A 72,089-nucleotide genomic window follows, 5' to 3' on the forward strand; every position below is an offset into this window, starting at 1 on the left:
TTTATTTATTTATTTATTTTTCAATTTATATACCGCCCTTCTCCCTGAGGACTCAGGGCGGTGCACAGCCAGAATTAAAAACATGAAATACAAATATTAAAAAACAATTAAAATCTATATAAATTTGGCCCAAAATTTAAAAAACCACAAACCAATTAAACATTTAAAAATTTTTTAAAAAATTTCTTCCTAAGCCAGCCCAGCTTGCTGGAAAAAGTGGGTTTTAAGGGCACGGCGGAAGGCACTGAGGTCTTGGATTCTCCTTATCTCTGGAGGCAGCTGATTCCAGAGGGTAGGTGCCCCCACAGAGGAGGCTCTCCCCCTGGGGGTCACCAGCCTACATTGTTTGTATCATTAGCCAGCCCTTTCCTTAAGAAAAACACCCCCTGCTACAGTATCTGTTTCATTTAAGACTTTTTCTGTTCTTGACATTTTAGAACACAATGATGTTCAAATGAAAACATTTGAAAAACAATTTTTCAATAAAATTTTAAAACTGATCTAGGCTGCAGAAAACTGATGAGGTATCCAGATGACCTTGAAAGTAAGTTAAATGCCAATTCAGGAAATATGCCTGTCAACACATTGTATTAGTAATGCATCATTAATGGAAATGGATGCTTGCTTTATTCTGTTAATTGATTTTTGTTTATTTTCTACAATTAAACTCCAAAATTCTCCGTGAATGAACTATAAAAACAGCCATCTACCTGACTTTAACCAGTATGTCAGGTTTTTACATTTTGGCACATCATTTTAAGTTTTCTCCCAAAGGCTAAACAGCTACATTTAAATTTGTTTATCTTCAGTCTAATTTGAATTTACGTAAGTAATAATGTGTTGTATGGTTTTGAAACATTGCAACTTTACAGTTCTATACTGTATTTTCTAATTAACTCCTCTTCCTCTTCTTTTCCTAAGAATTGCCATTTGTAATGGCCTCAAAGACACTGGTGAGCTATAGAATCATATATTTCAACAGCTTTTAACCTTTTTAATAGTAAGGTTGCTTTATTTATTGCTTTCTTATTAATAATATTGCTCTGAATATTTCATAGATGTGGATTAATAAGCAAAAAGGTGTGGTAATTAAATCTGAATATTTGTGTGATTCTTTTTATAAAGGACATTACATACATGTATGTGTATGTAACATACACATTACATACATGTGTAACATACATATTTATCAGTTTATGGATCCATGAAATCTTCTTGTTGCATGTAGCAAGGCAGAGAAGATAAATTGTTCAAATCCTGTGAGAAGTGTGTGTGACCTGGATAAAGATATGCCAGGGATGAACAACTGTGGCCCCTTTATGACCTGTGGACTTCAACTCCTAGAATTTCTCAGCAAACCATACTCAGCCAATCATGGCTCAGGAATTCTGAGAATTGAAGTCCACAGGTACAGTGGTGGAATTCTTTTTTTTTTTTACTACTGGTTCTGTGGGCATGGCTTGGTGGGTGTGGCAGGGGAAGGACATTGCAAAATCTCCATTCCCACCCCACTCTGGGGCCAGCCAGAGGTGGTATTTGCTGGTTCTCTGAACTACTCAAAATTTCCACTACCGGTTCTCAGAACCTGCTGAATAGCACCCCTGGACAGGTCATAAAGGGGCCATAGTTGTCTACCCCTAAGCTATGTGTAAGGTTTGGGAAAGTCATATTTATAAGCTACTAGGTAGCTACTACCTCAGCACCTGCTAACAGGAATGTGACATGACAAAGAACTCACTTCTTTTAAGATTAAGCCAGAGGAGGATGGTGATCATATCATAGCAGGAAAGAGATAAACAAAATTCATTTCTACTGCCATCTGGTGGTCTTCTACATTTATGCAGCCCGAAGTGGATAATTAGGGAAGCAGAAAACAGGATGGCCCCACTACCCAGTTTGAGCAGCTACAGTAGTTATTTCCTTATTTTCTGCTTTTTTACACTTGGTTTCTATGACCATTGTGCTCAATAGGATAAAAAGGATTAAGATAAAAGATCTCACTGGGAGACCACAGCAGATTAATTCCATACAGAGAGCAGCAAACACCTCTAATGAAAACAGATCACCTTAATTGTTTTTGCAGAAAACAAAATCCAAGAATGGAATAAAAACAAAGGCAATAGTATCTAGACCCCTCCAATACAGAGACATACACCAGGTATGTGGCAGGATGATTGCATTATACAACTCTGATAAAGAAGCCACCAATCTTACTGGTCATTCTTTAATTTTGAATGGCCTCTATTTAACAAACAAAGTCGACAGTGTTGATCCGAAGTCCCAAAGGTGCTTTTTCAAGAGGAAACTGGACTTTTTCTTCAAAGAAAAACCAGAAAGTCCAGTTGCCTCTTGAAAAAGCACCTTTGGGGCAACCATGACCCAGATGACTGAGAATCTCCATAGACTTCTTGATCTGAAGAATCATCAGTACTTTTTTTACAGAGTGTCCCACGTTGATTCTGTGACAGCAGTTTAACCAGGTTTGTCCATTCAGGCTGACGGTTCATAAAAAGGAAAGAAGTAAAAGAATGAAGATTCCCACCCCCACATACCCCCACCCACCAAGGACAGGCTGGCAGATGTTATAATCCAAATAATGTCCACTTTTCCCATCCAGTTAATTCCAGGACATTCGTCTGGTTTAGCCAAACCTATCCAAAAGACCACATCCCCAAGTTCGTCTACAGCGATCACCCTGGAGAGAGGGTTTCCAGAGAAGCAGTTTTGTTTCCATCTTTACAGGAGAAACAACCAATGGTCCAGCCTCACAAAACAGATCAGATGGATGCTGCAAAACCTGGAAGACCAGAGTAACAAAATAACAAGAGTTGGAAGGGATCTCGTAGGTCATCTAGTCCAACCCTACTAAGCAGGAGACCCTACATTATTTCTGACAGATGGCAGTCCAGTCTTTTCTTGAAAGCCTCCAGTGATGAAGCTCCCAAAACTTCTGAAGGCAAGCTGTTCCATTGGTTGATTGCTCTCACTGTTAGAAAATTTCTCCTTATTTCTAGGTTGAATCTCTCCTTGATCAGCTTCCATCCATTATTCCTTGTCTGGCCTTCAGGTGCCTTGGAAAACAGGTCGACTCCCCTCCTCTCTTTGGCAGCCCCTCAAATATTGAAACATGTCATTCCTGGTCCTTCTCTTCCCTAGACTAGCCATGCCCAGTTCCTGCATGTTTTTAGCCTCCAGTTCCCTCATCCCCAGATAGCAGCGAAGAGCCAGCGGTTCCCCTCTCGTCCTTCCCCCTCCGCTCTCCTTTCCTCCGCGGGCGCCTCTCGTCCTTCTGCCTTCTCCCGCTGCCTCCCCACCTCCTCCCTTCCCCTCCCCGCGCCGCAATCCTCGTCCTTCCATTGGCTACCACGCCGAGGAGCACCGGCTGGAGCCTTTTGCCTATTGGCCGAGGTGCCTCTGCAGGACGCCGAAGAGCGGAGGGGGCTTGCTGGCTCTGTCGTTCCGGGTGGCGCAAGCGCATTGGCTTCCGTTATTGTTCACAATTGTAGCGGAGCCGACGGGTAACATTGTAGCTGTGAACGCCCCCTCCGGCTTTCTGCCTCCCTCGGAGCGACGCCTTGCAGCCCCGTTGAGTTCGGCGGCGGCGGCTGGAGCAGCAGCATGCCGGTGAGCCACTCACCCCAGCCTTCCCCTCTGCTCCTTTCCGCCCCGGCTTCTTACGCCCCGGCGCGCCGCGGCCCGTTGCTAGGGACGGCGCTGCCCAGGAGAGCCAAGCGAGGTTTGGCATCAGGTGGTGGGAGGGTGGCGGGGTGGCTGCTGGGTGCGGGAGTCTGCAGTGGGCTGGGCAAGGGGGCTTTAGAGAGCTTTCAGGGATGTCGCAAGGCCGGCCCTCCTGGGGTGGATCTGGAGACCTCTTCCCCCCCCCTAAAACGCCACCAACCAACCAATCAGGAGTCCGAAATAAAGCATTAGGAGGTCGGGAAGCAATCGCCCATGAGCAGCCAGGTCTCAGGTTAAGGTAACCTTCCCCTCCCCATCCAGATGGGACGGGCGACCCCGCCCCTCCTTGACCTCACGCATTAAAACCTAGGGCTTGGTTGGTTGCCAGTTACAGGTAGTCCTCGGCTTACGACCGCAAAATTTGTACAGCCGCAATTGAGCCCAAAATTTCCGTTTCTCAGCGAGACAGCTGTTACTGTGAGTTTTGTCCCATTTGACGACCTTTTTTTTTTTTTTTTTTGCCAGAATTGTTAAGTGAATCACTGCATTTTGTTAGTAACATGGTGGTTAAGTGAATTTGGCTTTCCTGTTGACTTTGCTTGTCAGAAGGACCCAAACGAGGATCACATGAGCCCCCGGGAAACCGCCAATCGCCTTATCGGTATCTAGTCAGAAGATAATAAAAGTCCAAGGGAAACACATTCTACTGATTATTTAAATATGTGTATTAGATGAAAACTATATTTTAAAAGGAATAAATACATTTCTTCTAAAACATCTAAAGTAGCGGTCCCCAACCTTTGTGGCTTGGAAGCCTCGCTTGTAGGGGGGGAGAGAAGGGAACCGGGCCGCATGAGTGGTGGACCAGTGCACACATGCAGCTTGACTTGCGTAAGTGATGGGCCAGCGTGCACATGCATGCACATGCAGCTCGACTGCAAGTTGCGCTGCATGCATATGTATGTGCATGCCAGCCCACCGCTCGCATCAAACTGTGTGTGTGTGCCAGCCTGCCGCTTGCATCAATTAAGCTGCACACATGCATCTGTGCACCGGCCTGTGGCTCAGTTGCGAATAGACCATGGTCTGGTAGTGGGCCATAGCCCGGCAGTTGGGGACCGCTGTTTTAAAGTAAAGTATCTTTATTGGGCCGGCCTATCCACAAGAAAATCTTGCCAGATCAAATGCAAAAATATTTCATAAAACATTTTGGTGCTCCTTACTATTTTTTTAGTGACCACTTTAATATAATCCAAAAATAGAGGATCTCATATTTTCCAAAAATAGTTATTGCCAAATTGCTTCAGGAAGTGTTTTATTTTTTTTTTCCTATGGAGTTACAACTGTAATTTGGTATCTTGGTTTTGTTTCTTGCTCTTTGCTGAATAATAATGGGGCATTTCTTTCTCCATGTAGATCAACAGATCTGAAAAGCCAGACAAATCTGATAATTCCGATAATGTCAAAGTTGTGGTTCGTTGCCGGCCGCTCAATGAGCGGGAGAAGACCATGTGTTATAAAATGGCTGTCAATGTTGATGAAATGAGAGGCACTATTACTGTGCATAAAACAGATTCTTCCAATGAACCTCCCAAGACGTTTACTTTTGATACTGTATTTGGGCCAGAGAGCAAGCAACTCGACGTCTATAACTTGACTGCAAGGCCAATTATTGACTCTGTGCTGGAAGGTTACAATGGTGAGTGCTTCTTCATTCTAACGGGATGGAGAAGGGGAGGCAGGAGAGCCAGATGTAAACACATTCTTTTGCAGCACAATTGCCTTTCCTAAATATTAGAACTACTCTGCATTTGTGTGGGGTGTGTGCATGTGTGTATGCATGTGTGAATAGATAGGTATAGACACACGCGCAACTTTTGCTGTTCTATTTCAGTATGGAGCCCCCTATTTACAAAATGGATTTGCTTCTTGTAACGTATCTATTTTGAGCCACAGAGAAACAATCATCAATAGAGTCCTTCAAAGTGCACTAAGATAGAGAAGGATTGTACTTAGCTTTTGTGGAAACCTTTTTGCTCAGAAAAATAATCATATGACTGTCTGCCTTTCTTCACCTATATATATACTAGCTGGACGCCTGTGCTTCGCTATGAAACTATGTGCTCGGGCTTGATAAATTGACACTTGCAGCCTGAAACTAAATGTAGAATGTGTAATAGTGTGTTAATATAATGCACCTGGCAGTTGGAACAGAGGGGGAGGGGGAGTAGAATGTCCCAGCCCACAGCATCTATTGGTATTCATCTGACTAGCATCCTGTCAGTGTGTGAGAGAGTTGAGGGGTGTTTGGAAACTCAATATTTGCTGTGTGAGCAAGGAGACAGGAAGGAGACTGGGCGTGGTTTAGCTCAACTGTTCTGTAGTAAAGCTGCTTGCTGCTGTGAAAGTAAAACTGAAAGTGAAACTCCTCTCCTCTGCTTGTGTTTTGCATTTGGAACAGATTTCTTTTGAGGTGGAGAGGGGGAGTAGAACTCCTTAGCATTAGAGCGTGTTAATAATAATATAGGAAATACTAATGCTCTGATGGTCATTTCAAAAAATCCTTTCTTAGTGAGCACCTAGAAGCCAAGAGGAACATACGTGGCAAATTTCAAGTTTGTAGGCTTTACGGTTCTGGAGATTTCGTGATTAATGTATGAGTGGTTTTCGCTTTTATATATATAGATAATGCAAGATATCAGTCCAGTTAAACTTATTAAGTCAGGATCAGCCAATTCAACACTTGCAAAAGGCATCAGAGTCGGGTCTGTCAAAACTAAACTCTACACAGGTAGTTCTCAATTTACAACAGTTCAATTAGTGACCATTCAAATTTACAGTGACACTGAAAAAAGTGGCTTATGACCATTTTTCACACGACCTTGTAGCAGCCCCATGATCATGTGATCAAAATTCAAATGTTTGGCAACTGCCTCATATTTATGATGGCTGCAATGTCCCAAGGTCATGTGATCACCAATTGCAACCTTTTGATGAGCAAAATCAATGGGGAAGCCAGATTCACTTAACAACCATGGTACTAACTTATCAACTGCAGTGATTCACTTAACAACTGTGACAAGAAGTGTTGTAAAATGAGAGAAAACGCACTTAACAAATGTCTCACTTAACAGAAATTTTGGGCTCAATTGTGGTCATAAGTCAAGGACTAACTGTACAAGTCTAAATATACTTGTTTGCCCCTAACAGTTACAAGGACGTTACAGGTAGTCCACCTTGTTCAGTAACCATTCAAAGTTGCAACAGCATTGAATGAGGGGATATACAACAGATCCTCATAGTTGTGGCCATTGCAGCATCCTGTGGTCGTGTAATCACCATTTGAGATCTTCTTTCCTGGCTTTTCACAAGCAAAGTCAAGGTCAGAAATGATAGCCAGGATGCTGCAACCGCTTGAGATTCACCAAAGAATGACAACTGGGATTGCTGGAACTGCCATCATAAATTAATGGAGTCACATGACATCACACTGCATAACCACATCACTTAGCAGTGGAGTTCCTGGCCCCAATTACTGTTGGTAAGTGAGGACTATGCTTTGTATATGCAACTCCAAAGTTTTTTTCTGGTGAGACATATGTGATAAGTCAGTTCTTTGGTTGTTGAGAGTTGGGGTGTTCAAAGATGCCCGGTTTTATTTGGCTGGACTCAAAGGACACTGAACCTGATTTTCACATTGTGGATTAATATGCACTTATCCTTCATTTTGTGAAAATATTTTCTAATGTTTAATAAATATACCGTACATAGAAAATTGTATTTTAGGCTTAGGAAAAAAATATATGGGTAGTTCTCAAATTACAACCACAATTGAGCCCATAATTTCCATTGCTAAGTGAGACATTTGTTAATTAAGTTTTGTCCCATTTTACGACTTTTCTTGCCATAGTTGTTAAGTGAATCACTGAAGTTGTTAAATTGGTAAGACGGTTGTTAAGTGAATCTGGCTTCCCCATTGACGTTACTTGTCAGAAGGTCTCCAAGATGCTCATAATGATCCCAGGACACCGCAACTGTCATAACCCTGAGTAAGTTGCCAAGCGCCTAAATTTTCATGTAACCATTGGGATGCTGCAACAGTCGTAAGTGTGAAAAATGGTCATAGGTCCCTTTTTTCAGTGCCGTTGTAACTTCGAATGGTCACTAAACGAATTATTGTAGGTTGAGGACTACTGTAATTTGGGGAAGGTATATTTTTAAAGAAGAAGAAATCACAGTTTGATTCAGATATGTGATGAAACAGTGTCATGAATGAACATATGAGAAAATGACAGAAGAACTGTGTTTTTGCTTCATGCTTGGAAGTTTCATAGAGATCCTTACTTCTCGACATGTGCATGAACACCTAGGAGAGCCTGTGCCCTCCTGGTACTAGGAGTGATAAGAAAGGATTTATATTACAGGTACCATTTTTGCTTATGGACAGACGGGAACAGGAAAGACTTTTACTATGGAGGGTGTCCGGGCTGTACCAGAACTCAGGGGAATCATTCCCAATTCCTTTGCTCATGTATTTGGACACATTGCAAAAGCTGAAGGAGATACAAGGTAAAATAATTTGTTTTCTTTCTTCACATTCCTATCCTGCCAGTATCAGTTCCACTTCAGAAGGGCTTTCCTGGACCAGACTGAAATTCCACCTAGTCCAGGATTTGGTTTCCAACTGGGGAAAATTAGGTGCTGGTGGGAAAACACAATCAGGATATGAAGGCAGCAGATGTTGTCACACTGAGAGCTGGAAGGCATTGCCAGTGCTACTTGGCTTTTTCTATCTAGAGTTTCAAGAACTTAGAAACAAATGCAGACTCCTTGCTTTTGTGAACCAAAAGCTCTATTCATGCATACATCCAGGCACACTTATCTAACTCAAAGTCTAGATGGCCAAGGTGGGTTTGAATTCCAGAAGAAATGAGGGAGGTACTTACTTACTCATTCTATACTTTCCAACAAATTTGACCAATAATGTTGTTTCACTTTTGTTATATCACTTGGTACTTTTTCTCCAGAGTGCCATTGTCTTATCCAGTTCACATGGGAACTGTCAGTTGTTTTAGGAATGATTCTTTTTCTTCAAAGTCATCTTTTTTGTCCTTGAACTGAATTTCTTTCTGCCTTTTTGGCCTTATATCTGTGGAGGGAAATACATCCTGCATTTTTCATATGTGCTCATTCACACAAATATATAGCCTAAAATTATGCATTATCACTCTACCATAAGAGTGATTGGTACGGCTTATTAGTGTCAGCATATTGGCATTAATATACTGATTGACATACATTTCATTAATTAGTCTGATTATACATGGTTAATGTATTTAAACACCATTCCTTTTAGTTTTCTTTTAATATCCAAAGATAGACAGCTTTTGAAATTTGCCTTACAATTATCTAATGCTCCTGTTGATTTGCCAGTAGCAATTAATTATCTAAACTGAATAGGTGTTTCATGAAAAAAAAATACTTCTATAGGACATACTGCTTCTAACAGCACTCAGCAGTACATATGTAAATTCTTGCTTGCAGAGTTTTCTTTGTCTTTTAATAAGCATCATAGAAACTTGCTTGCCACCCAAACTGAGATGGGTGGTATATAAATTTAATAAATAAATTTATAAACTTAATTAGGTATTTATTTAATTTAAAAAACTTGCAATCTACTAACTCAAGCCTTAGCTGAAATAAATATTAGGTACCAAAATTATTCTGAACACTCTAACTTAATGTAACCTGATTCTTAAACATACCTCTAAACTTTTGACTACCCAAAGCTTTCTTCATTTTAGTATAATTTAGAATAAATTCTCCAAGCTTCTCCATTTTACTCCAGCAATGTGAGATACTGAATACTTCAGAGAGGAGAAAGAAAGGGGATTCCTTAACATAGAAATCGCCTCACAAAAGAGTGGATGGATTCCATTGTCTTTACTTCATAACTTTATGGAAAAATCATACAGAGCATGACATTTCTGTTGCATTTCTGTCTCAAATACATTTCTTAATTTGAAATGCCCCAAATGGAATCTCCCCCCCCCCTAATAAGATAGAGGCTATAATTCCAGTGTATCTTCCCCTTTCTCTTTCTCCCCCCCCCCATTCATACATTAAAATTAATTCTGGCAATGTTTTTGCTGTAATTGTATTTTTAAACTTCAGGTTTTTGGTTCGAGTTTCTTACTTGGAAATCTACAATGAGGAAGTTCGTGACCTCTTGGGAAAGGACCAGACACAGAGGCTAGAGGTAAAAACTGAAATTCTTACCATTGTGAAAACTAGGTACATGATCACCTCTCTGCCGTTTACACCAGGGGTGAAATGCTCCTGGTTCGGATTGGATCGGTGTGGTTCGGCAATCCGGTAGCGATGGCAGAGCAAAGCTCCATCCACCCGCCTGGGTGTCGTTACTTCTTGGTTTTAACTGAGCCGAGGTGGCGCAGTGGTTAGAGTGCAGTACTGCAGCTACTTCAGCTGACTGCTAGTTTAGCAGATCAGCAGATCAAATCTCACCAGCTCAAGGTTGACTCAGCCTTCCATCCTTCCGAGGTGGGTAAAATGAGGACCCAGATTGTTGAGGGCAATATGCTATTTAGTGTACTGTCTTTGTTGTAAGCCGCCCAGAGTCCTCGGAGAGTGGGCGGCATAGAAATACGAATAATAAATAAATAAATAAATAAATAACCAGGAAGTAATATGTTCTTTACCTTCTGCGCATGTGCATAAGGTTTTGCGCATACACATAAGGTCTGTGTGCGCATGTGATGTGTGCGCACGCGCGAGCGAGCAAAGCGAGCACTTACAAACCGGTAAGGAAGGTAAGTAGATTTCACTCCTGTTTTACACAAATGACATTACAGTGCTCACCTCTGATTTATTATGGCTTTTCACACAGTCAGATGTTTTGATTGGATTTGCCATTTTTATCCAGCTACCAAATCCTTCCCAAGTCCCTGGGATAGGCAAATGTTGTTTGATGGTATTAAAGGTATCATCACAGGGTGAAAGCTGTTCCAAGATAAGTTGCCTTTTGCATTTGACTGATGGTTATTTTGTCAATGTTGATGGTGCTTCGGGTGTTTTGGCATTTCACCCAAGGCACCTAGTCCTATTGGTATTATCTTTGTTTCTTTTGCCACAGTTGTTCTACTTCTATTTGTAAGTGTTTATGTTTTGTGAATTTTTTCAGTTCTTTCTCTTCTCTTCTGCTGTCTCCAGATACTACAAAGTCCTCTATCCAGATTTTTTTTGGTCTTTCTTATCAATAGTAGTTAAGTCTAGAGTGTTATGGGTGCTAGTTTTTACACATGCTCACACAAACAGACTGAATATACTAATATTCCTGTCTTTTTTTCTCCACAACAACAATACTGTGAGATAGACTGGAGTAGACTGGGTTGAGGGAGAGTAACTGGCTCAAAGTCACTCAGCCAGCTTTTATGCCTAAAGGATGCCTAGAACTCACAGTCGCCTGGTTTCTAGGCCAGCACCTTAATCACTACACCAGACTAGCTCTCTTTAATATTCTAAGAACATAAATACTTGTATGGTCTATTCCACTGAATATAAAGAACACCAGGAATAATTGTTTTAAAATACATATTGTGCATAGAAATTATTAACTAAAATGTCTTATAGGTTAAAGAACGACCCGATGTAGGAGTCTATATCAAAGATCTTTCAGCCTACGTTGTAAACAATGCAGATGACATGGATAGAATTATGACTCTTGGCCATAAAAACCGTAAGTTGCATAGCCCTAGTTGAGTGCTTCATATTCTTTGTGGAATGTCCTCAGTTTCATTAATTGTAATTATTCATTATAAAAGTGTAAGAAAATCTATCTATATAATATTTATGGTGATTCCTTTGTCTTTTCCAGTGCAGCTGGCTCAGTACATGTGTTTCTACAAATGCAGCCGTTGATATAAAAACGTGATCAAATTTGATTTGGTTCCTGAAGCTTGCTTAAGCTTTTCATTTTTATAATTAATGTAAATATAAAAAACCATGCAAGCAAGCTGAAGACAGCTTGAGTAGATAGAGTTTTGATACCTGTTCATTCATTCTGTTATTTTTTCCTTCCCCCACAATGTTGGAACAGGGCTGCTAGAGCAGTGTCAAAAAGTCAAGATGTTATTAATTCAAGCTTTTATATTCCCTTTTCTGTGTCAATAGGTTCTGTTGGCGCCACTAATATGAATGAGCATAGTTCCCGTTCTCATGCTATCTTCACAATCACAATTGAGTGCAGTGAGAAGGGTGTAGATGGGAATATACATGTGCGTATGGGCAAGCTACATCTAGTAGATCTTGCGGTAAGTTTTTTCTTTTCATAAGTTTGTAGCATGTTTTGTCACAGCAGAGGTGGTATTCAGCAGGTTCTGACCAGTTCTGGAGAACCGGTAGCAGAAATTTTGAGTAGTTCTGAGAAACAGCAAATACCACCTGTGACTGGCTCCCATCTATTCTCTTCCTCCAGAGTCCCAGCTGATCGGGAGGGAATGAGGATTTGGCAGTAACCTTCCCCTGGAGTGGGGAGGGAATGGGGAATGGGGATTTGGCAGTATCCTTCCCCTGCCACGCCCACCAAGCACGCCCACAGAACTGGTAGTAAAAAATTTTTAATCCCACCACTGAATTATAGCTATTGTCAGGACTTCCTCTGTTCCTAAAGAAACTGCTAGAAATTGCTAGTTGGAGTGGAGGATTTCTTCATGTCCTTAAATGAACCTTCATTTCCAAACCTATGCTGCCTTACCTCTTTAAGGGCCCCTTCTCTATTGGTGTGGGCTTTTTGTGCCTCCCCTCTTGCATGTGGTTTCAGATCAAGCAGGCAGCCCTTTTCAGTTGCTTTCTTTAATGCTCTTCTTTGAAGAAAGTATTTCTGGAAGAGCAGAAATGTCCCTTAACTCTCTGCCTCTTTCTCTCTTCCTAAAGGGTTCAGAAAGGCAAGCAAAAACTGGAGCTACTGGACAACGACTGAAAGAAGCAACAAAAATAAACCTTTCTCTCTCCACCCTTGGGAATGTCATCTCAGCACTGGTGGATGGAAAGAGCACTCATGTGCCTTACCGTAATTCTAAACTGACCCGGCTACTCCAGGATTCTCTTGGCGGCAACTCCAAAACTATGATGGTAATAATAAGGAGACATTAGTGATTTGTGTAGGGCAAGTAAATGGCAATCCGGAGGCTACCAGGTTCTGGATGGGGGAAGCAGGTTCAAGCTCAATCCAAACAAGATGGAGTTACTGTTGATTCAGAGATTTCAGCACTACAACTCTTTGACTCTTGATGGTATTGTTCTACCCTCAGAAAGAAAGTCAAGGGTCTTGCACTCGCAGCTCTTGCTCAAAGAGCAGATGAAGACTGTGGCCAGAAGGGATTTTGCAGTGTGTGGCTGGTGGTGTGCCTTATCTTGAAGAAGATGCACTGAAAACAGTTACTTGTGCCCTTATCAGCTCTAGATTAAATTACTGTAATTTGCTTGATGGATGGCAGCTCCTGGACCAGTAATCTCAGCTGGTCCAGAACAGAGTGGAATGCACACTCAGTGGTTAGTGGCATTAGTGCCGTGGTACTCTTATGATGCAGGAGCTACATTGGCTACCAGTAAGGAATTCAAGTGCTAATCACTATCTTTAAAGCCCTATGTGGCTCAGGGCCTGAATATCTTAGAACCCTTGATAGTTTCTGTCTGTCCCATGGCAACAACTAGGGACTGCTTACTAATGAAAGCCACCTCCCAAGAGGTGCAGAAGGAAGGGGCCTGACAGCAAATGTTCTCTGTAATATCTTTCTTCTTTTGGAACAGCTTCTTCCTTGAACCAAGGATGCCCCCCCACCATCCTCACAGCTTTCTGGAAGCAAGTGTACATATGGTTCTGGAAGGCCTTGGGGATTAAGCAGCAGTGCCATATCAAATGTTAATTAGCTATTATTTTAGTATCAAAATTGGAAAAATTGTTTATATTGATAATTTATAATTCTGATTTTATTGTACATTGTATGCAGTACAATATACAGTTGTGTTATACTGTAATTCTGCAAGCAAAATACATTAATAGCTTCAGCTCCTAGTTCTCCTTAATTATTCTTCTCACCACATATTTTCTATTTGCAAAGAATGCTAAATCCCACATGCAACCTCGAATCCTCATTTTTCAGCTTTTGAAGTTGTCTCTAATACCTGAAAATCAGTGGTAGCGTTTCCAAATGTTTCGTGGCAAGAAATATATAAAAACTCACACTCAGATTATCTTAATTGTAATGCCCCTCCCACATCTTTTCAAGAAAAGATGTAGTATCTTGATTTAATCAATGTGATTTTGCAACATCCTTCTGATGCTGGGGCCATTAGCCTACCACAAATGCAAATCCAAAGGGTTGGCCAGTCCAGCATACATGTTCATTCCCTGTTTCCTTTTCTTCATACAACAATCCTATAAAATAGACTGTTTGGTAGTAACTTTCAAAAGTTCATCTGCTGAAGCTTTAAGAAACTGGTGAAAGATAAATCAAATGCTTTAATCACTGCACTAAGCAGATCTTCAATGATAGTTGAATTAACTTGGGTGCAGAGATCATGAAACTCTAGATTTCTATCTCTCTGTCTCTCTGTTTCTCTTTCTCTCCTTTAAAAAGAGCCCCTTATAGGAGATAAATCTCTACAAATAGGCTTTGTTAGTCTGTAGGTTTCCACAGTGTAGTAACATTTTTAAAATTTTAGCTTCTCTATTCACCATTGAAAAATGGGGGATAGCTACATAGAATGGATCAGTTGCCTCAGAGGAATCAAGGGTTGCTTGGTGTAGCTGGGTGGGTAGAGATGTCCTTTGGGAAGTTTTTTTTATGTCTGAGATGCTCCATTCCAGTTCCTTTTTAAATGTCAAGTTATCACAAGCAGGCAGTGTTTGCTTCTTGGAGCATGCTTCCATGGAGCATGGAAAGTCCTCAGTGAGCTTTTTTGCGCACCCTTTCTTTCAGGTTTTTTTCCTCTTAAAGCTTTTTCATAGTTCTGCAAATGTTGGATTTTCCTCAAGCTTGTTGAATTCTCCCTCTTGATATAACATCTACTCCCAGAGGTGATGCTTCCCAATTGGAATTGTGTCAGTTGCCCAATTCATTGCAGTTCAGTAAGGATAAATTATGAACATTTGGTTTCCCTCCAAGCTTCCCATGCCAGGAATGTAAAGAATTGGTGCAGTGGAAGTGATCAGTGGTTCTGGTTTTGATGGTCCTGATCACCTGCCTATTGTGGAGAATGCCAGTGTCCAAGCATAGCTGGAGAGGTGTGCGATTTTTGGCTTTGAGCATTTCTTGATTGAGTTGTAAATGTTTCCCATGTGCTTAGTTTTGAAAAGCATACAAAATGTTCTTGCGCTTAAAATCCAACTACCGGTATGTTAGAAATCTAGCTTCAGCTTACATTTGACCATAATGTTGCACTTTCTGTAAATTGAGAATTGGACTGCTGTGTACTTAATTGCAGGCTTTTATGCCTGTTTATATTTTTTTCTTTCTTCTTAGTGTGCAAACATTGGCCCAGCAGACTACAATTATGATGAGACCATCAGCACCCTGCGATATGCTAACCGTGCTAAAAATATCAAGAATAAGGCTAGAATTAATGAAGATCCAAAGGATGCCTTACTTCGCCAGTTTCAAAAAGAAATAGAAGAACTTAAGAAAAAGTTGGAAGAAGGTAATTTGTTCATTGTCTCCTATTAATACATCTGGCTTGTAATGTCCATTTTAAATACAGTCCAAGTTCTCCAATAAAATGGCGAACGAGGAATGTAGATTTTAATATATATATCGGATTATCCTGTGCTTACTTCAAGAAATTAGGATGATACACATATTTGTTTTCCTTCTATTTTATGTCTTTGAGCATCTTGTACTATAGCTTATGCTAGGAGATACTGAGTGTCCTAAACCTACCTGTCAAGTTTAGCAGTTTAATGTCTTCTTTAGTCCAAGTCCAACATGCAACCTCCATTCATGGTTTTAACTTCTTTCAATGAAATATTACATCTACCGATTAGATAGCAGCTAAGAATGTGTTACAGGCATCACCTATTCTTATTCCCTAAATGTAGGTTTGTTTGCATCAAATACAAAGCAGAAGGCACAGTCAGTTACATTTGATAAGAAACAGAGCCTTTGGTAGCAATATCACTTGCCAAGGATTTCTTGATAATTTGCTAATTATTTTTGATCAGTTTCTTTGTAGTCCTATTTTCTAACAAAACTTGTAAAATTAGATTAGGGTAAAATTAGACCGGGATTTAAATTAACACACCAGGATTCTGTAGATAAAAATTAATTTAAAATCTTTTGTTTCCTGAATTAAAAATGCCGAACTGCTGTAGGGGAAGAAATCTCTGGCTCTGAGACCAGTGGCTCTGAAGAGGATGATGAAGAGGATGATGGGGAAATTGGTGAAGATGGAGAAAAACGAAAGAAACGTAGAGGTAAGATGCTTTCAGATCACTTGATATCATCTTCATGTTTGTGCCTAAGCGCCCACTGCAGTAAACTTGTCCTTCTATAAAAACTGTATTTAGTTAAATCATAACAATTAAAAAGGTTTTTTTAAGGATAAAATAATTGTGGGGTGTAATGACGCTCAAATATCTTCTAGCTAGTATTGATGTTTCCTAGAAAGCACAAAAGTTAAGTTCTGGTCTGTCTTCTGAACTTTGGCTTCTACTTCATTTAAACCAATAAGTTTTAGAATTGGGGGTGTTTGCATATAGAAATTTGGTTGAGTGTATTGGACATTCATTCCTAAAGACAATATTTTTGTTTCCTGTTCGGTGATTGTGGGGGAAAATAACGATGGCATTGTTAAGTTTTACCTCTGAAAAATGAAGGATATCCTTCTGTTAACTTCAGGGACCCTCTAGAAAGAAAAAAGAATCTACAGGACTTTAAGCTTCCTGTTGATCTTCATTCAATTTAACTTAATTTTTAAAAGCTTAGTCATAATAATGTAGCTGTGAATAATACTGTAGTTTAATTGCACATAAGACTTAACTTAGTCTGTTGTATGTATCAAGTCCAGGGTAGTAACTTGAGATAGAATTTCGGAAACTACTTTTACACTGAGCAATGTGCTATGGAGACAAAGGAGGCAGATTTCAGTTTCAGTGTTGTGGATAGAGAAAATATTGTTATTTGGTTGCAAAATGTCTTTTAGGAGTTCTTATCCATGTATAATTGGATAGCACATGACCCGAAACCTGCCAATGCATTACTGATTTAAAGAAATCTTCCCCAACTTGGAGCCCTCCAGATATGTTGAGCTTTAATTTTCATAAATTAAATGCATTTGCCAGGGGATTATAGGAGTGATACGCTCAACATATCTGAAGAGCACCAGGCTGGGAAAGGTAATTTAAATCAGGGATGGGCAATTCACAAGCCCATCGGTCCCCAGGCACAAGTTTTGTGTACTTCAGAGCTCCTTCTGCCATATTTTAATGATGGTTTTCTCAACCAATATCTAAGGTCTGTAGACTGCTGTGAAGTTGATTCTGATTTATTTTTATCTGAGGGATTTCTGCCTGGCCCCATCTACTTTGCTTCATAACTCAATCGAATTCCTTGAAATCCTGGGTCAGAACAACAAGTTCAAATGCAGTTTTTATCTACCTTTGCTCTAAACAAGCCTTTTGTGCTTATCTGAAAGGAGTCCTAATTTGGTTGAAGCAAAAACACTTGAAGGGCTGATGCTCCTTTCCCCCTTTATGGATCTCTTCCCCCTCTGAGGTTTTTAATTGATGCATTGTTAGTTATAGTTAAACCTTTAATAATGATGTTTAATAATACTATTGAAACATTGCCTGAAGAAGTGAGAATTGCACTTCTTTACAGACTAAGGGATTATAAATTGTGTTTGTTGATATCTCTGCTCACCCTCAAAAATGACCTCAGGAGCATTTGTCAGCCAATCAGGGTACTTTAAAATTCTGAGCTGTACAGTTGCACAGCAGGGTTCTTAAAGGAACCTGAGGTGATGCATCAAAGAGTCAGTCTCTCTTGAGGACTTTTGGGTTGATCTTTTAGATCTGATGTTCAGCATGTATTTCTTGTTTCTTCTTCTTCTTTCCTGGGATTTCCATGGGGCCCACTTCTGTATTTTCCAGGCAGTAGCAGCAGCAGTAGTTCAGACTCTCCATGCTCTGTCATAGAAAAACCTCTGGATAAAACCTTCACTAGTGAGTGGGAGCTCTTAAGTCATCCAGTGAAGCTTTGGCCTCTCCATAATCCATGCGCTCATTGTTTTGATGCTACATTTTGCTCCTCTGTCCCTGATACATCAGTTTTGTTCAGAGTGAAATGTGGATTTGCTACGCATAAAGTAAAGCATGCTTTTTCTTTTGCTGTTTCAAACTTACCTACAAACACCAGGATTCACCTTAGCTAAATAGTCCAAGAAAGGAAAAAAGGAAATATTGGTATTGCTCATATCAGCCAGGGTGTTGAGTAACAGAAACGATTTTTAAGAAGGCATTGTTGACACTGTCTGATATGGTACAATCATACTAAGCACAGATAGCTTTTGGCAATTTTTTTCTGTAGGTATATGCTTTGGAAAGGGAGCTGGTTAGATAATCTTTGATACAAGTGACACTGAATGTCACTAGTAAATGATTTAAGACACCTAGGTAAAGGTAAAGATTCCCCTCGCGCATATGTGCTAGTCGTTCCCGACTCTAGGGGGTGGTGCTCATCTCCGTTTCAAAGCCAAAGAGCCAGCACTGTCCAAAGACGTCTCCGTGGTCAGTGGCCAGCATGACTAAACGCCAAAGGTGCACGGAGTGCTGTTACCTTCCCACCAAAGGTGGTCCCTATTTTTCTACTTGCATTTTTTACGTTCTTTCGAACTGCTAGGTTGGCAGAAGCTGGGACAAGTAACGGGAGCTCACCCCATTACGTGGCACTAGGGATTCCAACTCCTGAACTGCCAATCTTTTGATCGATAAGCTCAGCGTCTTAGCCACTGAGCCACCGCATCCCTTTAGACATCTAACACTCTGCTTATGTGGGAACTTCCCATTAGTTTCTAGGACCAGGGGTGTCCATAGGGTGTGATTTTTTTAAAAAACAATTTTTTAAAATAAAAATGTCATCTTCCATCGCATTATTGCAGGCATCATCTTAACTCTTTTGACCACACCCCCAGATCCCCTAACTCTGGAGGAAAAGATACCCATATCTTAATCATGCATATCTGCATGTCAGCTGTTTCCTGCTTATCAGAGTAAATAGAAAATCTCTGTTTCAGCAGAGTTTTGCAGATAGCGATCGACTAGTTCCTGGCAGCAGACGTGATGGAACAAATTATTTTATATGTCCATTAATAGTTTGAAACAAAGTCTTCACCCACCACCTCTTCCCCCTGCTGCTGGCTTTCAATCACAATGGAATGTTTCATTGGGGAAACACATCACAGTCGGCTGGATACTTTCCAGCTTGATATGATGAGTGGGATAATGATGGCAGCTGCTTTTTGAAATCATAACTTACTTTCCCCACATAATGGCTTTCCCCCCTTTTGCATGCTGCATGGGTCACGGCATTTCCTCCTCTTATTTCTCTTGTTTTCCTCCTCCTTTTTGTTAACCCCCATTAAAATGTGCCACTTTATCTCTAAGGAAACATCTGAGTTTTTGGAAATAAATCTGTTTTTATTCAAATCAAAGTTACAACCATATTAGAATCTATAAATGATGCAGACGGTTGATTGGAAATTATGATCAAACACCAAGCAAGCTTGACTGGGCATGCCTGACAATTGGCTACTTCAAATACCCCAGCCTTAGTTAGTCTAGGTAGCATACTATTTTTTTGAATGTTTCTCCGGGCACATTCTCTGAGATAAGGTTAGAGCTTGAACAGCATACCATAACCCTGTTCAGATAAGTAATATTACATTGTAATCAGAAAACTGAAGAGTAATCAGATTCTTACTCCACTTCAGTTTTAAAATGGAACAATAAGGTTGACCTTTAATCTTGCATTGCGGTGTTTGCCTTTTCTGTACATAGATGCAAATTTTGGAATGCCTTAATTATTTTTTTTATTTTTTTCAAAAAAAGAAATCAAGCAATTAATATTTTTCTTTTTTTTCCCTCTCCACCTCCTTCCTCTTTGTGCGTGTGCTGCCTCTCTGCGATTTGTTTGCCTCTTCCTCTTAAATGCAAGATCAAGCAGGTTGGTGTGTTTGATTTGCACTGCATCTAATAGAATTTAAATAACTTTTAAAAACTCACTTAGCTTTTTGTGCTCTAAAATCTCAGTGGATACAATGGGCATGCAATTCTATTTATTCTGTTTCGTTAATCGATCGAGTGCAGCTAAAACGGAAGTCGGAGGAGGAGGTTTCACCATGTAGACAAAATTTGGGTAACATTGTCCAAATAAAGATATGGGAGACAAGCCAGAGATTGTCCTTCTATAGCAATAGCTCAACTATTGTTTGTTTTTTACCTTACCAAGATTGTCCTTCTGAATATTTCATGTTGTGGGGAGGAATGGGCAAAGAGTAAAATGGGGCAAACAAAAAAAGATTCTTCTTTTTTCCCTTGCTTCTATTTCTACCCTCTGACCAAATGACAAATTCTGCTTTAGCTTAATAATTTTGCTCTTTTTTCTTCTTCCAGCAATATATTATTCCAGCACTCTGCATTTCATTTTTAATTTTAAAAGTTAATATCACTAGAGTGTGTATATTTTTTTAAGATCAAAATTTACATCATTCTAAATTAATGAAAATGTTTTTGGTGTGATAACATTGGAACATCTTACCCAGTTGATCATTATAAATCAAACATTCCCAATAGGAACGAATAACAATGTATTTGATGCAAGACCCCAGAATGGTTATTTCTTGACTTTTGGATGATACCGGTAGATATACTTTTTAGAAGTCTCTATGTTGCAGTGTCGATTACAAGCTTGTTACAAGAACAAATTCAGTGAAAAATTTTATTAGTATGACAGTGTAATGAGAAAATGCATCTGCTTAATTAACCTTGCTTTTAAATCCCATGAAAGGAAAAAAGAAAGTTTCTCCTGACAAGATGTTGGAGATGCAGGCCAAAATTGATGAGGAAAGGAAAGCACTTGAAACAAAGCTCGATATGGAAGAGGAAGAAAGGAACAAAGCTCGGGCAGAACTTGAGAAAAGGGAGAAAGATTTGCTTAAAGCACAGTAAGCATTCTGAAATTTGAGAAGACATTCCTAGAACATTCCTCCAACCGAGTTTTCTCACAGGCTGATTTGTTTGAGTACAACTCTGATCAGCACAATATATCTTGGAAGGAGGATAAAAAGTGGTTGAATAAAAGTATTCAAATCACTTCACATCAGGGGTGAAATCCAGCAGGTTCTGACAGGTTGTGGAGAACTGGTAGTGGAAATTTTGAGTAGTTCAGAGAACCGGCAAATGCCACCTCTGGCTGGCCCCAGAGTGGGGTGGGAATAAAGATTTTGCAGTATTCTTCCCCTGCCATGCCCACCAAGCCACACCATGCCCACCAAGCCACGCCCACAGAACCGGTAGTAAAAAAATTTGGATTTCACCACCACTTCACATGTCTTCTCTAATTGAAGCTTTTATAACAACTCATAAGGAAAGTTGGCATTATTATTTCTTTCATCCCTTATTTATTGAAGTTCAGTGAAATTCTTATAGAGAGATATTAGAGAAGTAACTTAACATTAGTTACAACAATTCTGGTGACACAAGAGCATTAAAGTAGAACATTTTGAGAGAGAGAGAAAAAATCAAAAGTTTCCTTTGTTGTAAATACAGCTGCACTAGGGTTCTTGATACATCAGATGAACTGCTGGAAAGTAGGCCATGTTCAGCCTGGCTGATGTTGAGAGAACATTAAAATCTTAAAATCATTCTAAATACCCCTACATAGTCTTAATTTTCTTAAGATTAGTAAGAGAATGTAAGGAATTGTTTAGGACTTCTGTCATATGCAATATGGGCTGCTACATTTGGGATTTTTAGCTGTAGAATCCTGGCTGTAGGAATGCAAAGGTTTGTTTTTTTTCCCCTGTTTCTCTAGGCAAGAACATCAATCACTATTAGAGAAGTTGTCAGCTTTGGAAAAAAAAGTGATTGTGGGAGGTGTGGATTTGTTGGCTAAAGCTGAGGAGCAAGAGAAACTTCTGGAAGAATCTAACATGGAATTGGAAGAACGAAGGAAAAGAGCAGAGCAACTCCGAAAAGAGCTGGAGGAGAAAGAGGTCCACTTATTATCTTGCTGAACTATTGATTTCTTTTATTCTAAACAGCCTCCATGATACCGTTCTTCATCTATGTGTTTTATGTTCAGCCAAGGCTAAGGAATAATCAAGAAGTAATAGCTATAGCTGCATAGAATATGATAGTATCCAAAAGTTTAGAGATATGTCCTGTAGTACTGAAAAGAGGAGATATAATAGTCCAATGAAACCCTTTTACTTTTTACAATCCTATTTTTTTTAGAATAGAGTTGGGTAAACAACTAGCATACTTACCATCATAAATTGAAAAAGAAGCAGAATCTCTTTAAGGCACCCTTGAAAGGGAACCAATATTGAAGCTTTTCTAGACAATGAGATGCAACTGAAGAAAATGAAAAGAAATGCATGGTTTAACTACTAAAGGAAGCAGAGAAGGAAGCATCTAGTCAAAATATAAGTGCAATGATCAAGGATGCCATGTCTGAGCTGCATACATTTGGACAAGCACTAGAGGGCAGCAAAGAGAAACAAAAATGCTAACTCTAGTGGTCACCCAGAATTTTGCAGCCCAGACATGGCAAACTATGCTTCCAAATTCAGAACTCAAGGAAGCAGTGAAGGAGACTAGAAATTTGATAAATGGGGAATACATTTTTGGACAAAGTTTCGTGTCCAAAAAGGTATTTGACTTTGGACTTTGTCCAAAAACATAGCAAAAGGAAGAAAGCTTGTCCTTAGTATCTAAGTAAATTCAAAGGAAAGAAGAAAAATGGACATATATTGATTATGGCAAAAGTTCATTTTGTCTGCATTTAAGTTGTAGTCCCGTAGTACTAGGAATTAATGCACTTGAACTAACCAACAAGTCAAGGCTTCAAGTTCAGTTTCAGCTTCAGGAAAAAAAAAACCAATGAAAAACTAAAATGGCAACTAGAAGGAAGGAAAGGTGCGCTTTTCCCTCTCACAGATATGTCCATTTTTAACACAAGCTTCTTCCTTCAAAAAAACTGGATGCTTAAAACTTTGGAGATATATCTTGATACTCATTGGAAAGCATCATACGGAAGCTCTAAATCTTTCAGATGTAATTGATAAAAAACCACAACTGTATAAAAGACCGAATAGTCTTTTTCTACTTCAGCATAAGTAGAAGCTGGAAAAGACCTCATTTCCAAATTTGTCAGACCTTGCTAATTAAAGCATTCAAATAAAATTTAAAGCTCACCTTGGGTGAGCTTTGGTGAGTGTCTGAAATAGATGCACAAATGGCAAAATTGGGTGTCAAAATATTATTGTACTCTTATTTTATGAATCCTCCTCCAAGGGCTTATGTAAAATAATATTCTTGCACCTGCTCATCAGTTAGACAATGGTGGCCTATCTATTTTATTTTTTAATTTGAAAAATAGCAAGAGCGTTTGGACATTGAAGAAAAATATACCAGCCTGCAAGAGGAAGCTCAAGGGAAGACTAAGAAGCTGAAAAAAGTGTGGACAATGCTCATGGCAGCCAAGTCAGAGGTCAGTATTATAAATAATGAAAAAAGTCTGGTTTCAGGATAAAGGTGCTGCTTGTAGGTATACAGAAATGATTCTTGTAAGAGGAAATTGAACATGGCTCAGTGGCTGAGTAAGAAGAAACTAAAGAGGAAAATGGTAGTTGGTATGTAGATGTTCCCTGAGGCTTTTCCGGAGACTAAGGTTACTTAGTGAAACAAGCATACCTGCTGCACATATTAATATACAGGAAGAACATATGCTTGAATTATTTACACTTTTGAAAGAATTGGTAGCGTGACCATAAAAAGAGCAGTTTAAGTCCAACAATTCGTTTAATTTATTTTTGGAATAGAGGCAGCAAAAGAAAAAAAAATCCATCTCTTCCTCCAGCAGTTTAGAGTAGCATGAAGTCAATACGGCCTTAGCATATCGGAAAAAGAAACAACTACTTTGTTAATTATTTGCTAAACATTTGCTTATAAGATACATATATCTGAACACTATTCTTTGAATTCCCATCTGACTCTGTTTACCTTAGAAGCCTAAGGTTGAGAATGAGTGTTTGGGAGAAAAATCTTGGGGGATACATTTTTCTCTATGTCATTGACCATTTCCCATTATTGCTGATACATCTAGACAGCTTATTTTAACTTAATTTTCACTATAAAGATAATTTACAGTCATTCATATATTTTTCCCAAAAGAGTTGTTTGTTTGGTTTTATTGACAATTGTTCAAGGAATAAGAAAGAATAATTATTGATGGATTATCTTTAAATAGTTTTTTTTAAAAAAAGAAACAGCAAATTTAAGAATAACAAAGAAGATGGAAACAGGATAATGTTGATTGTTTAAAAATGTGATTTAAGAATATAACTTTTAAAATATAATTTTAAAATATTTTTTAAAATATTCTAAATATTCTCAGTTTGGTTTGGTTTATACCGTATTTGTAGATGGCAGACCTGCAGCAAGAGCATCAAAGAGAAATTGAAGGTTTACTAGAGAACATTCGACAGCTCAGCAGAGAGCTTCGTCTTCAAATGCTTATAATTGACAACTTTATACCTCAGGATTACCAGGTGAAACATTTCTGATGATTTTGAGAGATTAAACAGTAGCTATAGGTAGCTTTTACCTGAATTTGCCTTGATTGTTAGATCAGATTTTTAAAAATATTTTGGCATTTTGTATTTTAACCCTCTGAATAAACTAAAATCTCTGGGGGGTTGGGAAAATAGATTCTTGCGAATAGATAGAATGAAATAAAGTTATAGTGCTTTAGAACTCTCTCTACTCCTGATTTCCTGTGCCTGACAGTTACTACTGAGACATATGTATATGTCTCAGTAGTAACATGAGACATATACATAGCTAATAAATTAGGATCCATTTCTCAATGGTGAGCCAGAACAAATTCACATTTTAAAGAAGCTGTTTGATGGAACATTTCCTTTTCTGCCCTTAACATATTTGAAGACCAGATATTTTATAAAGGAACAGACAGTGAAATACTTTCCACATATATTCTCCAGTGTAAATTGATACTTTAATTTTATGAAACTGAGTCATAGGCTGATAATTATGATGGCAATACTGAGTATCGACATTTAAACTGCACTGAATATCAGTAGCTGGAGGCCAGAAGCGTATGTGACTTCAAATCACTCTTGACTCCTGGTGTTGTCTGGACAGTTTCCTGCAGTTTTCCTGGCAACATTTTCTGGAGCCTTTGCTTTCTTGGCTGAGAGAATGATTGGCCCAAAATCACCCTAATGACTTCATGTCTAAGATGGGGCGTATAGTCTTCCTGTCTTTTAACCACTGTACCAAACTAGCTCTTAGAGGTCAAAAGAAGGGTACAGAAGTCTAAAGCTATCACATTTATAAGCTTCCACAATAACATTCTAAACCAGGGGTCCTCAAACTACAGCCCACAGGCCGGATATGGCCTGCTGAAGACATTAATCCAGCCCACGTGGGACCACGAGGCTGCCCTGCCCACATCGCCACACCTACCCACCAGCCCCCACCTGCCTTCTGGAAGCCGAGGAGGTCAAAAACAGGATGCACGGAGGCCTCGGGAGGCCAAAAAAGGGCCCTTCTTTGGCCTCCCAGCCTCCAGATAGGGAGGGAGGGAGGGAGACAACACAAACACACACAGAGAAGTCCCTCATACACACACACACACACACACACACACACACCAAGGCAGCCACATCCCTTCACTGCCACCACCGCCTATCCCCGCTGCCTGGAACGGGCCAAAAACGGGACACGTGGCAGCCAAAAATGGGGCGTGTGGAGGCAGAGATAGGTGGCAGCAGCGGTGGGCGGCTACAGGGACAATGGGCGGTGGCAATTCCTGCAGCCTGGAACAGCTGATAGGTGGTATTCCGGGAGGCCAATCCAACCACCAATCAGCTGCTTGTGCTAAATCAGGCTGTGCTGAAGCTGACTAGGCTGTTTGCTGTTTGCTGCAAGAGGTAAATTGCTGGGAGGCAGAGCTGGCAAGTGGGGGCTGCTGGGTGGGCGAGGCTTTGGCAACATTAGCATTAGTATAAGTCGCACAAACATTTCTACCCACTTTTTGGGGGGGTGAAGTGCATCTTATGCACTGAAAAATATGGTAAATCAAAGCTCAGCACAGTTAGAAGAACTTTGGGGAATAACTTGCTGGGGCAATGCCTATTTGCTTCGGAATCTACTTTGTTTAATAGTAAAATGACCTCTCTTTTCTGTTTTTCTTGATTCTTCTCCAGGAAATGATTGAGAACTACGTTCACTGGAATGAAGATATTGGAGAATGGCAGCTGGTATGTAAGCTCACTTTCACAAAAACAGTACATCCTTCAGAATCTGACTCTTACGCTCCTTGAATTAATTTACCAAGCCTCCTCTTAGTCAGTTGGTAGCCCAACTTCCAGTGATGATGTTAACAGACTTTCATTATATATTTAAAATATTGTTTGTATTTTCTTTTAAAAGAATGCCTTTTTCTTATATAATTACCATTTACATTTTTATTTGGAAATTTGTTGAAACTACATTTCATCTTTAATTTACTAACATAAATGGGAAGAAGCAAGGACAAAAATGTCCTCGCCTTGCCTTAGTGAGACCACTTCTTACTATGACAAAAGCCAACAATAGAATGCAATTACTTTTGAAATGTCTAATTCTTTTTTTGTCTTTTAAGAAATGTGTGGCATATACTGGAAATAACATGAGAAAACAGACTCCAGTGGCAGATAAGAAAGAAAAAGATGTAAGTGAGCCTTTGCAAATGTGTGTTGTTGGAAGTCCAGTTTTCAGCTTTGCAACTATCTTTTATATATGAATGTTTTGATTTTGATAAGAGTACTTTGGCATGATCCATTAATGTTTACTCATCATGTTCACTTTTTCCTCCCCTCAGCCCTTTGAGGTGGACCTTTCCCATGTATATCTAGCTTACACTGAAGAGAGCTTGAGACAGTCTTTGATGAAACTAGAAAGACCAAGAACATCAAAAGGAAGATCAAGGCCCAAAACTGGCAGAAGGTTAGAACCACTGTGAAATACTGTTTTGTGCCCAGCTTCAAATTTAAAAGTTGAGATATTTAAGGCTGTATGCAAACAGGAGGAACTCCCCCCCCCCCAAATTGGTATATTAAGAGCTCCACGTATGTCATACATGTATGGGGATGGTCCTGTTTTGTGTGCACAGTAGAGCCAACAGAACCTTACATAATAACTTTGAATCACATTTCAGTTTAATGGAATATTTTGCATTTACTAATCTACACTGCTATAAGTACCGGGGAGACAGAAGATTGCTTCACAATCAAACCTATTACTCTTTGCACAAGTCAACAGTAAAAATAAAGCCTCTATAGGATCCCATGAAGTATCAGTCAGGAGTATGTGATGGATGTCTTGCCTAGAGTTAGGTCAGAGACTCCCTCCTGCATCTCTTGAAACAATTCATTTATTCCCTATTACAGCCTCCAATTAAAGTGATTTATATCTCCCATTCTACTGCCTCATTGTTTTCCCCCAAAGTCCACTCATGCCATTAGTCATGACTTTCCTTTTGTATAATATGTAAAATCAGTATTGTTGACTCTTCTGTGAATGTAGGTTCATTTTTAATGCTTTGTCATGATCATATTGTTTTTTGTCCTCGGCTGTTTCTTTTGTATATATGAATGCACTGAATATTTCTTGATTTGACTAATGTGCACTATCTTCTCTCCAAACAGAAAACGCTCTGCAAAATCAGGAGCCGGGATTGATTCGCTGCTTCAATAGGCCAAAACAGTTAGGGATTTTAGTTAAAAAAAATGCTTGTGTGGCTTAACACCTGGCCCAATATTATCAGCCTGCAGTTGTTACCCAAGACAATAAGAAAACAGTTTTTTTTTTTCCTGTTGGGTTACTCTTACATCTTCTGTATTAATGTATTAATTCAGATTCAACAACATGGGGTTCATAAACTTGTCATTGTTATGAATTCCAATAGGCATTGTGCAAAAGCAGCTGTTGGGAATATCTTTGTATTTTAGATTGGTGTGTATTCAGTGGAAAAGATGGTATATGTGTCTGTTTAAATTTAAAACATATTAGCCATATTATAAGTAAACAAACAGATTTCTGTAGCCTGACATATACTTTTTTTTTTGGTCTGTTGCCATTTGCTATAGACATTACTCCCTGTTTGCACAGCTGCAGATTTCTGGGTTTTTTTTTACATACAAATAGTTAACAATTGTTACAAAATCTGGGAATTCTTCATGCCTCTTAGGCATCTTCTACCATATCTGTAGGAGAATTTCCATTTTCTTTAGCATATATGCATATATTTGGTAATATGCAAAGATAGACTGTTATAAAATAATGGTGTTGGATTTATCTGGGGTGGATGGCAGAGATAAAGGAATCCTTGGGATTTCCATTATGGCAAGTAACACAGTCTTCTTCAAATATAGATGTTTGATTTACAAGAAGAAGTTCACAGAGATAATTTTAAAGATAATGTGACTAAAGGAACATGCTTTTTCATTTGTAACACTAACATTTGAAGAGAATAAGAGAAATATTTTAGGAAATAACTTTGGTGTTGCACAAATATTTCTGTGGAGAAACAATGCAGATCTCAGAATGACAATAGTTAAATCAAGGGATGCTGTACTTACTGAGCACTGAGACACTGGCATGCAGTAGTGTTAGATATTTAATGACTTTTTATCTGCTCTTTCTAGATCAGACCTCAATAACATAAAGTCCATAGGAGCCCTACTCCCATGATACTATTAAGTAGCACAGTACCACAGAATTCCCAAATTAAACACAAAAGCCTTAAAATGTGGTAGAAATCTTGGAAATTTGTTCACACTTTGATGCTAATGTCATCACAATTCAACAAGCATTTTAAGGAACTGAGGCATCATACTTTTTCATCATTCAACATATTTGATTGATTCCAACTAATTTCAAATGTAATGTTTTATTTATGAAGATACGCTGCTGCTACCCACAGATTATTTTATTTACATTTATATGTTACATTGAGAATTCTGGAGATACCTGTTAACTGTGTATATTTGAAAAGTCTTAATTTTAATCTGACATTGTGATTTGCATTTTAAAAGCTGTGCTAGTAAATGCTCTAAAGAAAAAGAACTTTGGTTATACTTTGATAACAGGATTTCCAGTAGCTGTTACTGAATCTTATAGATTGCACCTGATTGCTATAGATGATTTCTGCTTTTATAATCTCGATTGAATTTATCTCAATGTCAACAAAGGCACAATTGATGGTGCATATGGAACAAAGATGTGGCTCCAGGAAAAAGAATGATCATGAGGGAAGAATACAACCTTCTAAAATAAAAGCTATTCACTTTTGAACATTACTAAGCAAAGTTTACTTACGGAATATAAATACATAGTTAATAGCTTTTTAGATTTAAAAGCAAAATATCCTAGTATTTTTCAAAAGCAACATTCTGGATTTGGCAGAGTTAGGAATGGTGTTTACTCTGGCAAGGAGAAAGAATAAATAGAGGTGCTTCCATTGATGTAGGGAAGTGTTGACCTGCTGGATGATGTTGAACACCAGTTCCTAGCATATCCAGTGATTGTTAACACAGCCTTTGTTCTAGAGCAGGGGTGTCAAACTCGTGTCGTCATGTGATGTATCATGACTTTCCCCCTTCGCTAAAATGGGTGGGTGTGGCCCGCGCCTTATGCAGCCCGCAAATTTAACACCCTGTTCTAGAGGCAGGCTGCTAATGAAGCTGCTCTTAGGTTCGTTACTTTGCTTTCGTTGTAGCACACTGAAGCAGTTTCAGAGGATGCAGGATGGAGTTAGCTGAAAGTGGCTTTCAAGGCATCTGAAAACTTTGAAAATGACTCATCTTGCCTTAACTATTCAAAAAGAGATGTTCTGTGTTGCGGATCACCACTTTCAAAGGCTTTGCACAGCCCTGTCATAAAATCAGAATTCAGGAGACTTATTTAATTAGTCAAGATGAGCTAAAGCTTTTATTCGTCCTGTTTTTTTTTCTGTTGCGACATTTAAAGTCATTTGTATGTATAGTGCATCCCTTTGTTCTTTAAACTCTTACCTGGTTTTTGCATTCCAAGCTGAGCAGGGAAAATGTCATTGTCTCATTGCAGTTAGTTACCTTTCCAGTTTAAATTAATAACAATTGATTACTGTTTCTTGCAACCAGTACTGCATATATTAGGAGAAAAAGATGTAAAAATTTGTCCATATTTATTGTTTTGCTAACATTTCAAAGTTATAGTTTTGTTGTATGCAAGGTGTGTTCTTGTTAATGTACATACTAGTAAAATATATTGACAGTTAAACATATTGGTGCCAAGAAATAAATGTCTTGGATCCTCCTATACTTGTTTCCATCTCCTGCATCTGTTCATATCTTTATGAGCAAACTAGCTCATGTGTCAATTTCTCCTTATTTTTTTTCCTGCATTTCTGAAAGAGACTCCAATTCTCTGGAGCCTACAGAAGGCATGTTGAAGAGAGGGGTCTTTCTTTGGCAGTAGGTTTTGTTCAGTTATGGGGACACAGTGGCTCAGTGGCTAAGATGCTGAGCTTGTCGATCAATTCCCATCAGACCAGGCACATAGTTCGATGATTATGGCAGAGGATTGTTGGTTATACTCAAATTTGTAGTAATTAATTGTTTAGATCTTTCAGTAAATATGCTGAAAGTTTACTTATTAAAATTGTAAAGGAAAATTCTGTGAATGACAAATTTTTATGTAATGGGTAACTGACAAGCACAAAGAGTGTGGAAAGGAAATACAGATGTCTCTAGAGATTCACCTTTGAGACAAGGGTATACAGATATACCCTGAGCTTCAGATCTGAGTAAAATCATAGCAATTTTACAGTGATCCCTGAGGAGAAGTTGGCATGGTCAATCTACACACCATTATATTAACAAGCAAATTAATAAAGCCAGAAGGCATACAATACAGGCTGGATGTGTGTGTGTGCAGATATTGTCAGAAAGATACTGTCCCAGTCAGGAGGAGGGATCAAGTGAGGGATCAGTCTGGAATTGCTACGTAGACACAAGATGGCAAGGTCTGAAACCCCACCCCCACCCCCCATGAATGCAGTTGAATCTTATCTAGTTTTTCCCAGGGGAAAACTATGAATCTGAGAAGATTCCAGTGACATAGGCAATAGAACTAAAAGAAGCTGGTTTAAACTCTTCACACAAGGGTCTGGTGTTTGAACCTGACAGATATTTTACATAATATTATAAAGGACAAAGGACATGGTGGCTCAGTGGCTAAGACGCTAAGCTTGTTGATTGAAAGGTCGGCAGTTCAGCAGTTCGAATCCCTAGTGCCGTGTAATGGGGTGAGTTCCCGTTACTTGTCCCAGCTTCTGCCAACCTAGCAGTTTGAAAGCACGTAAAAAATGCAAGTAGAAAAATAGGGACCACCTTTGGTGGGAAGGTAACAGCGTTCCATGCGCCTTTGGCATTTAGTCATGCCGGTCACATGACCACGGAGATGTCTTCAGACAGAGCTGGCTCTTCGGCTTTGAAATGGAGATGAGCACCGTCCCCTAGAGTCGGGAACGAGTAGCACATATGTGCGAGGGGAACCTTTACTTTTACCTTTGTTCAGTTGAGGCCAGTAAAGATCATTTTACCAGATTTGTTAATCCTCTCCTGGAAGAGCATATAATATAGGTCATCTTTGACTTATTGCAATTCGTTTAGTGATCGTTCAAAGTTACAACGGCACTGAAAAAAATGATTTATGACCATTTTTCACACAATCCTCATGGCCATGTGATCAAAATTGGGATGCTTGACAACTGGCTGATATTTACGATGGTTGCAGTGTCCCGGGGGCATGTGACCTTCTGACAAGCAAAGTCAATGGGGAAGCCAGATTCACTTAACAGCTGTGTTACTAACATAACAGCTACAGTGATTCACTTAACTGGCTAGAAAAGTCATAAAATGAGGTAAAACTCATTTAACAAATGTTTGTAAAGCAATTTACAGACAAATTTTGGCCTCAGCTGTGGTCGTAAGTCAAGAACTACCTGTAACAGGTCCTTTAGACAAACCACTCTGCTTTGCATTTTTAACTCAATCTTGAAATAATTGGCACCAAAACTAAATGTTTTACAGCTAGTTTCTCTGATAAACACTGCCACAGAAAGAAAACTAGAAACATAGGCAGAAAATATTGAAGACACAGATGACTATGCAAAGAATATAGAAAAAAATGTATATAATTTTTACAGATGAGAGAGAGAGAGAGGGAGAAAAGAAAGTTTGTATTACTATGCAGAGCAATTAGAAACCATTCAGTCATATTTGCAAAATATGAAGAGACGAAATTATTTTCACTATTGTATGTTTTGAATAAAATAGAAAACCATGGAATTCTCTTTTGGTTACATTTTCAGAACCTTAAACATGTACTATGACAGAAGACTAGTTCTGATGTGCAGCTGTGATAAGACAAAAAGTCATCATGGATTTATTTATTTATTTATTTATTTTATTTTTAAAATGGTATACTCTTTCCTAAAGAAAGCTTTTCCCCATGGAGGTTTACAATCCATTTCAAGATGAAGACACAAAATCAAAGTTAATAAAAAACCAATAATTAGAAATATCAGCTGTATGCATTTTAAATATTTATATACTGTAAATCTATATATAAATGGAAGACATTGGACCTATAAATATTAAATATGAACCATGAGGATTTTATCGCTCCTGGATTCAAGAAAACAAATTTCAAAACTGATTTTCATTTAAACGTTACAAAAATAAATTTCAGCTACAACATAACAAGATTTGTTAGTGGGTAATAAAACAGTATACATCCAACATCTCTCCATCCTTATAAATGGATTTGAAAATCATTTTACACAGAAGATTTTTTTTTTAAAAAAAGGTACACTATCCTGTAATAGCGTACAGTATATGCAAATACAAAAGCACCATCACTATATTCATTTCCTGTTCATAACAGAACTTCTGCATTTAGTCTGCAGACAAGTGATTCAAACAAAAACCTCTGAGGAGTATCATAGATTAGATTTGCACAGTACTAAAATTATTGTAAATAAATTGTATTTATATCATGACAGTTGAAGGGGCAAATAATGGCCCTTCAAAAAATTTTAAATTTTTTTCTCCAAATATCCAAAAGGGTATATAGAGATGATGCATGGGAATATACTCATATGCATTTGGGTAGATATTTTTTTTTTTTTAAAGGAAAAAAAAACAGTAGTTCTCCTAGATTGGAATATATTTCTAAATAAATTAGTTTCTACATTTCCTCTCAATCACATTATTTATGGCTAACAAATATGAGAAGTCTCGGTCTTTAGAAGTAGATTAGTTGCTGCATTTTCTTTGATGGGTGTCTTTCTAAATTTTTATTGTTCTAACATCTGTTATATAATCTTTGAATATAATCCTTAAGTTTGGGGCAGAATTCCTTCATAGTAGTGCGATCATCTGGCAGAGTACATTTACTCTATAGAAAAGAAAAGAAAAGAAAAATAAAGATTATATGCCTATAATTTATTTTAAAGTACACTTGGCTCCTGATGATTTCACAATCAGACCATCATATTGTGGTTTTTTTTTCTAATAACACAGAAATGGCTTGGCATTGCCTTCTTCCAGGTTGTTGTGCTATGGCTGTGCAGCAATTTGGCCTGAATACACATGTACACCTGCTAGCACCTCCTTTAACTAAAAACATCTTTCTCAAGGATCTCACTGCGACTGGCCAGAGCAACTGCACAATTCTGAGAAAAGATGCAACTGCCTTAAGGAGTTTTATGACCTGTCTTTTGACTCGGCATCTCTGCAAAGTCTTTCATTTTTGCAGTTTCTCAATCCATTCTACAATTCTGGAGTTCCTTGAAACTTTGCTCCCCCCCACCTCTCCAAGAACTACACAGACCCTATCAATCTGCTAAGATGATATTATTAGTAGTAAACTTTTCTCTTAAAACGGAAACAGATAAAATATAACTAAATATCCAATAGTAGCTAGAAAGTATAATTCTTTGTTCATTTAAAAATACTAATTTTCTAAACGTTCACAGATGGGGAATACAAGTTTTTAAATGGAATACTCACAGTTCCTTTCAGGAATTGTGATTCTTGAATAAGGGATAACGTGGTATTTCTGCATATATCATGGTCAAGCGTCTTCAGAGATTTGTCTACTTGGCAGAACACATTTCTGACAGTGGCACACTGGTAAAAATGAAAATTAAGAAGAATATTGAATGTAAGATTCATACAATTTTTAGTTTCACAACTTCTCCTAAATTGTACTGAAGCATGAATAACCTCGGTTTTCTTTCCTGGTCAGTTCTACCTCAGTTTTTGTAGATGGTGATAAAACAGCAGCAAAAATACATTTTCTGGGTAGAAAAAGGAACAAATCACAATTGATTTGTTTACAGGACTCCCTAGAGAACATGGGTCTTCTTTCTTTTCTACTCTGTAAACTTATAACTTGTTAGTTGGACAATGATTTGCAGCAACATCTGAATTGTGAAACACTTCTGATTTGGGGAGTTGAAATACTTGATTTCAAGAAACTGAATATCGACGCATTGATGCCAACATTTTAAAAATGTTATATACCCTAAACTGCTTTTGAAAAAGACTCTTGAGAGTCCCTTGAACTACAAGGAGATAAAATCAATCCAAGGAAATCAACCCTGATTGTTTTTTGGAAGGACAGATACTGAAGCTGAAGCTCAAATACTTTGGCCACCAAATGAGAAGATAGGATTCCTTGGAAAAGACCCTGATGTTGGGGAAAGATTGAAGGCAAAAGGAGAAGGGGATGGCAGAGGATGAGATGGTTAAATAGGATCATTGAGGCAATGAACATGAATTTGTGCAAAGTTCAGGACACAGTGGAGGACAGGGGGACCTGGCGTGCTATGGTCCATAGGGACATGAAGAGTTGGACATGATTTAGCAACTGTACAATAACAATGACAACATAGCTCTAAACAGTGTCCAACAATTGTTGTAAATACTGAATGCTTTTTCAAACCTCCAATTTCAAACCTCCAGCTTCAAGGCAAAATCAAAATCAAAACCATTGTTTCTCAGAGCAATTGTATAGAATACTGTAGACATTATATACATTGTATTTGGCTAGTAATATACTCACCAGTTCTTTTTTGTCCAGATCTACAGTAAAGTCCAACTTGATGGCCCTAACTTTTTGATTTTTGCAGGTTGTATTCTATGGAGAAAGAAATTGTTACATTATTAAAAAGAAAGAAAAGAAGCCCAATGAAATATCTCTACCTGATCACACAATTTTCAGATCTTTAAAATAATTTATCTTAATGGCATAAAAGAATTTAGATTCAATGCTTATTGCTGCTCTAATTGTGAATATTAATTCTTCACCTTGATAAACCATAAATTTAATGTAAGCAATAATGCTATCTCTAATTATTTCATGTAAAAGAAGCTGATTTCTGAATTAGGAGGGGGAAAAACAAAAAAAAATAAACCTAAATGATAACTGTGTTCACAAGTTTTTAAAATATTTTAATGGAGCTATTCTTATCAAAGTACATCTGTTTTAATACTATTCATGATCTTCTCCTTTGTTTCTCTACAAATTAGCTATCTACAAAGCCAGGTATGACTGAAAGCCTCTGGGAAGGCACTTCAAGGACAAAGAGATTTTGGAGACCTTCTGCTCCATCTGCAGAAAAATAAGATTGAGGCAGGTGGCAAAGAAGAACATTTGGTGGAAACTATGGCACTGGAGAAGACATTGGATAGGCTATTCAAAATTCTCTTATTAACAGAACAGGGGAAAAGCAAAATCAGTTCTGGACATGTATTTCTTCGAAAAACTACAAACAAAAATACTTCTTTTTAAAGAGGAAAGCAAAAGGCACTCAGGAGCAAAGTCCATTTTTAAAACAAAAAATTAGTCACAATTAATTAATTATAATTCCTTTAGATGTTCCCTCAAATGGTTCTATTTTTTAAAAAAATATGTTTCAATTCTCTGCGGCTAATAGGTATTGGGAAAAATTTAATATTGTTGTGAAGAACAATAACTTTAACTGATGTCATTTAAAAATAATCTTTATCATTCTCTGCACTTCCTTTTCTTTCCTTGTACCAAGATTACTTAAATTACAGAACAAGAAATCAATTGCGTTTTCATGTAATATGTTAAGCAATGTTCTTGAAAAGTTACCTCTTGGTCTGCCAGTAATACTATAATTTTCTACTACTTTACTAGAATTAAACCTGTAGCTATAGGATCAAGAAAATAGAGGTGGAAAATTGTTTTCATTCTACAATCATTAGTATAGAATAGAATAGAATTCTTTATTGGCCAAGTGTGATTGGACACACAAGGAATTTGTCTTAAGTGTATATGCTCTCAGTGTACATAAGGAGAATAAAATACATTCGTCAAGAATAAAAAGATACAACACTTAGAGATAGTCAAGGCTACTAATAAGCTATCAAATCGTACTAGGAAACAAATAAAAACAATATAATTGAAAGATACAAGCAACATGGTTATAGTAGTAAGTGGTAAGAGATAGATACTAGTAAGGAAGAGAAGAATAATAGTAATACAGTCTTAATAAATTATTTGACAGTGTTGTGGGAATTACTCTCAATTAAAAATAGGAGGGTCCTGAAAGATAATCAAGTTTGTAAACAATTCAATTTTTTTTGCCTATTGACAATAACTTTAAAGATTTTTACAAGCTTTTTTAATGTTTTCATCATTAAAAATAATATCTATTTGTGAGTGTGTATGTGTAATATTATAGATTTTTCAGATACAAGAAATTTTCAAACAACAATAAAAACACATCTTAAATACAAATACAGGTATGGAAGCAATTTCTGCATTTATTAAGCAAGGAATGTACTATATAATATCAACATGAGCAAAATAAATATGTACCTTCAACATGCTACATGTTTCATTCAAAGTCCTCATCAAATATTCTGCCTCTCTTCTAATTACGTTCCTTGATTCCAACGGAGTCATCAAAGTAGGCTGAATCAGTAGGCTGAAGTAGACAGCAATAATCACTTTTAAAATCATGACTGTGATTTTTGAAAGATAGATAGGATCCCTTCTGTGTGTAGTGCATTCGAAAGCCAATTATTTATATAGAAAAAAAATAATGTGACGTATGCAATGTAGTTTCCTACTATGAAAATGAAAACCACATCTCCTAATGATAAGATAAAAATGCATAATCTGAAATTTCATAAAAATGTAAATTTAAAAATAATTTCCAAATGAAGAATGTTGAGAATTCTTTGGACCTCTTTATAAGATAGGAAAGTACAACTGTAGATGTTGCAGTGATTCAGCAACAATCACAGCATCCAATAACTTCACTGGGGGTTGAAGTTTCTATCATGCTTGATAGGTAGAGTATAAGTATTTAGACACCTAGGCAATTAAGCATAAAGATCTACAAATGTCATTTTTCATTTTAAAAAAAAATACATAAATATACCCGGTCTTCTCAACCTTTTTCTTCCTCGCTATTCATTTTTCCGGCTTTCCTAACCTCTTTCCTTTCTTTCTTCATCCTTCTCTATCTGAAGGCAGGTTCTGTTGGCTAAGCTTTCTTCCCAGCGCATTGGTTGAACTCTAATCTCATCTCTATTGCCCTGCACCACTGAATCACCCTTCACTTTCTCTGCTGCCATCTTCAAGCTTCCTTTTGTACCAATTGTGCCTGTCTAGATCTGGGTCTTCTTTTATTTTTCTTTTTGGAGGCATCAAGCAGAAGTATTGAACCCTGTTGACCCACCAACAGATTTCCCTCCACGATTAAGTTAAAGCATTATCCAGCCATCTCTGGAACTTCAGACACAATGCTGGCATAAAGTCTGCACTCCCCGTTTCTACTTCCCATCTTGCCTCTAGTGCATATATTCCAAGTCTCTGCCAAATGATATGATCCTGATTGGTCAGCATGCCTGTCATTCTAGGCAAGATTATCGGTTTTCTTACCCTAGCTTGTCTGCCTTATCCTTTTAGCACTCTCACCAAGCAATGGAGAAAACGTTAACCAATCAGGACAGTTTAGTAGGAATTGAGGTGACTTTGCTTGGCAATCCTGCGTCAGCTTCTCTGGGCTGATTTTTCTGCCAACCCTCCAAACCAACTGCATTTAGATATAGCTCCCATCTTACCATTAAACATTCACAAATTGGCCTGCATCGTAGCAATCTGTGTGCATAAATATCCTCATCTACCTCTAGGAACACAAGCTAGAGCACAAAATAGCCCCCCTGCCTTTTATTCCTACAACTCTGTGAGGGAGGCTAAGGTGAGAGAGTGTGGCAGTCCCAAGGTCACCCCGCTGGTTTTGTGCCTCAGGACTAGAACTCACAGTCTCCTGGTTTGTAATCCGGTGCCTTAACCACTACACCAACCTGACTCTACTATACTATAGTATAATATACTATAGTATACTATAATGTAGCAGTACTTGGTGTTTTTATTATACAGGTGGTCCTTGTTCAGCAGCCACTAGTTCAGCAACCGTTACAATGGTGCTGAACCAAGTAACTCACAATGCATCCTCAGCTGTCACAGCATTACCATGGTCATGTGTTGGTCCAATAGGCCAGGCTACCTGCAGGACTGCCTTTCCCTAAGGACATCTACCTGTCCTATCAGGTCAGATAGGGTGACAGACTCCTGGTTCCCTCCCTAAATATTGTCCTCTAATGGGAACTAGGAAGTATGGCAGCCCCTTTTCCATATCAACCCCTACCCTATGGAACATCTTGCCCCCTGAAGTTCAGCAGCCCGCCATCCATTTAGGCTTCCGAAAAGCCTTAATGATTGGGAGGATTGGGAAATTAAACAATGATATGTTTTCCTGGAGCCACGTTTTTGCTTTTACTGCTTTATGTTTTAATTAAGTGTCTTTTAGAGTTTTAAAAAATGATTTTATTGGGAGACACCCAGAGTTGTCTAAAAGATGGGCATCTCTATGAATGTTTTAAATAAATAAAATTAAAATAAATTGTGATTCAGGTGCTTGGTAGGCAGCTTGCCATTTTGATGTTGCAGTGGTCCATGGTTCTTTTTTTCAAACTTCACTGCCAGCTTATGACAAGCAAAGTCAGTGGGAACACTAGCAGGAGAGCACAAATGTTGATCATGTGACATCTCACCTAATGGCCGCATGGGATTTGCCTAAGAACAGCAATTGGAACTGCTGGAATTACTCTCGTAAATCAGCAAAGTCATGTGACATCGTGATTTATAACTGCATCAATAGTGATCGAGTTTCTGGTCCCAATTACCATTGTTAAGGGGGAGATTACTTGCATGGTGGCCGTTTTAAATATTTAAATAATGAATTAAATTTAGAAGGTATTTGTTGAGAAATCATAGCATACAATAATTTATAAATTTATGCTTATGTTTCACACTATACAAATTGAGGATAAAATATCTAGATTAATCTTCCTCTATTAAAAAGAAAGGACATTTGCATGAACTATTTGTGGAATCATATTTTAAATGCTTGCAGAGATTAGCAAAATCAAAATGGTCAGGGATAAAATATATCAGTCAAAAAACCTCTTGTGGGGGAAGTAGCATGTCATAATTTTCTTACAATGTGAATATAGGTTTTGATATTATCAAAGATGGGAGTTAGGGGGGAAAGATGTTGCTTCAGGCAAAGCAAGATAAAAGATTTTATCACTAATGTGATGCTGACAAAAAAAAAATCACACAAAAATTTGCCACGACATATGTCAGGAAATGGTTACAGTGATGTGAATGGAAGAGGTTTTCAAAGCTCTTAGGGTGATATTCTAAGAATCTGCCCTATAAATTTTGCAACTATGCTTAAATGAACAGTGGAAGAATTTAGGTTTTGTCACTGGTTGTAATTATTCTAATGTCAGTGTGATTCCCAAGCCATCTCTCCAGGCATCGATACCCCGCAAATCCATTTAGAAAATTAGTGTCCTCCAATAAATATCCTTAGAACAGAAATGGGCAAGCTGAACTGCCTGGAGCACAAATTTTGCTCAGATTCGTGCTTTGTGAGAGCCCCAGATCCCAAAAGCAACTTTGAAAGATTGCAAAATATTGGCTGCCTTGTTTCCTGCCACTCTGAAGTAGGCATCATGCAAAAACAATACCATCTAAAATAGGGTTTACTGAATAAAAGAAACACACAAAGAAAAAGAGAAAAAATCCTGGCCTTCCTTGTCCCACTTCGGTGTGGCCCTCTCAACATGCAAACCTCCAGACTCTGAGTTGACAGAAACATATGCCAGAATAAATTGGGCTGCCATGATAGCTGGGCCCCCTCCCACTTTATGAAGAAGTTCAGCAAGTGGTGCTGTTTTAATGTGCAGTAAACTGAAGAAGCAGGATTAGTAGAATCCCCTGTTTTTGTTTCCACTCCTACCAACCATCACTAACCAGCAGCAAGAACACCCACCAGTAGCTCTTCTTAATGGGCAAGAGAGGGAAGGGGCAATTACCAAGTGCTGTTCTCCATGACTATTTTGGCTTGGGCTGCAGACAGGACCAGACATCTGGCCTCTGCAGGCCTTTTATAGACATGAACGAGAGATCTGCATTAAAAAAAAAGTTTGTCCCACTGACAGGCCACAAGGACAGTCTGCGGAATTTGATAGTTATCAGCAGTGACAGGGTTATGTATGGGTAACTGAATGCAGAGTCGAAATTCTCTACTTACGTTGACTAGAACATCTCTATTTACAGGGTTTGCTACCAGTGAGTGGCTTTGTGGGCAGTGAGTGATCAAGGAGAAAAACCATAATACACTTATTTGGAACAGAACCAGCTGGCAGAATCTGGCTGTATTTTCTGGTTTAAATTTGTGTTCACTGCAGCAGCATAGGTATAGCACGGGTGTCGGCAACCCGGGGCTCTGGAGCCACATGTGGCTCTTTTGTCCCTCTGCTGTGGCTCCCTGTCAGCTGAACCCACCACTGGCTGGGCTCGCCCCTCACCCTCCCCTCCCAGTCACTCCTCAGCTGGCCTGAGAAGTAAGGGTGACGGCGGGGGATGGAGACTCGCTCCATATTCCAGAGCAGGAGCGAAGCGCCCCTGTACTTGTTCGGTCTTGCTGAAGCTTCTTCCAGCCTTTGGTGCTGTGTGCACCTAGGTTGCTTGGGAGGGACGCACGACTTGCTCTCTGCCCTGAGACACTGGCCCAGCCCGGCTGCAGCCAATGCTCCCCAACTTATGCTTTCTGAAATGCCTCTCAGTCATTTTGCAGGCCAATGCTTGAAAAGGCAGATGTCTGATCTCTTTTGCCGCCCACATCACAGCAGCCCTGGAGGGCATGCCCAGCAACCAGAGGGGTGAGAGTGTGTCCTCAGCAGATTACAATGACCAGTGGGAACTAAGCAGACCCCAGCCACTGACTGCATCCTCAACCATGTTGAGGAAAGTCATTGAATGAGTCTGTTGCAACATTGTTGGGAGAGGAAGGAAAGTGCTACGTTAAAACTGGACCAGCGAAATATGATTCTAAACTGCCTCAGAGGTGGCCTGGGGATGAAATGAAGGCAATGGCATCAGGGCATGACCTTCAGAAACAGTTTGCAGGGCATCTTCCTATTGTGGCTAGAGAGATGTGAAGTTGAGCCTTCAGAATTCTGAAAAAAGTGGTATGTAATCCCAATACAAAGAAGTTGTCGACACCACTTTTAAACTGGTCCCCAGGCATATTCGTTCTCAACTGAAAAATCATTTAAAAAAACATAAAAACAACACTACATTGAAAACATCTTCACCTTGAATGGCTTGGTTAGTTGGTGGTTTTTATTCTCATTAAAGATAGCAAGAAAGACATCGTTTTCATCCTTTTTTTCAAGGGGAAGAAAATCTGGATAAAAGTAGAAGAAAGTTCCGGTGCTTATATTACTTGTGAAGTGGCTGAGTGATCCTTTCTTTGCAGATGACTGTCTATTTTTCATGATGCACTCTCCTCCCACACAGTCTGCAATCTTCCTGACATGAAGACAGATTATACAATGTATGATGAAGTTGCTTCTTCCATGTGGGTGACTAGAAAAGCTGTGGAGTGATGACAGATACATACATAACAAAAATAAGGAAAACAAACAAAAAAACCCTGACCTTTGCACCACAGGAAAACTCAAAATCAATTCCCAAATAAATTCTAAAGAACCCCGAGAAGGAGAGGGGAAGGCAGAAGCCATAGGAATATCAGAATAATATAATGGGAAGGTACCTTGGAGGTCTTCTAGTCTAACCCTCTGCTCAAGCAGGAGACCCAATACAAATTCAGACAAATGGCTGTCCAGTCTCTTCTTAAAAGCCTCCAGTGATGGAGCACCAACAACTTCTGAAGGCAAGCTGTTCCGTTGCTTTATTGTTGTCACTATCAGGAAATTTCTCCTTAGTTCTAGGTTGGTTCTCTCCTTGATTAGTTTCCATCCATTGCTTCTTGTCCTGCCTTCAGGTGCTTTGGAGAATAAGTTGACCACTTCTTTGTAGCAGCTCCTCGAATACTGGGAGACTGTTATCATGCCATCCCTAGTCCTTTTTATCCCTAGACTTGACATATCCTCTAGGTTTCTAATCATCTTTGTTGCTCTTCTCTACACCCTTTCCAGAGTCTCAACAGCTTTTTTACATTGTGGTGAACAAAACTGGATGCAATATTCCACGTGTGGTCTTACTAATGCTTTATAAAGCAGTGCTAATACTTCCCATGATCTTGATTCTATCCCTCTGTTAATGCAGTTTAGGATTGCATTGGCTTTTTTGGCTGTTGCTGCACACTGCTGGCTCATATTTAAGTGATTGTCCATTAGAATTCCAAGATCTCGCTCACAGATTTACTGCTATTGAACCAAGTTTCAACTAATTTGGACCTGTACATTTGATTTTTTTTTGGCTTAAGTGTAAAACCTTACTTTTCTCTCCATTGAATGTCATTTTCTCTCCATTGAATTTCATTTTTTGGAGATGACAACTTTCAGGAAATCAAGCACATATTCTTGGTGTAGTCTTAAAGATACGTTCTCTTAGCATAGGTTTTCAAAGGTAAAGTAAGAACAATGGATCTGCTGCCTGTCTTCTCTTGGTGCAGGGAAAGGGAAAAGGGGAGAGAAAGAAGTGTAGGGTAAACAGAAAAAGAAAGAAAAGCATTGACTTCCGACTATTTTTAGTGCAGTAGAATAGCAGTAGCAACAGCTACTGCTATTATATACCCCTTTGTAGTGTTTTACAGCCCTCTCTAAGCGGTTTACAGAGTCAGCATATTGTCCCCAACAATTTGGGTCCTCATTTTACCCAACCTTGGAAGGATGGAAGGCTGAGTCAACCTTGAGCCAGTCAGAATTGAACTGCCGAACTGCTGGCAGTTGACAGAATTAGCCTGCAATACAGTACTGCATTCTAACCACTGCAGCACCATGGCTCTTCATAATATTATTCAGAATAAAATAACACTGCAGCCTCAACTTTTCACTTTTATATGCTTAACATGTATATAACATTTGTATAACAACAAAGTTATCTAATCAACAAACCCAAAGTAAAAAGTTTCCTTTTTTTCCATCTCAAGCACAAAATCCAGAAGCGGTTTCCAAATACAAAATTGGATGTATTCTTTTCTTTGATTAGAGCAATTAATCTCTGCTAGTTCTATCTGTTTTCCCAGTCATTTATCCACTGTAGGAGTTAGAATATCTTTCCACTTTTTTGCATAATGCATTCTTGCTGCTATCAACATATATAACAGCAAGGTTCCAGATTTTTTTTCCAAGTTCTTTGTCCATTAAGCCTAAAAGAAAACTCTCTAGTTTAACTTTTATATTCATTTTAAGACTCTTCTGTATTAAAACATGAATCTTTCCCCAGTTTTTCTTTGCTTTATCACAAGTCTAGATCACATAATCATTTCATGTGAGTCAGCGAGTCCTCATTTGCTTATATCTTCAGCATTAGAAGATCTGATGTCCTTTCAAACACATTCTATGATGAGTCCAATATTCTCCAAATACAATTTTTTTATGAATTAACCTTAACTCTGTATATACCATTTTATAGGCTTTATTGGAAATTGGAAATTCTAGTTCTTTAGTCCATGCTTGAAATATCCCAGAAATTTTAAAATATATTGAGCTTTTGGTAAATATAAATTATAGGTTTTATTTATGTAATGGTGTCCATCAGACAAGTAAGCAATTCAGATGCCTTTGAGGCAGTCAAAGCATCTACTCCGTATAGATCCATTAGAATGGACTTAAGCTGAAGATACCTCCACTGTTCTGAACGGAGAAGACCAAATTAAATTTGAAGCCGAGAAAAAAATCATTAAAATAGTCATTACATTGTAGCTGATTTAAAGTTATTATCTGTATAAAATTATCAGGTTTTCCAATCAAATGATTTACCAAACCATTTTCAAGCTTGAATTTGTCAGAAGAGCTAAATATTTATGAGTCTTATTATCTAAGTCAATTTACATCTCAATATGCCCCCCAAATTTCTCACTGCTTATACTTCTGGAAGTAAGAAATTTTTCTTTTATGTTGTTCCAAGCATTTGTAGCCAAGAGATCTATAAATAACTCACCATATTTTTCGGACTATAAGACGCACCGGTATAAGACGCGCCTTAGTTTTTGTGGAGGAAAATAAGAAAAAAGTTGATTGGCGGGTGGATCGCCTCCCAGAATACCCCCAATCAGCTGTTCCCAGAGGTGAATTTTAGCAACAGGTTCATTGGTTGTGAGCTCTGCGCCTTGCTTTTTCAGCCTCAGAGGCTTTTTTTCTGAAGCTCCCTTTCAGAGGCTTTTTTCAGCTTCTAAAACCTCCGTTTAAGTGGCTAGGCAGGGCTACATTCAGAGTATAAGACCCATCCAGATTTTCACCCTCTTTTGGGGGGGGGGGGAAGATATGTCTTATACTCCAAAAAATACAGTATATCATTCCAATGAATAGCCATCTGGGCCAGGAGCTTTCCCATTTTGCAATAATCAAATAGAATCTAAAAATTCTTGGAGTGGCAAAGGAATCTTCAGCATATTAATATTATCTAATGATAACAAATGAATATCCAGCAATTGATTAATCTCATAATGGTCCCTCTTTTCATCCAAACTATAAATTGACTTGCAGAAAAGGTAGACCAGTGGTGGGATTCAGCCAGTTCGCACAGGTTCACTAGAACCAATTGTTAATTTTATGTGCAGTTCGGTAAATCGGCTGAATTACCTCAGCCTGGCCCCACCTCCTGGCCTCCTTTGCCTGGCCCCACCTTGCCCCTCCCCTCCTGAGAGTTCCCCCCCCCCCCGGCAAAACAACCTGTCTCAAGATCCCGTGGACAACTTTGGCTCAGGCAGTCGAATTCCATACTCGTTCCCTCTTTCCACAAAGTGAAGGAATTGCAGAAAGGCGCTGCTGAGCTGAGAATAGGGCTTCAGAGGATGCAATTCCTAATAAATGCATTATGTGCAGAGAAATGCATGCTATAACCAGTGAATCGCATTTTCTGAGGAACCGACGAAACTCCGGCAGGCTGTTTAGCCAGTTGCCGAAGGAAAGGAACAAGGTATACGGCTGCCCAAAAGTTCCTTCCTTTTGTGCAGCAAGACAGCACGGTCAGTGTCCATAGCAGTAACGAAGGAGGAAGGCCCAGCAGTAGAAAAGCAGCCATGCTTCCACTTTGAAAGCAGGCTACTAAGAAGCGCTCTGGCTAAGCATTTCCTGACAACACTTGTGGTCTGTGCGGAGTGCCATCCCGCTGTGAGGCAACTTTTCTTTCCCAACTGAAGCCAAAGAGGCTTCTGAGGCCGCTCTCCTCCATCTGGGCAGGGCAGGTACCTGAGAGAGGCGCGTCTCTGGCTGCCCATTTCCCAGTGCCACCTAACAGCCATCACATAAAAGAGTCTTTTCTTCAACTTCTCAAAGCCTTTTAATCCAGATTCTCCCACTCGCCTGGTGTTTGCTTTTCTTGGAAAGAGAGGCCCGCTGTTGTGGGTCGGCCTCCTCCTCCCACAGCATTTTCTGTCTGGAGACAAGCAAGTCCTCTGAGTGCCATAAGCCTTTGTAGCTAAGATGGCCTGTGTCTGCAAATAGTTTCTAAGCACAGTTTCTAAGCGGTGTTATTCAGAAATAAGTTATCTGCACAGAATCAGATAAAACACCTTACCCAAGAAAGCTCAGAATTATGTTTTTATTCCCAGTCATGTATATTTAGAATTGCAAATTAAATATGTCTAGAATAAGAGTGAGATGAATACATTCAGGAGATGCTAGCTTAGGTCACAGATAATAATCCATAAAATATTGAGAAGGAATCTATCTGTATGGGGGTAAATAGGATTATTTGAAATACTATGTCTTCAGTGGAAATATTCAAATAAATACTATATTCTCAAGGAAGAAGAACTGATTTAGTTTTAAATTTCACAGATGATGGTCTCTCTCCCAGCTTCAATTTCCTATCTATAAAATGGGACCAATATCTGTATTTCACAAAATGTTACAGACGATGGGAATGCAGATTCTCCACACTTGTGCACAAATGAACATGTGAGAAAATGCTAAGTATCCTTAAATTTGGAGCTCTTTTTTTCCGGACAGGATCTGTGTTCACTTGAATGCAGAATGCATTTTGGTTTGGAGAACAGTATCACCTCTATGTCCCAAAGGTGCTTTTCCAAGAGGCAATAGGACTTTCTGATTTTTCTTTGAAGACATTTCGCTTCTTGGATGAGAAGTGGAGGTGAGGGGCTGGTTAGAGGCCGAGAAGTTAGCGCCGAGATCAGTGATGAAATCTAAAATTTGTTACTACCAGTTCTGTGGGCGTGGCTTGTGGGAGGGGTGTAATGTGACTGGGTGGACGTGGCCTTTTTTTTTTTTAACTTTTAAAACCATTTATTCTACAACTTCTTCAGGGAAGCGGTTGTAAAAAACGCTTTCAAAAGGCTCTGATGATCCAAGCTGAGTTGCCTGATCGCAGAGGCTTTTTAAAAAACCTCTGCAGATCAGGCAACTCAGCTTGGATCATCAGAGGCATTTAAAAGAAAAAAAGGGTTTTTTTTCTTTTAAAAGCCTTTGACGATCCCAGCTGAGCCGCGTGATCACCAGAGGCTTTTTTAAAAGTAAAAAAAAAAGCCTCTGATGATTGTGCGGCTCAGCTGGGCACGGGGGGTGGGGCAGGGATTTTTGCTACCGGTTTTCTGAACTACCCACTTCCATCGCTACTGGATTGGGTGATCCGGTCTGAACCGGGAGCATTTCACCCCTGGCCAAGATGCCAAAATGGCCTCAGCTGAGGCCGGGTGAGGCGAATAGAAGCTGGGACGGGCAGGGCAAGACACGAGGCAGGAAGGTTTTTTGGCACAGGAGCATCACTCATGCACCCCCCTTGCCACCTGTCTCTGCCCATTTGTGGCAGTGCAGATTTACCATCTCTGGGTTTTAGCCAAGGGGAAGCAGCTGGAGCAGTACACAGTGGGGAAGCTTTGTGCAAAAATGCATGGGCCAGGGAGGTGAGTTGGAGACGGAAAAGGGGTAGCCCAGGAGGGTCTCTCTCTCTCTCACTGATCCCCAGTTTATTGGGGAGATGGAAGGGGCAAGAAGCAAGGCAGAGAAGGAAGCAGGGCAGCCAGTCTCCTTTTCGGGGGTTGGAAGCAGATGAAGTCTCCTTCCCACTTCGCATCCACATTCTGCCTGCGTTGCAACATCCGGAGGAGCCATGCCTGAGAAAGCTTGGCAGTACCCTGGAACACGAAATTGGTTTTCATTTCTTTGCACAAAAGGGGGAGGGGGAAGAGCTCACAGGATGTGGACCTACTAATGCATGATCTCCAAAGCAGTCAGATTTTGGGACGGTGGAGCCCTCTAAGCCAAAATGACTAGTTTCCCAACTTTTTTTAGGTTAGCCTAACACACGAATAGAGGCGTGAAGCTGGACCGGCTACATATCAGCCTGTCTGTGGTTAGGGCTAGCTGTCTTTCCCCAACAGGGCACTCTTCAGCGGCATCGGCTTTATCATCTCAGGCCAGGCGAAGAGTGGCTGGGAGGAGAAGGAAGGAGCTGGGCATGGTGAGAGGCCAGGTGAGGTGAGTTGCCCCTCAACATGAGTGATGTTGAGTTGGCCACCCCCACCGAGTCACATGACCACCCAGTCATGCCTACCCAGCCGATCATTAGGGCAGAGAACTGGTTGTTAAATTATTTGAATCCCACCACTGGTTAGAAGTCAGGAGATCAGGTCTAGTCCTTAGGTACAAAGCCAGTGGGTGACCCTCTCTCAGCCTAGTCCACCTCAAAGAGTTGCTGTAGGGAAAACAGGAGGCGGATGACATATTAAATATGTTGACTGTCTTGAATTATTTGTAAGAATAATAAATTAGGATTAAAAAATTGAGAAGAGAATGAATGCACAACATAAACAGAATTCTGTGGCCTCTGCTGTCTCTACTGACTTTGCATGTACATGCAGTATTATTTGCAAAATAAGCAGAAATGAGTGCATTATAGTTTTATAGTCTGTCAGAAACTAAAACCAGCAGTTATATGGTCAATGTATAAGGTAAAGGTAAAGGTTCCCCTCACTAGTCATTCCCGACTCTAGGGGGCGATGCTCATCTCTGTTTCAAAACCAAAAAGCCAGCACTGTCTGAAGATGTCTCCATGGTCATGTGGCCGGCATGACTAAATGCCAAAGGTGCATGGAATGCTGTTACCTTCCCGCCAAAGGTGGTCCCTATTTCTCTACTCGCATTTTTACATGCTTTCGAACTGCTAGGTTGGCAGAAGCTGGGGCAAGTAACAGGAGCTCACCAAGTTACGCGGCACTAGGGATTCAAACCGCCGAACTGCCGATCTTGCTCACTGACAAGCTCAGTGTCTTAGCCACTGAGCCACCACATCCTTTAGTCAATGTATAGTCTTTATTTAAAAAGCTTAAACAACTTTCAGATTCCACCTTAACTCTACATTACTAGCCCAAGCTTAACAAAAAAATAACATAAGGGAGTTCACAAAAGGCTTATAAATATTTGCTAAACCAGTCTCCCCTTCATTCTTGATGAGCACTTGCTCTCTCGGAGTTTCTGTCTTCTGTTCAATTGCATTCTATTCCCTCCCTAAAGTTTCTAAATTATTCTTATACTGCTTCTGTTTAGTTTTACCTGGATTAAAATACAGTTTTATCATTGCGGCAAGTGCTGGTTTTGACTTCAATAAGCCTAAGAGTAAGTATCTGGCGAGGCACCGGACAAGGGAAGGAGTGGTTGGGAGGGGAGGGGCGAGGAGAGGCTGGGCGAGGAGAGGCATCCCTTGACGTGAGTGATGTTGAGTTGGCCACACCCATCCAGTCACATGACTATCTAGCCACACCTACCAAGCCAGTCATTAGGGCAGAGAACCAGTTGTTAAATTATTTGAATCTGACCACTGGGTAGAACTAGTTATACTGTCTCACTTACTTTGGCCAGGTCATGCAGGGAAATTCGCTGGAGAACTTTTATGTTGGAAAGAGTTAGTGGTAAAAGGAAACTTTGGAAGTCATAAACAGGAATATCAGACAAAATATAGAAATTAAAGGAATGGAGATAAGAGAGGAAAGATATAAACTACAAGCCTTTGCAGATGACTTGGCATTTATTGTAAAAGATCCGTTAGAGACAATTCCCAAATTATTAAAAGAGATAGAGGAATTTGGAGAAGTAGCAGGACTGAAAATAAACGGAGAAAAAACTAAAGTGATAGTCGCTGGAGAACACTTATGTTGGGAAGAGTTAGTGGTAAAAGGAAACCAGGCTGTCAAAAAACATGGTGGCTGGACACTCTCAAAGCTGACACCAGCCAGAACATAGAAAAACCTCAAAGAAACAGTGCAAGATCAGAAGTTGTGAAGAGATCTGACCCATAGAATTGCCAAAAGTCAAACTTGACTGAATCAATGGTGGGCTGCTACTGGTTCGCCCCATAACATCATCATCAATTATTACTAGCAACAGATTTCCTCATTAAGTTCTGCTGATTTTGCTAGTTCAAATGATCTGCCAGCAATTTCTCAGGTCTTTGACCAGACTCCCAATCCTTTAATTTTAATCTGTTCAATGAAAAATTCTACCTTGTCAGCAAAGAAATCCCCTAAGCGTTGTTTAGCTAACACAAATACATTATTAACCTGTTCTGTGGGCTCATTTGCATAATCTAACTTTCTTTAAGCAAAGTTTCTGGCTGTTGATGTTTAAGATTATTTTTTCTCCCTTTCTGTTACACAGCATCACTTTGCATATAAGCCATCTAAGAATCCCATGCATTCTGATGAGTTCAGATTGAGTTCAAAACATTGTGAAGTCAGTTCCTGTTCATCAACAGCATGAGTCTATGGAAACAGATAGGAGGAAAGAAAACATGGTATAGGAAGGAAGCCAGAAAAAGAAAGATTAAATATAAAATAGAGCAGATCAGATTGGGGATTGCAGAGTAAAATATAGAGGAAACATTTGGTTTTTAGGAAATTTTCCTCTATATTTTTCCTTTATAATCAAAGTGCACTTTTCTAACTCACTGGTGCAAAAAATGGGTCTCAAAGATTTCAATGATCCTTTTGTAGTTCACAGAAACCTCTAGAAAAGGAGGAAGGGAAATATTAAGTACTTGTTTGTATTTGCATGAGTTGCTAAGATTAAAAATCATGAAGTGATTAAGGTGTCGACTAAGATTGGGTAGAAACAGATGGTATTCCAGCCTCAAAGATTGACACATTAGGTGAATTTTAGTCATAACTCTCTAAAACCCAATCTATGCCACAGGGCTATTTTTATATTTATGGATGAGGGTCTTAGGTACAGAATTTTGAATTTGAAGAGGAAATGTAAAATAAAATACTTTCCAAGTCTTTCAGAAAGCATCAAACACACAGAGAAAGCCTTTTAGCTTTACCAACTCTCCTTTTCCACTTCTGTGAAAGAGAAAGAAAGAAGGAAAGAAAGAAAGAAAGAAAGGAAGAAAGAAAGAAAGAAAGAAAGAAAGAAAGAAAGAAGAAAGAAAGAAAGAAAGAAAGAAAGAGAAAGAGGAAGGAGGGAGGGAGGAAGAAAGGGAGGGAGGAAAGAAGGAAGGAAGGAAGGAAGGAAGGAAGGAAGGAAGGAAGGCATGTTTTTGTTATCAGAAAAGAGAGATATAACCTGAAACAAGAGTTGTAATGAAACTTATGATGAAACATTTTATTGTTATCAATTCTGCATGCTGTATTAAAAAGATAAAAAACAATAGCAATATCCACATTTATTTATTTCAATGTACAGTATATGGTTGCCCATCTCACTATCATGACTCTGGGTAATTAGCAACCATTAAAAGACAATATCACCTCAATAACATAGTAAAACGAAGAATGACTCTAACCAGGCATGACTTAGCGCTATTAAGCCCTTCCTTGTACAATAAGAGTGGCAATTATTTCTCTGCTTTTATTATGTCCTCAAAGAGTCACCCGGCGGCCCTGTTCTGGGTCAGAGCAGCTCAGGTGATCCTCTTCAGGGACATACAGAGGAATTTGTTCAGCACCTGACTGACAAAGTTTCGAGTTGGAACATATATGTGGAGCTGATCCATGTGAGATGCCTGGGGAGAGGTCTTGCCCGATAAACTGGGAACAGTTTAACCTTGTTGGATCTGAGGAAATGGACAGAATCCTCAATGCTGTCACTGCCACCACCTGTCAGATCCTTGTCCCTCCTGGATGATGAAAGCCTCCAGGATGGTGACAAGCAGGTGGGTCCAGGCAGTGATTACTTTGTCTGTAGAGAAGAGGATATTTCTGGGGACTTTTATGGATGTCATAGTTCACTTCTGCCTTTAAAAAAACCATCTCTGGATCCCACCTACCTGGACAATTTTCATCCAGTTTCCAATCTCCCCTTTTTAAGGAAGGTTGTGAAAAGGATGATGGCCTGGCAGCTTCAGAGGGTCTTTCAGAGGGATTAATTGGATTCCTTTCAGTCAGGACTCAGCAATAACACTTATATACCACTCCATGGTGTTTTACAGCACTCTCTGAGCAATTTACAAATGTCAATATATTGCCACCAATAATCTGGGTCCTCATTTACTATCCTCGGAAGGATGAGTCAACCCCGAGCTGGTCAGGATCGAACTCCTGACTGTGGGCAGAGTTAGCCTGCAATACTGCATTCTAACCACTGCGCCACCACAGCTCAGGCCCAGTAATGGGATGGAAACAGAAATGGTCATACAGCACTTGTTGATGATCTTTGGTGAGAACGGGATGGGATTAGTGCAACAACTCCATGATCTCTCATCAGCCTTCAATATCATTGACCATGGTATCCTTTTGGGTCAGCTACAGGGACTGGGGATAGGTGGCCCAGTTTTGCATTGGTTTTGTTCCTTTGTCCAAGGCTGAGCCCAATTGGTGTTAATAGGGAAATCCAGATTTCAGCCGCTATCTTGTGGCATACCTCAGGGCTTGGTAGTATCTCCCCTCCTTTTTAACATCTACATGAAGCCGCTGGGTAAGATCATTTGTCAGTAGGGGTTGAGGTATCTGCAGTATGCAGATGATACTCAACTCTATATTTCTATCCCTGGTGACCCAAGTGATGTTATTGCTGTCCTCTCACATGCCTGGAGGCTGTGGGGGCCTGGATGAGATTTCAGCTAAAACCCTGACAAGACCAAATGGCTTTGGATGTATCAGGGTTCAAGATTTAATCCTGAATGGGGTTACATTACCCAAGATGGATCCAGTCCGCAACTTGGACTTGCGACTCCTGCTCGAAAAGCAGGTGGCAGTCATGGCTAAGAGAGCCTTTGCACAACTTTGGGTTGTGCACCAGTTGCAGCCTTTCCTGGATCAGGATTCCCTATGTTCAGTTGTTCAGGCCCTTATCATCTCACAGTTGGACTATTGCAATGCAGTCCACATGGGGGTAACCTTGAAGAGCATTCAGAAGCTACAGCTGGTGCAGAGTGTGGCGGCACAGACAGTTCTTGGGGCCTGAAAGAATGGCCCGTATAAATCCACTGCTCCGCAAGTTGCATTGGCGGCCAGTCTGCTTCCAGGTGCAGTTCAAGGTGTTGGTAATCACCCTTAAAGCAGTGGTGAAATCCAATTTTTTTACTACTGGTTCTGTGGGTGTGGCTTGGTGGGTGTGGTATGGCTTGGTGGGCGTGGCTTGATGGGCATGGCAGGGGAAGGATATTGCAAAATCTCCATTCCCACCCCACTCTGGGACCAGCCAGAGGTGGTACTTGCCAGTTCTCCGAACTGCTTAAAATTTCTGCTACCAGTTTTCCAGAACCTGCTGGATTTCACCTGTGTCTTAAAGCCCTTCGTGGCATTAGTCCAGGCTACTTGAGGAACCATCTTATCCCACTGGGATAAGCCCGCCCATGACAGCAGAGAAGCCATCCGGCAAGCCCATTGGCCCGAGTATTTGACTGGAGGATTCCAAGAGAAGGGCCTTCTCTGCCACTGCACTTGCCCTTTGGAATATCTTGCCTCCCAGAGTGAGGTTGGCTCCAACTCTCCCGACCTTCCATAAGAGCTTAAAGACCTGGCTCTACCAGTTGGCTTGTGGCTTCAATAGAGGAACATCACAGTGGAAGTCATTGATCAGTTAACAATAAATCTCACTTCTCCCTCATCCTGCAGCCACCCTCCTCATCTTTTAATTGGGCTGCTGTATTTGGCTGTGTGTTGTATCCTATTTATGCTTTTATCTTTATATAGTTTTTATTTTTATGATTGTAAGCTGCCCAGAATTACCCTGAGGTAAGATGGGAGGCCAATACATTTTATCAATAAATAAATAAATAATAAATCCAAATCAGAAGCAAGGTAAAAAAAATATCACTGCAATCCTTGACCCAACTATCCAATGTGCTCTGCCCTGACCTCCATGGACACTGACAGGACCAAATGTTCAAAGCGTCATCAAAGGCCAACAGGATTGGGGCTAATCCAACCTACAGGCAGAAGATGTTCCAAAGAGCAAAACATCTATGGAGATTCTCAGTCATCCAATTCATGGTTGTCCCAAAGGTGCTTTTTCCAAGAGGCAACAGAACTTTCTGTTTTTTCTTCGCTTCTCATCCAAGAAGTTTCTTGAATGAGAAGTGAAACGTCTTCAAAGAAAAACCAGAAAGTCCAGTTGCCTCTTAAAAAAAATACCTTTTAAATTTTCAAAGAGCAAGGACCATGACCGAAACAACTCTCTTCTTGAGCCCCACCAGATGGCACTCTTTCCTAGACAACCAAGCTACACTAAGCGAATGGGAGAAAGGTCTCTGCATTCCACTGGGAGTGCAGCCCTTGGCATGCAATTCAAAGCCTGCTGTGGCCCTCAATCTGACTGTTGTTCACTCCTGACCTAACTCAATCATTCCCCAGTTTATTCTCAGTAAAACAGGAGGAAAGATGGATCCTTGAGAGGCTTCCACTCTGTCTCTTTGCATGGCTTTCAAATAATTCCACACTTGCAGGATCTCATATCTTCATCTGTGGTTGATAAGATTTATTTCTAGCTCAGTTTGCAGTATAGCTAAAGTTGAAGAAAAAAGTAGTTTCATTTGCTCTCTTATTGGTGGAATGCTTTACTTAACCTGATTCTTGACTCCCTGGCCTCTAACGTTCATTTCTCTCCTCTGTCTCCCTTTCTTGCGGATGTATAGAGCTTCAGCATCCCATTCTTGGATGGTCTCTCCACCTAGGCTATTTTCAGACTCCATAACAATGTGCAGCCAGAGTTGCAAAAATGCTAACCTGGATTCCTATCACTATTAAAATTTGCATGGGCCACAGAGACAGGGTATCTTTACAGTCAGGAAAGTTCTTGTAACAATCATTCAGAATTTGGCTTTGGTTTTGCAAATAGTCAAAGGCAGATAACATCTATTGAGAACATGGAGGGACGTGACATTGACTGCTTGTATGTAACAAAATAACGGAAGGGACCTTGGAGGTCTTCTAATTTAAACCTCTGCTCAAACAGGTGACCCTATACCACTGATGGCTAACCTTTTTGCCATCGTGTGCCAAAAGTGGGGTGAGTGCGGGGGAGTCGCGCGTGTGTGTGCCCACACCCATAATTCTATATGCACGTGGCTCCCTCTGCTTTTGGCATGTGATGACATGGTGGGCCTGGTAGGCCCGTTTTTCACTCTTCCTGTTGTGGAATGGAAGGACCAAGCAACATTCCTAGGTCAGCCAGAGACAGTTTTATTGCGCAAGGTTCAGAGCCAGTTTTGTACATGAAGCTTTGAACAAGGAGAGAACTCTGATACAACCGTTTTATACGTTTCTAAGACAAAGGATTCAGTGAGATCATACATTTTCCATATATGGTTAATATGAAATCATACATCCGATTTTCCCTATATGGTTACATACATTGGATAATAAGTTCATCTAATTACTTAAAGCATTAATTTTAGTTTATAAAATTATCTTAGCCACACAACTTTTCCTTAAGTGCTCGTAGTTGTTAATGGGAGAGTTACTACTATCCTTGGGTAAGTTTATTGGATTAAGTAACTCTTTGTAACATATAGGTCTTTGTGTCATTCATAGTGAGGTCACTCAGATGTTTTCCATATGGCAGTCCTTTCGTGACATCTAGGTCCCAGAAGATATATTACCACTTAATGGGGTTTAATTTTTGTTAACATAATTTCCAACAAGCATTTTCCTCTCTTATAATAATGTGAATAGAGAGGTTCTCTCAGAATTCATGTATCTAAGCACGTCTTCCCCTTATAATAATGTGAATAGAGAGGGTCCCCCAGAGCCCATATATCTGACTCTGTATGATTCCTTTCTTTTATTCAGATTATTTCTTTTATCTACATTATTCCCAGGCTCCAGAGCTTTTCTAGGAGTTTGGGAAGGGTGAAAACGGCCTTCCCTACCCCCTACCCCTGGAGGCCCTCTGGAGGCCAGAAATGGTCCGTTGGCTGACTTCCGGTGGGACCAGAAGGCCCATTTATGAGCTCGGGTGCCCACCGATAGGGCTCCGCATGCCACCTGTGGCACACATGCCATAGGTTCACCATCAAGGCCCTATACCATTTTTGACAAATGGTTGTCCAGTTCCTTCTTAAAAGCCTCCAGTGTTGGAGCACCCACAACTTCTGAAGGCAAGTTATTCTACTGGTTGATTGTTCTTACTGTCAGGAAGTTTCTCCCTTTGTTCTAGCTTGCTTCTCTCTTTGTTCAGCTTCTATCCATTGTTTCTTGTCTTGCCATCTGGAGCTTTGGAAAATAGGTTGACTCCCTCTTCTTTGTGGCAGCCCCTCAAATATTGAAACACTTCTATCATATCACCCCTAGTTCTTCTTTTCACTAGACTAGACATACGCAATTCCTGCAAACATTCTTCATATGTAATTCAGGGCAGGATACAAAAGCAAAAACAACAAATGTTAACCAGCAAACATTAAAACTAATACATTGCTCCAGAGAGAATAATTTTGAAAGCAGAACCCTGTTTGTGTTAGGTATGTTCTTTGTGCTCCCCCTAGTGGCTAAGTAGGATGGAGCATTAAATGAATCCTAGTGTTACTTGTCAAGAATTTCTAAGATGACAAGAAGGAAAAAGAGTTTAAGTTTGCTTCAAACTGCTTTACGATGAATTGAAAAGTACACCGTGTGTGGTGTAGAAGTGCCATTGGTAAAGCAGATTTCTTCTTTATAGGATCATTATGAATCTCAGAATGTCCTCTTCATTAAGAGTTTCCTCTGCATCATCTTCTAGTAAGTCTAGAGCAGGGGTGGGCAAATGTGGCCTTTTTACAACCTGTGGACTTCAACTCCCAGAATTCCTGAGACAGCCAAGCTGTCTCAGGAATTCTGGGAGTTGAAGTCCACAGGTTGTAAAAAGGCCACATTTGCCCACTCCTGGTCTACAGCCATTTATTTGAATGAACCTTTGTCTATTCCTATTTCACACCTCATGTGGATCTGCTGCTGAAGGTCTCTTAATGATCAATTATTCCCCTGACTACTATTCTCTTTCATTTAATATACCTCTGGCTCAGTTACTACCTGATTTTGGTGCAAACTTTGGGAGCCTACTATAGTCTAGTCCGGTGATGGTGAACCATTTCGGCACCGAGTGCCCAAACCGGAACACGTGTGCATGTCTGCGCACACACCGGAGCACCGGAAACCCAAAGACCAGGTGGCTGGTGTGCATGCACTCACTGTCCACCTGGTCTTTGGGTTTCCGGTGCGCACATGCACGCCAGCCAGGAGATCTTTGTGTGCGCCGGAGCGCCGGAAACCCAAAGACCAGGTGGCCGGCACATGAATGCACACTGGCCTGCTGGTCTTCAGGTTTCTGGTGCTCCAGTGTATGTGAAGACCAGCTAACTGGCACGCATGTGTGCGCTGGAAACCTGAAAACCTGGTGGCTGGCGTACACAGGTGCACTAGCCAGCTGGTCTTCGGATTTCTGGTGTTCCAGCATGCATGAAGACCAGCTGGCTGGTACACATGGACATGCTGGAAACCAGACGAGCAGCTGACGACAGCGTGCATGCCCACAGAGAGCATGCGCACCAGTTAGCTATAGGTTTGCCATCACAGGTCTAGTCATTTATTGACCTTAGATTGGGGTGTCAAACTCAAGGCCCATGGGCTGAATCTGGCCCGTGGGGTGCCTAGATCTGGGCTGCTGGACCACCCTGGAAACAGCGAAGGACTGGCCCACGGTGCCTCTGCTAGCAAAAATTTTACTGGCAGAGGGTTGCAGGAGGCCATTGTGGCTGAAAAGAGAACTTGTGAGGGGTGCATACCACCCCCAAGCTCTGTTTTTGCTGGTAAAGGGTTACCAGGAGGCCGTTGCAGCCGAAAACGGAGCTCGGAAGCCCATTTTCGCTAGCAGAGCGCTTGGTCCACCATAGGTACCCCAGCACGAATGATGTCAAACTGGCCACGCCCACCCCAGCCCCCAAAGGTCAAACACAATCCTGATGCGGCCCTCAATGAAATCGAGTTTGACACCCCTGCCTTAGGTCATTAAAAGATTTGTTTCCTTCCCACAGTGTTAGTGAGGATATTTTCCATGGCTAAAATGATAACTTTTCAGATAAAAAAATGTTTAAATTTGTATAATCGTCATAATTATTTTAGTTAACTCCAGAACAAAATGATAATATAGTTTGAGAAAATATAATATTAAAATAAATCCCAAAGGCGTGTTTTCAAGAGGCAACTGGACTTCCTGGTTTTTCTTTGAAGATGTTTTGCTTCTCATCCAAGAAGCTTCTTCACCTCTGACTGGATGGTGGGGAATGTCCTTGTAGACAGCTGGTCATTTGCATTCTTTAGAGAGTCATTAAGGCCACCTGGAGGTTTATCTGTGTAATCAGGATCACCTGAATGGTGCAAACAGGTCTGTCTGTAAGTAGTATAAATCCTTCCATTGCCCACCTTCCATTGCTGAAGAAGCTTCTTGGATGAGAAGTGAAATGTCTTCAGAGAAAAACCAGAAAGCCCAGTTGCCTCTTGAAAAAGCATCTTTGGGACAACAATGACCTAGATGACTGAGAATCTCCATAGATATTAAAATAAATATTAACACTGTAAGTGCTAAAAAAGATGGAGGTGACTTCAAACATAGTGACTTCTCTAAAATGTTATAGCAGGGGTGTCAAACTCAAGGCCAGCGGGCCAGGGTGGCCTGTGGGGTGCTTAAATATCAAATATTAAATATCAAAGGACTGGTCCACAGTGCCTCTACCAGCCAAAATGGGCCATTGGGGGGGGGGGTGCATGCAGCCCATGTTTGGCCAGCAGAGTGCTTCTGGAGGCTGGGGACGCCAAAAACAGGCCATGGGGGGCCTTGTAGGGCTTCCGCATGGCCCATTTTTGGCCAGCAGAGGCTGGGGAGTACTGTGGAAAGAAAGAAGGGAAAAAGTGCATCTTGAGCCTGTGTCAAACACCCAACCGTGACCGTCACCACCACCCACCACCACCACCCCCGGCCCTCTGAGGTCAAATGTAATCCTGATGTGGCCCTCAATGAAATTGAGTTTGACACCCCTGTGTTATAGGATTAAGTCCAAATCCTCCTTTAAAACCAAACAGAAAATTGAACAGGGCGTGGGAAGGATGAGGTGATACCTTCAGCTTTGAAGGAGGATGTGGTGCATACTCTTCTCAAGAGGCCACTGCTGGACCCAACCACCCTCGACATTTTCTGAAGTTTTAGCTAACCTCAACCCTCGATCATTTTTTTTCTCTCTCCAAGAAGCTTCTTCAGTTCTAACTGACTAGTGGGGGAATTTTGCTTTATACTGTTTCTCCTTTACTCATAAAAATGCGGTAGCCATCCCATCATTGCGATTTTACAAAGACTAGATTCAAGTACTTTAAAATCCAAACGACGGAAAGAAAACTTCAAGAAAAGCTTCAAAAGGCATTTTGCTCAATGTTTATTTTGCTTTTGGAAAAAGTAAAATAATTTTACACATTCACTATTTACTTGCAAACCGAACACATTCATTTCAGTTTAAATACATTATAAAGTCAGTATAAATACAAATATGCATTAATATATAGTTAGAATTAAATCTGGAAAGTAGACAACAGCAGGAATAAACTAAAAAGGAGCAATGAGATTTAAAAAATGCCAATGACTTAATGAAAATAAAGAGAGAGTGTCTTTCTGAATGTTTTGGGTGGATCACAAACTACTGCATGTAAGTCAACAGCATCAGAGTTCCATGGAAGAGCAAATGCAACCATAGGTTGCCTTAAAAGAACTGTGGTGCCATGTTCAAGAGGAGCCATTGTTCTCATTTCAATTAGATTGCATCTAAAACACTTCATCCATGTCTCGTGGACCCATTTAAAGAAGGATATTGACAAGCTGGGACATGTCCAGAGCAGAACAGCAAGTTCTGCGCAAACATCAAGAGCCCAAATGGAAAAATCTTTCAGAAATGGTTGGAGGTATTGGATAGATTTAGCTTGAAAATGAGTGATGAGGAGACACGATAGCTATCTTTGTGTAGTCTGGACAACAGGGCAGAAATGTTCATCCAGAAGACAGGATAAGAAACAGTGGATTTTAACTGAACTTCAGAAGGAATTTCGCAAGAGAAAAGATGGTCAGATATCTGCCTTGGACAGAGGGGCTTAGGCAGAAGCTGGAAGACCATCTTAATGTGCTATAGTAGTGGATGCCCACAATGGACAATGATCAGGCTAGATGATCTTTATTTGTCTGCTAGTCTTTACATTCTTTAGTTTCAGGAACACAAAGAACTTAAATATTAATTACTACCCATGTAAATCTTATGATTTGGGGTTTCATGAACACATCCCTCATCTGGAGGAATACATAATATGCCTAGTAGTAGAACAAAAGAATACGGCATTATTATTTTAAAAAAATACATTCACAGCGATTTATAAATACATTAAAAATGAGTACAATAAATAATCTGAATCAGTAAAATAGCCCCCCAAAAATCAATTTATAAACATTATAAATCATTTCTAACACAAGATTCTTATCCATTTACATGATTTGCTTATCGATAACTTATAATATTTATAAATACTATAAATATGTGCAATGAAATACATAAATATTAAATCCTGCTCCAATATGACCTAGGAGGTTTACCATTACTAAGAACATTTCCCGGTTTCAGGAGCATTATTTTATTCAAGCCCAGATTTGCTCTCTGTTCGGGATCAAAAAACATTTGCCACAGAATATGTAACATTAAATATATTAAATAGAACATAAATAAATTCAACAACCTGAACTGCTGAGTGGAAATCCATTCTGAAATCTGCCCCTCGTTTTGGATGACAGCATTAGGATCTGCCCCTAAAGCAAATCAGTGATGATGCTGGGATGTGAGGCAGGCAGCAAAGGGGAGGGGAAGTTCAACAATTCTGAGAAGTGGTGTGGTAGTATGGCGGCACTTAGGGAACAGAGGGTTTTGGGGGGTTTTTTGCATCAATGGTTCAACATGCTCACCAGCTACCTATCAATGGCATTTGGCTGCAGGGGAACAGACCCATCAGCATATACTTGGCTATGCATTGCATCCATCCTCATGAGCTATCTGCCATAAGAAGGAGAGGGAAAATACAGTACAGGTAGTCCTTGACTTACAACCGTTCATCTAATGACTGTTTGAAGTTACAACAGCACTGGGAAAAGTGAGTCATGACCCTTTTTTCACTGTTTTTACAACCGTTGCAGCATTCCCATGGTCACATGATCAAAATTCAGCCGCTTGGAGACTGACTCACATTTTTATGACGGTTGTAGTGTCCCGGAGTCATGTGATTCCTTTTTGTGACCTTGTGACGAACGTGGTCAATGGGAAAAAACCAGATTCACTTGACAACTGGGTTACTGATTTAACAACTGCAGTGATTCATTTAACAGCTGAGGCAAGAAAAGGTCATAAAATGGAGCGAAGTTCACTTAGCAAATGCCGCACTTAGCAACAAAAAAATTTGGATTCAATTGCGGATGTAAGTCGAGGACTACCCGTACATGTGGAAGCTGCCAGCGCAGATCTGCATCATATATACAAGAATGTGATTAAATAAATTAATGGCCGTATTTGTCCAGAATTTTTTAAAAAGAAAAAACCTGAATGACATTTGATCGTTAGAAAAATATCAAGGGCTGTATTTCCGCTAAAAAGACGTTGTCGGATTCTCACTACAAAATAGATCTTCTCCTTGTAGAGTTGTTCATTAAGCAATGTTCAATCAAACCCCTTTCTCTATGTTTGCACATCTTCCATAAAAATTTTCAAGGTATTTCAGCATTTTTGAGCAGAAATCCTTCAAACGGATATAGCTTCTCTTTGAAGTGCATTTGCCCTGTAAAAAAAAGTAGAAAAGAGTTTAAATTAGTAAATCTTTTCCTAGAATATTTTGACCGACTATATAAATACTGTATTTTTTGGAGTATAAGACGCACCTACCTTTTTTGGTGAGGAAAAGAAGAAAAAGAGCCTTGGTAGTACGGTGGTCTAAGGCACCCTGTTATTAAGCTGGTTATTAAGACCAGCTGCCTGCAATTACTGCAGGTTCGAATCTTGCCAAGGCTCAAGGTTGACTCAGCCTTCCATTCTTTCTAAGGTAGGTGAAATGAGGACCCAGATTGTGGGGGCAATAAGCTGACTTTGTATAAATATACAAAAGGATGAAGGCTATTGCTGAGCACATTGTAAGCTGCCCTGAGTCTCCGGAGAAGGGCGACATATAAATTAAATTTAAAAAAAAAGAAAGAAATCTCCCTCTACCTCAGGCTCTGAGCAATTTTGCCTCATTGCAGCAAACAGCAAACAGCCTGCTTTACTTTCGTTTTCATTTTCAGCATAGCTTGATTAGCACAAGGAAAAAAAAACTGCTTGTGCTAATTAGGCTGTGCTGAAGCTGAAAGGAGCTGTTTTTTCTTGCTGGTTGTTTGCAAGGAGGTAACTGCTGCGAGGCAGAGGCCAAAGGGTGGGGGCCAGTGGGTGGGTGAGGCTACATTCAGCATATAAGATGCACCTAAATTTTCACCCCCTTTTAGGGGGGGGAAAGGTGCATCTTATACTCCGAAAAATACGGTAAGTAAAATTTAGAACAATTTACATTATTCTAGTTTAAAGGAATTTTTTAAACCTGGAAGCCGCCAGCTGCTTTCAGAGGTCAGGTAGCCCTCGACTTATGACCACAATTGAGGCCAAAATTTATGTTGCTAAGTGAAACAATTGTTAAGTGAATTTTGCCCCATTTTATGACCTTTCTTGCCATAGTTGTTAAGTGAATCACTGCAGTGTTTAAGTTAGTAACATGGTTGTTAAATGAATCTGACTTCCCCATTGACTTTACTTATCGAAAAGTGATCACATGATCGCAGGACACTGCAACCATCATAAATATGAATTAGTTTCCAAGCATCCAAATTTTGAACACATGACCATGGGGATGCTGCAGCAGTCATAAGTGTGAAAAACGGTCATAAGTCGCTTTTTTGAGTTACGCTGTAACTTGGAATGGTCACTAAATGATCTGTTGTAAGTCAACAACTACCTGTACGCACATTTGGGACATTTTAAAAAAATGATAATCAATTCTTCCTGAGTGGTATTTTTAGGATTTTTCTGTTCTAACCAGTCCATGGAAAGATAAATGCAGGAATAAAACTAGGCTAATGTTTCTCATCTTCCTAATTATATGCTCCCTCTTCTACTTATTTTTTAAAAGGCTTAAGATGGTCAGGAATTTTAGCTTTGCTGTTCTTTTTTCACTTTGAAAATCCTTCAGCTAACTCATAGGAGAAGTGGGCCAATTCCCAGGGGATGCTTTTTGTCTGCAGCATTTCCTGGACTGACTATATATTTCAGCATTCCAGAAACACTGATCTATACCAATCTACAGATCTCTGACAGGCCACTGTTAGATATTTTTGGCCTAAGAATTGTCAGCTTTTGTCAGATCCTGCCTACATTCAGTCAACTGTTGCTAACCAAATGACAGATTTTAGCAACACGTCACAAACTATCTTGATAGAACTTAAATCACATGATTTCTGTTATAATTGACCGATGGCGAACTTCCATGTCAGAATGGGGATAATACTATATAATAGATCATTTAATTGCTCATCTGGCCAACATACATGTCTTTTAAGGTAAAAAGAATTATTTAAAAAAAAAATAGGAGGAAAACTATTTGAAGAACAAAGTAATGAAATGAACTTTAATTAATGAATATATTAACTAACATATAATATTTGGACAAATAAAGGAATATGAAGTAAATCATTTGTAGTCATTTGCAAATAATTTTGTTATAATTCCATGCTTTGACTAGTAGTTTTAGAAACTTTGAATAAAGGAGAGTGGAGCTTTAATCATCTTATAAGTGAAATACTTACCTCATGGAAATCAGACAAGGCTCTTCTTGATACGTTAAAATCTTTGCAGCCTAACAGAGCATGGTTGACTTGGCAGAAAGTGTGCTGATAAGCTTGTTTTTCACACTACAAAGAAAATGGGAACAAAGTCTTCAATCCAATTTCCATAATATAGAACAAATACAACATTCATACAGCCTTGTTACTAGAGGGAAAAATTCTTTAGGTTTGTATTCAACTTTCAGAAAGAAAAACAGATCTTGTTCTGACAAAAGGCATTAAATGCCTCACTGAAACAATAAAATAAGTCTTTTTAAAAGACAGCTAAGTGTAAAGAGCTCCTTTACACTTGAAGTTTTCAAACAGAAGTTACTGTAGTTAAATTATAAGCCAACTGTTAATAATAGTGGGCAAGATTTTACGATAGGAAATATTGGTTTCTCCACTATGAATATAAACTCTATGTTTTTCTGACCTCCAAGAAATCTCTCTTCATATTTTCTAGTAAAACTCCCTCTTGTTTTTAAAGATCAAGTTAACCTTAAGGTGTTTAAAGAGAAAGTTTCAAGGTCTGAAATACAAAAACCCACTTCCAGATCTGATTAGAATGACACAGTGCCAGGATATGAGGATCCTAAAGCTGCATTAAATGAAGATCAAGAGATGATCTCTACCTATTTCATGGGTAAAACCCAACAAGATTAGCAGTGTAATCTTCTCTTAAAAATGAACAGTCCTTCAGAATCCTGACTACAGCAAAATATAGAGTATATAATAACTGACTTCAAGTTAGCTGCCTCATTTTGTCTAATGGTAGGACTTGGTCCAGCCCAGAACAATTTGGAAAACATTTCCAACATATTATGTCATATTATGTCGATGCTCCAATTTTGCTTTTGATCTAAACCATAAACACTGGCTGAGAATAATATATATACTACACTGAGGAAAAAACATGCCTTTTTGTAATAATATGAGAAAGTATAACATCGTTTTAAAAATACTGTTCATTTATGGTAAATGTTGCATGAAAATATTTGATGTACTCTGTTGATACTTTCCATAATAATGCTAATTTTCAACTGCTAGGTTTTGAAAAGTGCCAAGAGAAATAATTGGTATCATGTTGGCCTGCTAACCTAAATCTTATCTTGGGCTTAGTTCAAAGAATATATGGCATAGATATCAACTTCCTGCAATTACTAATAAGTTTTACTTACATTGACGTTAAAGACAACGTTATTTACTCTCTCACAGGTCCCATTCTGTAAGTCGAAAAGTTGAAGAAATTAGTTATAAAATATAGCATATTCTAACATTTCTGATACTAGTCCCTTTCAGCCAACTATTCTTGGCCTTTAGAATAACTTGTTTAGCATCAGTGATACAGTATACCCATTGTTCAGGTGTATCCTTTGTTCTATGTATCCAGGTAAGAATCAGACACCATCATATTGCCTTAAAATTTATGAAAGTAGAGAGGAATTTTTTTGCTCTCTAGATGTTGAGGAGTTCTATAGCCACAGTTTCTTGTCTTTGCCCATTCCAGCTGGGTGAGGGAAACTGGAGACCAAAACTTCTGGAGGACCCCATATTACTTATCTCTGCTTTGAAGCAATGCAAATGTGCCATGTCACTTTTAGTGCAAAAGCAGAAGAAAAATAAACTGAGATCCACCAGCAAACAGTGGCCAGAGTTTGTAGACTCTCAACATTTGGTTTACCAGCTGGGATTCTTTCAAAGTAATGCATGGCCTATTTAGTCCCCCCTCCCCTCTGGCCTCTGAGTGAGCGAAGTGAATTAGCTGAATAAAGAGATAATTACAGGCTTTCTTTTTAGTTAGGCAAAGCTTTGATACAGAATCCTATATACATATCAATTATATCAGTCGATAAATGAAAGCATGCCTTCAACCCTAACAATAACAAAAAAGAAAAAAAAATCACGTACAAAACAGTGGTCAATTAAATTTAACATTTAACATGTAGGATCCACCCTGGATGGGTGCTGAAAGGAGAAAAAAAAAAGCTATCAGGTAGGTTTCTGTTTTGTTTCATTTTGTTTGTTTGTTTTGCTGTTTTGTGTTTTGTCTTCTATGATAAAATGATAAATTTAAATTTTAAAAAATGGAAACATGCTTTTGCTTATATTACGATTAGTATTTCTGCTATTCTAGAATTTACGATAATTTGATGATAATCTGAGAGATTTGGAATAGCATTCTGGTTAATCAAAGAGAAGTCCCACAGATGAAAGCCATGGCTTATTTCAGGAATGCAGGATATGAAATGATGGAGGATGCAAACAGCTCCTAAGAATAAAAGATTGGGGTAGCATAAGAAATTATCCAAAGAGGAGGATAATTGGCCTCCCTTCCAAAATCATGTAGCTCTAGAATTGAGTAAATTTGAATTCTTGGAAGAAACAAAGAGTTAGACTCAATTATTTGAATGGCACCTTCCAGCTCTTTGTGATTCATAATTTAATAGCCGAGGCCCCTTAGTACCCTATATTTTATTCCTGAAATGAGCATGGATAGCAGTTTAATTGTTATAGTTATAGTTATAGTTTATTATATTTGTCTAATACAATAATACAAGTCTCTAATGTACAAAGCTGAATATTTAATTGAAATAATAATTATATTCCTTTACAATCCAGAATTGGAGATCCACATCACATTTATTGCATTCAGACTATTTAGAGAAGGAGATCCAGTCCTTGCATAGTTTGCAAATTTATACCCTATTTCCCCCAAATAAAACATCCCCTGATAATAAGCCCAATCAGGCTTTTGAGCGCATGGCAATAAGGCCACGCGCTTATTTCAGGGTTCAAAAAAAATATAAGACAGGGTCTTATTTTCGAGGAAATACGGTACGTTAATAATTTTTCTGCGTTTGTTAAACAATTAGTACACCAACATATAACAAAATTACAATTATAATAAGTATGTAATATTTACCCCAGGATTCTTACAAGCAGCATTCATATCTTCCATTAAGTTAATTAATTTTATTGGAGGTATTTTCGACTGGTGAGTTCCAATGGCTAAAGCCATTACGACAAGGCAAGAGACTGTAAAAATGGATTTCATAACCATATTCTTTTGATAGTTAGGAACTGAAAATTGAACCTTCTATCAAGCAATTTCTGTACCAAATATATATGCCTAAGATGATGCAGCTCCACCTACCAATATCAATAACCACCATCTCGTCAAGATAACATCTTATCTCAATGTATGACTAATTATTAATAGAGGAGGTCAAATGTAAAGTTTTCAATATGAAAAATGTAAGGCCTTTTCAATGTCAGTGCCCACTCTTTGGAATCAACCGGTTTTGGAAGCTGATTTGCTCATTTCATTTTTCCCCCCCCTAAAAATTGAGAACAGCTTTGCGGGTTAAAACAAATTTGTTATGCTTCTTTTGATTGTGGCTGTCACTGCATTCAGGCTTACATATTGTCCAAAAGTAAAATTTAAAAATGAATCAGTCCCATTTTACCCAGCATCAAAAGTCAAACAGAACAACAACAAAGGAAAATATTTGTAGCTCAGGGTTGAAATGAGGAGTCCTTGATGCTCTCTGAACTTGGTTGTTTTCTTAAAGACAATTCATTACCCAAACTAAGTAACATCATCAGTGATAGCTAGTAATGAAATGTCTGCACGAAAACAACCAAGCTCAGAGAGCACCAAGGATCCATTACAACAACAACAACAACAACAACAACAGACAGGCTGGCTTAAAAATTAGTAAAACTGAAGCCAATCTGAGCTCCTTGTGTATGGAGGAGAACAAGTCTATGGTCAGAGTGTTGTTTGCCACTAAATAACAGAAACAGGTAACTTCAGAAACTTTTATGACTGGATGGTTCATGCTTCATTTATTACAGTGTGGATTGTAGGGTTGTTAGTTTTTGGGGGGGTTTTGGAGTGGAATGTGACTTTGCAGAATAGCTCTCAAGACCTTTTTATTCCATCAGGATGGCCTGGCCTAATTTTTCCCTTTTTTCCTTTTTAAAACGCAAATTTTAATTCGTTTTTAATTTTTTGGGCTGTTTTAAATCTGTCTTCGGCCAAATTGTTTAATTTGGTTTTATTCTGTTTTAAATTTTGTATTTATGTGTTTTTTATCTTGTGGCTGTTCACCGCCCTGAGTCCTTCGGAGTAGGGCGGTATATAAATCAAATAAACTAAAACTAAACTGAAACTAAAGTTATTCATATTATTATTCATATTTGACAATATGAATAATGCCAAATCAAACTTAAAAATAAATTTGAAGGTAACTCCTCCTGCCCCAAATGTTCCATCATTTGAGGATTTCAATATACTTCATCTTCTGCTGGAGGTTCCCCCAACTCCCAATCCATTTTAGATAGGGTGAAATGGCAATTGTGAAGTGTAAGAAATCATTCATGCAAGTGCTACTGCTAGTTTCAGAAAGTTACTGAAGGTTTCTCTTCTCTCCTTCCTTTCTCCATAATGCTGGCATTGTAGAGGAGAAGATCATCTCTGACCTTCACTCTTTTTTTCCTTCCTAATGTCAAGTCAGGACAGAAGGAACAACCAAGTCCAAACCATTCTTCTCCTTGAGGATGTAGCTCTCTCTTATTGAACTGAAAAGGGAGAAATAATTTTCAGGGATCGTAGAACTGTATCCTTCAATAAGGAATTTTTTTACATATAGTAAATGATTCTGAGACTTGATTTTTCTTGAGATAACTGATTATGACATCATAATCTTTCCAACCTTGGTCACCTTAGCCAAGTGGAAAGGACCATCCTATTATAAATGCTAATTGCTGAGCCACTTTGAGGAAAACGTTTAGGAAACTGATGCGTTGCTTTTGAAAATGGGAGTATATTTGTTCATTATCAAGCAAGAAAGGGAAATTCTTAAAATAGACAGAATTATGGGCAGACATGTCACTTCAAGCAAAAGGAGATAAGAAGATTGTATCGCAATGACGCTGGAGAGAAAATGACTTTACAGTCAACTGGAAATTGTTATGATAGCGCATACACCGAGGCATTTCAGAAATTTTCTGAGAATACAGATTTTACATGTATAAGCAAATTAAAAAGTGGATTTGCTATATCAGCCAGGGTACGTGACATGGAAAGTTTAAACCGAAGGCAATTTGCTGATAAATTGTTAGTTAATTTTCTATCAGCTTCTAATAGTATAATGTTATTTAAAAATAGGTTACCTAAGTCAAGATATTAGACAATGTGATGTCATTCTTCTCCATTTTGAAAGAACTACAGGTACTCCTGGACTTACAATATTTCATTTAATGACTGTCCAACGTTACAATGGTACTGAAAAATGTAACATGACCGTTTTTCACACCTACAACCATTGTGACAATCCCATGGTCACATGATCAAAATTCAGATGGTTGGCAACTGACTCATATTAATGACGGTTGCAGTGTCCCCAGGTCATGTGATCAACTTTTCTGACCTTCTGAAAGCAAAGTCAATGGGGAAGCCAGATTCACTTAACAATGCTGTTACTAAATTCTGATTCACTTAACAGATGTGGCAAGAAAGGTCCTAAAATGGGGCAAAACTCACTTAACAAATGTCTCACTTAGCAACATACATTTTGGGCTCAATTGTGGTCGTACGTCGAGGACTATCTGTATTCTTGTTTTTATTGTCATAGTCACTGAATTAATAGTTCTAGCAGAATGCCTTTCTTCCCCTCTGAAACATGAGCACTGAAAACTGCATAATTCTTACAAAAATCATCTCTTATCATTCCCTGAGCGATAACTTTCAATTATCATTAAACTATGGATTCTTACTTTTTTGCGTATATCTATAGCAAACTAAATACAGGTAGTCCTCGATTTACGACCACAATTGAGCCCCAAATTTATGTTACTAAGTAAGAAATTTGTTAAGTGAACCATTTTACGACCATTCTTGCCACATTTGTTAAGTGAATCTGGCTTCCCCATTGACTTTGCTTGTCAGAAGGTTGCAAAAAGGAGATCATGTGACCCCAGGACACTGCAACTGTCATAAATATGAGTCAGTTGTGAAGCATCAGAAATTTGATCATGTGACCGTGGGAATGCTGCATCAGTCATAAGTGTGAAAAATGGTCATAAATCACTTTTTTCAGTGCCATTGTAACTTCGAACAGTCACTAGACAAGCTGTTGGAAGTCGAGGACTACCTGTAGCACCAATTCATACTTTCTGAGATACATTTAGCTCTTTCCTTCCTAGTTTAACCCGTATCTTGTCTTTCCTTCATGCATTCATCAACACCATATCTTTTCCCTTTCTCTTCATTTCAGAGGCACACATTGTATTTACTATTTTCTTTCTGTGGTTTCCATTGTTAAATCATACTCCTTATGATTTAGGAGCCATGGTGGCGCAGTGGTTAGAATGCAGTACTGCAGGCTATTTCTGCTGACTGCTGGCTGCCAGACATTTGGTAGTTCGAATCTCATCAGGCTCAAGGTTAACTTGAGGGGACTAAAACATATAATGAATACTTGCAAAAACTGGGCATGGCTAGTCTAGTGAAGAGAAGGACCAGGGGAGACATGATAGCAGTGTCCCAATATCTGAGGGGCTGCCACAGAGAAGCAGGTGGTCAAGCTATTTTCCAAAGCACCCGAAGGCCAGACAAGGAATAATGGATGGAAACAGAACAAGGAGAGATTCAACCTGGAAATAAGGAGACATTTTCTGACAGTGAGAGCAATCAACCAATGGAACAGCTTGCCTTCAGAAGTTGTGGGAGCTTCATCAGTGAAAGCTTTCAAGAAGAGACTGGACCGCCATCTCAGAAATGGTATTGGGTCTCCTGCTTGGGTGGGGGGTTGGACTAGATGACCTATAAGGTCCCTTCCAACTCTGTTAATCTGATCTGATCTAACTCAGCCTTCCATCCTACCGAGGGTCGGTAAAATGAGGACTCAGATTGTTGGGGGCAAAATGCTGACTCTGTAAACCTCTGCTTAGAGAGGACTGTGAAGTGGTATATAATTCTAAGTGCTATTGCTGTTTGCTATCTACTTCTGTTTTAAGTTGCACTCTTCCATATGCCATGGTCATCAACAGGAGGACCCATAGAGATTGACCTCCACCACTCATCATGGCTTTAATCAACTAAGGCCAACTGAGGCTTTCACACAGCCTTTTACAGTAAAACAAAGAAGATGACATGAAGTTACCTGCCGTGAACTTACCTGTGTCCTATGCAACCTTCCTTGCTAATCATAAATGCTGCACAGATAGCCCCTTAGTACCGTTTGTTTAAGGACTGTTACAACAGCCCTGGAAAAAATGACTTATGACTAGTCTTCATGCCTATGACCATTGCAGCAGCCTCATAGTCACGTGCTCAGATTTCGGGTGCTTGGCAACTGGCATGTACTTGGAATGGTTGCAGTGTCCTGGGGTCCTGCAATTGTATTTGCATTTGCAACCTTCCTAGGGAGTTTCAGATAAGCAGAGTCGGGGTAGTGGGGAGGAGCCAGATTCACTTAACAGCCACATGATTCACTTAACAACTATAGTGATTTGCTTAACAACCATAGCAAAAAGCTCATAAAATGGGGCACACCTTAACAACTGCCTTCCCTAAGCAACAGAAACTTTGGGCTCAATTGTGGTTATAAGTTGAGGATTACCTGTAATAGCAGACTTGGGCACATTTTGACTGGAGTGCCAAATGCATGACCACAATCTTATTTTACCCAATAATGTTACACAATTCTATGCAAGCCCAGAATGACTAATCTAGAGATTGCCTTGCAAGCCAACACATCAGCCACACTTCAACAGCTGGGAGGTAATAAATTGAAAGACTCAGGACAAGTAAATCAGAAAATATATTTCTGCATTAGATTGATTTCCTGACTGCCTATCTAAAATTGCACTTGGTTTGAGTAGCAATGCCTTAATTTTCAATTCAGCTAACCAAGAACTTCAGTCTCATCAGAATAGAATAGAATAGAATAGAATAGAATAGAATAGAATAGAATAGAATAGAATAGAATAGAATAGAATAGAATAGAATAGAATAGAATAGAATAGAATAGAATAACAGAGTTGGAAGGGACCTTGGCGGTCCAACCCTCTGCTCAAGCAAGAAACCCTTTACCATTTCAGACAAATGGTTATCCAAT

General features: G+C 39.4%; 2 protein-coding genes and 1 long non-coding RNA gene across 4 annotated transcripts; 1 reads left to right on the forward strand and 2 right to left on the reverse strand.

Annotated features, from left to right (window-relative positions):
* Positions 1 to 3,401: 3,401 nt before the first annotated feature.
* On the forward strand, positions 3,402 to 30,340 carry KIF3A (kinesin family member 3A). 2 transcript variants are annotated; one of them, XM_034404609.3, is made up of 17 exons: positions 3,402 to 3,624; positions 5,095 to 5,377; positions 8,103 to 8,247; positions 9,853 to 9,937; positions 11,329 to 11,434; positions 11,869 to 12,008; positions 12,631 to 12,828; positions 15,222 to 15,396; positions 16,067 to 16,168; positions 20,760 to 20,916; positions 21,786 to 21,966; positions 23,355 to 23,465; positions 24,400 to 24,525; positions 26,206 to 26,259; positions 26,643 to 26,711; positions 26,862 to 26,986; positions 27,688 to 30,340. In XM_034404609.3, the coding sequence occupies exons 1-17, from the start codon at positions 3,619 to 3,621 to the stop codon at positions 27,734 to 27,736; spliced, it is 2,112 nt and encodes a 703-aa protein (XP_034260500.1). In that variant the 5' UTR covers positions 3,402 to 3,618; the 3' UTR covers positions 27,737 to 30,340. The 2 variants fall into 2 exon arrangements, with proteins under 2 accessions (XP_034260500.1, XP_087739769.1); XM_087883643.1 differs by lacking the exon at positions 3,402 to 3,624 and having other exon boundaries at positions 5,089 to 5,377.
* A 2,888-nt stretch (positions 30,341 to 33,228) lies between these two features.
* On the reverse strand, positions 33,229 to 38,813 carry LOC148115462 (uncharacterized). Its single transcript, XM_087885067.1, has 5 exons — positions 38,394 to 38,813; positions 36,941 to 37,049; positions 35,156 to 35,230; positions 34,099 to 34,218; positions 33,229 to 33,484 (listed from the first exon to the last, which is right to left on the reverse strand). Exons 2-5 carry the CDS (start codon positions 37,025 to 37,027, stop codon positions 33,392 to 33,394), a joined length of 375 nt encoding a protein of 124 aa, XP_087741193.1. The 5' UTR covers positions 37,028 to 37,049; positions 38,394 to 38,813; the 3' UTR covers positions 33,229 to 33,391.
* A 22,867-nt stretch (positions 38,814 to 61,680) lies between these two features.
* On the reverse strand, positions 61,681 to 65,303 carry LOC148115463 (uncharacterized). The gene is made up of 3 exons (XR_015731948.1): positions 65,142 to 65,303; positions 63,943 to 64,047; positions 61,681 to 61,895 (listed from the first exon to the last, which is right to left on the reverse strand). It is a non-coding gene; the product is annotated as an uncharacterized LOC148115463 (long non-coding RNA).
* Positions 65,304 to 72,089: the final 6,786 nt, after the last annotated feature.

This window comes from Pantherophis guttatus, chromosome 2, assembly GCF_059756535.1.
Source record: "Pantherophis guttatus breed Tessera chromosome 2, ASM5975653v1, whole genome shotgun sequence".
NCBI lineage: Eukaryota > Metazoa > Chordata > Lepidosauria > Squamata > Colubridae > Pantherophis > Pantherophis guttatus.

Bases quoted from the DNA above. Each gene is read 5' to 3' on its own strand.
- KIF3A (XM_034404609.3), top strand. The intron at 5,378-8,102 runs GTGAGTGCTTCT...TTTATATTACAG, and splicing joins TGTGCTGGAAGGTTACAATG to GTACCATTTTTGCTTATGGA. The intron at 26,260-26,642 runs GTATGTAAGCTC...TTGTCTTTTAAG, and splicing joins ATATTGGAGAATGGCAGCTG to AAATGTGTGGCATATACTGG.
- LOC148115462 (XM_087885067.1), bottom strand. From the start codon at position 37,027: ATGACTCCGTTGGAATCAAGGAACGTAATTAGAAGAGAGGCAGAATAT. The intron at 34,219-35,155 runs GTGAGTATATTA...CATTTTTACCAG, and splicing joins ATCTGGACAAAAAAGAACTG to TGTGCCACTGTCAGAAATGT. The intron at 33,485-34,098 runs GTGAGTATTCCA...TCTTTTCTATAG, and splicing joins CACAATTCCTGAAAGGAACT to AGTAAATGTACTCTGCCAGA.